The sequence below is a fragment of the Quercus robur genome, chromosome 12 (assembly GCF_932294415.1).
Source record: "Quercus robur chromosome 12, dhQueRobu3.1, whole genome shotgun sequence".
Taxonomy (NCBI): Eukaryota; Viridiplantae; Streptophyta; class Magnoliopsida; order Fagales; family Fagaceae; genus Quercus; species Quercus robur.
In genome coordinates, this window is record NC_065545.1 from 32525200 (window position 1) to 32597288 (window position 72089).

Sequence of the window (72089 nt, forward strand, 5' to 3'; positions counted from 1 at the left end):
CATGACCTTTGACATTCTCATCCTCAGCACACCATTGCTCAAATTGGCGCCAAGTTTTGTGATTTGACAACAGCCACAACGCAGTCCATAAAAACCTTTATACTCCCTTTCCTGGTCGTACTCCCATTCTTTGGGTGCTAAGCCTCCGAAATACACATTGTTGTTAGGGTAACCAAAGCAGAGCATTTTATCTTTGGGGACACCAGGCATATCTACCCTCATATATAACTCATCATTCTTTGCTAGAGCGATTTGTATCACAGCACCTTTTGGTCCACTCTTCTGAAAGGGGTTGTTCCTGGCGTAAAGCCCACCTGTTTTTAACGCACAATATAAGGGATGAACAAACAAGAATGAAAAATGAAAGAGAATGTTAAGCAGCTAGCTACAAAGACAAAACCTGAATCAGTGATTCCATAGCCAGAAAAGAAAGGACCCTTGGGCTCGGGGTGGCTCTGGAAGTACGGGGTTATTGTACCTTTTGAAAAACCCATTTTCAAAAAAGGAGGTGCGGTGAGGTGAGGTGAGGGTTTGTGGTTGTGTAAGTAGGGTTTTGGGGAGGAGGGGAAGGGGTTTTGCGTTGAACATGAATGATTCCATGGGAAGAAAGGTAAAGGGTAGGGTAGGGTGTTTGTGGGTTTCTCTCTCTTTTGATCTACTGGTGTGGGGGTCCATGTCACACAAAACAAATGTGTGTGAGCGAGAGGGCGAAGGCTAAAGCTGGAATTTTATGGGTGGGTAGTCCAGCTGTTAATCTTTAGAGAGAGAGAGAGAGAGAGAGAGATTTTGTGTGGGAGTGAAGAAATGTTTGGGGTTATAGTGAGACTGAAAATGGTCATACTCACAGTCGGGAGAAGATGGTAACGTTTCGCTTCTTGATTGGATGATATTTGTTGTCCAACTGTCCTTGGAGGAGTTGGACCATGTAAAAGTGTATTTTCACACAAGTGCACACAAAATGTATCGCCCTCTAGACTCAAGTAGTGATAATCCTATCAAATAAGACCGGCAAAAAGCCTTTACAAATTCCGGCAGGCGAGCTGAGTTACACGACTTGTTTCACTTTCACCATGACAATATTGCCGTACAATATGATGCAAGATAAAGGCTAGCTATCTAGGGCATAGGCTATATAGCATTGTCAAACGCTAGTAGGGACTAGGGGGGAAAAAACAGAAAAGAAAATAAGACAATTGAGCTTTTGGATGGCTTAATAAATTCAAATAAAAAGCAAGACTTATTTTCAAGAAATTAACATATATAGAGGATATTTCAATGTGACGTCATTATGCTTCCATTAATCCAAAGTGACCAACATTATAAATCCTAAAACACAACCAAAATTAGATTTGGATAGATATTGTGCCAATGCCAAAAGCAAATAACTTTACAACCAGCAAAACAATACCCTCATCGAATTTCTTAACCTGGTAATGAGGACGTGATTCTCCTTCAGCTTCATGATCACCACTGCTACTACTACGCATCTGAGGAAGTGCGGTGGAGGGACCGTGCTGCAGAACGCAGACTAGAGAGGGCTGTGATCAGCTGTGTGGTTTTGTTAATGGCAGCCATATGTAACTACAATGGTGAAGAATGGTATTTTTTTTTTTTTTTTTTTAAGAAGATAGAAATGGCTAATGGGTGAGAGATGAGATATATACGACTGGCTGGGGCAGCTGTGTTCTGGCACACACACTGTTGTGGACTGTCTTCAATGAAAGAAAATTTTCAACAACTCTCGTGGTCCTGGTAAAATTTTCCCTCTCAATTTTTGCATGTGATACCCAAAAAATTGCGTGTAATTGTTGGAAATATTTTTGCCCAATATGCCCACAATCTGATTTTTGACTGGGACCTTCTTTGTCTATTTGCATATAACTAGAAATTATGATCTCGTCTTGATCAGACTCATTTGTTGTGTGACCCTTTAGCCCGGTGCCTGTGGTTGTACGTAGTTGCATCTTGCATAAGAGAATGCAAATATTCCTTTTATTTATTGTGAATCTGTAACGAGGACAAAGCATACAAAAAGCAAACAGAAGAAGGAAACAGAAAGCAAATACAATTAGAAAGAAAGGATGGGATCTGTGGATGTCCTTGTCCCATGATATGGTACGACCTAAAAATTATTCTGCTATAGGATAATTGCAAAAAAGGTCATGATTTATTTGAATTCTTAATTTCTTATTACTACTACCTCTTAAGTTTTATTTTATTTTATTTTATTTTTTATCCTCTACGGTTAATGTGAGATTTGTGGATGTGTGTGCACTATATACAACCATTTAAACACATTGTGAGTTGGACTATGAGTACTTATGGAAAATAAAAATGTGGATCCATGAATGTAGCAATACTTATTGTAATGGTGGAGAACAGTTGAAGAAATGGATAGAAAGAGAGCAGAGGTACGTGGGTGATATATATATATATATATATATGGGTTGTGTTCGGTGTCCATTAACAACTTTTTTGAAACTTTTGTCTTTTTTACAACTTCATCTCATTTTCCCATATTATATATAGAGAGGATGGAGCAATGTGTAGGTTCTACAAGAGTGAATTTCCATATATTTTAAAAGCAAATACTAAATAACGAATATGAAAAGAATTAGTATGAGAAAAGTTGTCACTCATTAAGTCATGATTCATTAATAATCTTTCACCAAGCATACAGTATTTGTTAGAAAGATTTTCTGCGTGAACTCCTCAAGAAATGTTGGGGGTAAAACGGTCACTTCAAAAGGTAACGTGGAGTTGTCTGCAATGGAACGTATCGCTTCTTGATTGGATACCACATATTTGATGTCCAAACTGTCCGTGTATTCTCATACCGTTAACCCAATAGGCATATATACTACATGGCCTACCCATTCCATTGTTGGAAGCCTCATATCATTAACGAAGTATTCGAGACTCAATCAGCCCAAGAAATCCTCTCTATACCCATTCCCATCACATCTAGAGCTGACAAGCTCTGCTGGATTCTTGAATCTTGATGGTCCTGAAGATATATCTATCCGCCGTGGAAGGACGTTACTAACGGACAATAATAAAGGACGACACTGAGAACTGCCTGACAAAGACTCCACCATCGTCTCGCAGTTATGGCGAGGCGTTACACAAACGGACAACGGTCTTCAGCGCCGTTGGAAGATCATTCTGTCCATTCAATACCTTGCATAGGCGTTACGAATCCTGCAATGATTCGACCATCAAAGCAAGGCCAATGGCTAGGAAAAGAGATCTTATATATACCCATTGGTAAAGCCCGCAAAGGTGATATACCAATATAATCTTAGAAAATACTGCACTGTTATTATTCTCTCATTACTAGTTATTCTAACTTTGGCATTGGAGGCTCGTTGGTAGGCGCCACACCGGTGTCCTTATCTTTTTCTTGGATTGTCTTGTAATCAGGTTAACTTGTGGACGGTTTCGATCTGGACGAATCCCTTTACTGATGATCCCAGCATCATCAAATCTAAAGGGGCTTTCACAATAAAATCAGCTTACAAGGCTTCCCTCCCCCATGTGCCCACACATTCAACTCCCTTGGTAGATTGGAAGAAGATTTGGAAACTCAACGCCCCCTAAAGAATCAAAATGTTCCTATGGCACCTAGGTAGCAACGTCCTCCCCACCAGAGAGAATATCTCACACCAGTTGGACATACCTGACACCTCATGTGTGCTCTATAAGAAGGAACTCGAGTCCCTCCATCACCTCTTCAAGTGCAACATAGTCAGAGCTCTATGGTTTGTAGCTTACTGGGGATTTAAAGTTGAGCGCAACCCCACAACCTCTCTAGAATCCATCATCAATATGGTACTAAATCCTCCATTAGCCTCCAGCCAACGTCTAGATCAATGGGCCATCTCTCTTAACATCGCCCTCACTTTGGAAGAAATCTGGCGTATCAGGAATGATGCTTTGTTCAACAAATCCATGCCTGACATACAGCAATCTATCTCCCTCATCCATCACAGACTGAAGGAAGCCTCCCTTGTGCTAGACGTTTGTTCTCCTTCTGTCCCAAACCCCTACCCCTCCCCTCTTCTCTCTTGGTCTCCTCCACCACCAAGCTGGATTAAAATCAACACTAATGCAGCTCTTTCTTCATCCGAAGTCTCTCTTACTGTCCTCGCTAGGGATCACAACGGGGTTCCTATCAAGGCTTGGGCCAAAATTTCAAAGAACCCGTCCCCTATCCAAGTTGAAGCCGAAGCACTCTTATGGGCTGTCAAGCTAGCTAAAAGTGAGTCTTGGTACTGTATAATCTTTGAAGGTGATGCAAAAGGAGTATTTGATTCTCTCACCTCTAAAAAGCCCCCCCCCCCCCCAGACTGGACCATCTGTGCTGCCATCATTGATATTTTAGCCTTATCAGAGGATTTCCAAGACTTCTCTTTCAACTGGGTTAAGAGGACGTGTAACTCAGCTGCCCACTCCACCGCAAAGTTTGCTTTAAATTTCAATACTTCTTGTTTTTTTTAATAAGGAGAATCTTCTACCAGCCATTTTGGCCATCTGTAAGGTTGATTCTCCACGTTGTTCCTTTCTTTAGTTATTAATGAATTGAAGCTTATAAAAAAAAAAAAGAAAAAAAGAATCACAATTGAAGACGCTGTTCCAAGTAGGACTACATCAATGGAAGGATTCTATCTTTCAACAACACAAGCAGATTATGGCTCAAGACCATATTCCCCTATGAGACAATGTGATGAGGAAGATGGAGAGACAAGTAGAGTTAATAGGAGAAGATTGAGTCAAGAGCAGTGGAATTTTAGCAATAGTACTCGCAACTTGAATGAAGATGTTGATCAGATAATTACCTCACTTCAAAACATTGAGTTTGAGAATAATGAGTTTATTCTTAGACTAAGAATCACAAGGCAATCAGCTTAGGTTCAAGAGACTGAAGTTATCAGGAGTAGACAGAATGTAGGAACTCAACATTAGCAGAGTATAGTTGCTAATCTAATACAACTTTTGTTAAACATAAGGCTTTCAGAGGTAGCCTAAGAAAGACCTCCGCAGCAACCATGAGGACATTGGTATGTAACTGTAGAGGCCTCGACAATACCTCTACAGTTCAGCTCATCTCAAAAATTGCTGAAACTACCAACCCTTCTATCTTATTTTCACTAGAGACAAAGTAGAAGAAAGGAAGGGGAGTGTATTGGACCCATAAGTGGAATTTTGAAAATTTTTGTGAAGTAGAAAGAGTAGGATTATCTTGGGGGGGGGGGGGGGGGGCTTTTTTGTGTTGGAAAAATATCAATTTGACTTATTACATGCCTCAAAAAATTTCATCCATACTAGAATGAAACATCCTACTTTTGGTTTGTGTTATTTTACTTTTGTTTATGGGCATCCAAAAACCAGCAAAAGGAAGGAAGTATGGGACCAACTTGTTTCCTTCTAGGAGAATATAAATGGACCTTGGATTTGGATTGGTGATTTCAACCAGGTGTTATCCAATGCAGATAAACAATCTTCAACCTCCCAAAATTGCCCAGGAGCATCAGAATTGCATACTTGTTTACAAGAAACAGAAATAATACACATGGAAAAATAAAAGAGATGGGGATGCTCTAGTCCTGGAAAAATTAGAAAAAACTTTTATTAACAATGCACGATTACATACCTTTGGACATTGCACTCTTGAAGCTTGGCCTATCATGGCATCTGATCATGCACCGCTAATTTTAGACATCAACAACATTCCCATCTTTAGAAGAAGGCTGTTCAGTTTTGAAGCTATGTGGCTAATGCACCCAAGATATAAACAAATAATCCAGAAGGAATGGCAGCAAAAAATCTCAGTTTCCCCTGCTTATATCCTTAAATCCAAATTGTACAATGTCAAGCAAGATTGCATCACTTGGAATAGAAATGATTTTGGAAATCTACACCAAAAAATTTCCAAAATAAAGGAGGAGCTTACATATATACAAACCATAGTGACACTCTAGAAATTGCCCTATAAGAACAACAAAAACAGAAAGAACTCCAACAACTTCTAAATATGGAGGAAGTTTTTTGGGCACAAAGAGCAAGGAAGGATTAGACAAAAAAAGGTGACAAAAATACTAGATACTTCCATGCTATTGTTCATAAGAGAAGAGCAACCAATCGCATCACAAGACTCAAGAACCACTCAAATCAATGGATAGATGAAGATCTGAAGTTAAGGGAACATATACAACAACATTTCCAAAGTATCTTCGAATCAGAATCAATCAAAAGTACAGAGAGTATTATGGAGGTATTGAATACATACACACTACCAAGACTCTCACACCTACATCGACAAATATTGGATAGGGAGTTTGAAATAGAGGAGATTAAAGAGGCCACTTTCCAGTTGGATTCTTGGAAAGCACCAGGTCCAGATGGCATTCCTGTAATGCTCTTCCAGAAATGTTGGGAAACAATGGGACAAACAGTAATACAAGCAACATTAAGCTTTCTCAGAACATGCTACATTCTTGAGGAACTTAACAACACGTTTATCACTTTGGTTCCTAAAAGTCTTAATCTGGAGGAAGTTAGTGAGTACAGATCTATCAGCTTATCAATGTGGCATACAAAATTGTTGCCAAAGTCTTAGCAAATAGACTAAAACTAATCATTGATGATCTTATCATTCCTCATCAAAATGTATTTGTTAAGGGTAGATTGATCACTAACAATATCATCTTGACTCATGGATTACTCCACACTATTAAGAGGGAAAAAAAGGGCAGACTTCGTTTCAATGCACTGAAGGTGGATTTGAGCAAAGCTTATGATAGACTAAATTGGAATTTTATTGAAGCCACACTCCAGAAAATGGGTTTTAGCCAACAATGGACTCAATTGGTGATGCAATGTGTCAGCACAGTGACATAAAACATTCTAGTCGATGGAGCTCCTACAGAAAAAGTCAAACCTGATTGTGGTATAAGACAAGGTGACCCATTATCACCATACATATTCATTATCTGTACAAATATTCTTTCATGCATGTTGCAGGATTTAGAAGCTAAAGGCATGCTGAAGGGAGTGGAAATAAATAAAGGAGGGCTTCGTATTTCACACCTCATGTTTGCAGATGACATTATCATCTTCTTCAAAGTTGCCAATCAAACTATAGACAAGCTCAGCCAAAGCCTTCAAAGCTTTTGTGAAATGTCAGGTCAAAAGATAAATGGCACCAAATTAGTTGTGGTGGTTAGACCCAACTGTGATGAAGCTATAAAAGAAGACTTAGCCAGAAAGTTACAAGTAAACATTACAGCAAAGATTGGGAAATATTTAGGGATCCCGATGGACCTAGGAACAACAAGGAGAGAAATTGGCAACAAAATCATTGATAGACTACAGAGTAGACTTCAAACTGGGAAAGGTAAACTCCTATCATCTGCAGGGAAGCTAACTCTAATTAAATCGATCATGCAAGCCATGCCAATATATTCTATGTCGATCCATAGATTACCAAAAGATACATGCAACAGAATTGATAGAATCATTAGAGATTTTTGGTGGGGAAACATTGCTGAAGTAAGGAAATTACATATCATAGCTTGGGATATAATTTGCCAGACTAAGGAAACAGGAGGTGTAGGTATTAGAAAGACAGAACAATTCAATCAAGCCCTCCTAGCCAAACAATACTAGAGAATAGCTCAAAATCCTTAATCATTACTAGCCACTACTCTTAAAGGAAAGTATTTTCCAAATGTTCCTAACCTTTGGGGTATGGAAAGATTTCCAGCTACTGCATCCCAAATATGGAAAGGAATATGAAGAACAAATGAAACACAACTTTTAGAAGCTAAATGGCAAGTAGGAATGGGTGATAACATTAAATTAAGGGATCCGTTATGGTATAAACCTCGTAATGAAACAACATTGTTGGAATACCGACTTGACAAAGACATAGTTCGAGATCTTATGGATTTTGAAACAAGTACTTGGAAAGCTGAGCTCATTGCAAATATATATGACACGAGTTGCACAAGAGATTATAAATACCCCACATTCAAAGTTTGGAGCTCTGGATAAAATTTATGTTTTCATTCAAAGAAAAGGGATATACAAGGTGGATGAAGGATACAAATTAATTACCAAGGAGCAAGATGGGATAGCTAATTATGGTATGAATGGAATGGGTTGGAAAAATCTTTGGAAACTAAAAATTCCATATAAAATTTATATGTTCTTATGGAAATTGTTACACAATGGGTTATCGACTAGAATGGAGCTATTCAGAAGACAAATAATGGTTAGTCCTAAATGTGTAATGTGTGATCAAGAAGATGAAACGTTGGATCATCTTTTTCTCAAATGTCCTTTTGCTAGAGCTTTATGGTTTACCTCGCCTTAGAACATTCGATCTGATGCTATTCCATCTGTTCGACAATGGTTGATAACCACTCTTGAAAAATACAAAGCAGGTAATGGACAAAAAGATAAAGTTCTTACAGATATTAATGCCACTCTTTGGGTGATTTGGACCAACAGAAATGTGTGATTAGGATGGTAGAGATTAGCACGACGTGGGCTTGTGGTGACGGTTAAGGTTGGCGATGGTGGATTTTTGTGATTGTGGGTATTTGGTGGTTTGTTGATCAGGTTATTGTGGTGGGTCACCAATCGGTTTGCAATTTTTGGTTGTTGGGTTTTTCTTGATGGATTTTGGTCACAATTGTGGGGTTGGGTTGTAGTCACAGTGGCCGGACTATGGGTTGGGTGGATCTAGACATGGTTGTGACTTGTTTGTGGGTTGAGCTTGTGGTGGTAGGTGGGTATTTGTAGTTATTGGTGGCATGTAGTTGGGTTGTGAGTGGTAGTAGTGTTGATTTTGATGGTGGTTGTGTATTTGTTGTAGTTTTTGCGGTGGCTTAGTGGTTGATCTTGGTTCAAACTTCAAAGAAGAGAAGAAGATAGAGACGAAGAGAGAGAATAAAAAATAATAAAGAAATAATATATAAATGAAGTGGTAAAAAAAAAATAAAACAATTAATATTGAGTATATTGTAAAGTAGTATGGTAAAATAGATAAAATAGATATTTAAGTTTTTAAAAGTTAAAGTTCTTTCAATTATCCCTGTGAATGCTCTAGTGTCTCTAAATACTAGAGAATATACAAACGAGACGTAGGTCTTTTGTAAATTATAATTCTAATACACCTAGCAAATCCTTTTGGCTTTGTGAAAGGAATTTATTAAGGTACTATTTGATTTGGAATGCACACATCCACAATATCACTCACTATTGAGTATCGGTCAACTTATATAGTCCACACATGTCAACAAAGTCTCATGTTAAGGGTCTGTTTGGTACTGTTGTTTAAACAACAGTTTTCAGTGTTTAAATACTATAACACATATTTCTACAATACTTTTTCATCCATACATATTTTCACAATACTTAAACAATGTTATTAAAAATCTCTTGTCAAATGGGCCATAAATCCTTTCAAATGATAAAAATTTGAAAGAAAAAAAATGCGAAAGAGATAATGCGAATTCAAATAAAAGGTACACAAATAATGTCCTTCAGCAGGAGGAGCTGAATAGTTGGCAGGTCGTACTGTATCACACAACAAGCAGTAGTGTCGAGCAACATATATTGTACAATCCTCGAGAGAGAGGATCAAGGGCATCCACCAATCCCCATTTCTTTCTATTTGTGTCTTTTCCTTTGATGTTTTGCTTTTCCTATGGTATGACAAAATCCTTGTTACAAGTACAATAAATAAATATACAAAGACAAAAATAATGCATACAATTAGCATCATGAATCAACCCTTTGCCACGTACTAGTCCTAGCTAGGTTGCACAACGATTTATGAGCGGTGAAACCTTTATTGCATGTAAGTCTCTCCTATAAATTATAATTGCATGGTACAGGTTCATATATATTTCCATTAAAAAAAAATTATAAATAGTGCATGTCTACACTCTTTAATTCTTAGTTTGAGAAATAAAAGTAAAAACAAAAATTAATATTTCATTGATTTTTATTGAGATACAAATACATTAATACAATCTGTCAAACCAGAGAAAATAAAGGGAGAAAATGACTAGTGTAAAATGAAAATACGCGAGTTTTCATGCACTTAAGAATTGGGTATAGCACTGTTGGGTGATTATGATCAAAATTTCTAGTTATGGTATATAGGCAAAGGAGGTCAGAGTCAAGGTAGAACTGCAGAGTGCAAACCGACTAGAATTAGAAATCTCATCCTTTTAATAAGCTTTTCCAGTCTGATCATCTGCGCTCTCTTCTACGTTTGCTTGTTTAGTTTACCACCAAAAAAAAAAAGCAAGTTTACTAGCTTAGGATTCAAGCAAAACTATCTAGAATACATTTCCTCTTTTACCACATGTAGTTAAAGGGAAATGAAAAAAAATTGACCTACCAAAAAACATGAAAAGATTCTATCATCTTTTTCGTTTCCTAAATCTGATAATAATATTGGTGATTTTTTACCCCCAATTCCAGGCATTCTGATACTCTTACACCTATATTCGTGTTAGTCCTAGAATAAAAGTGGCTTTTTAAAAAAAATCCATAACACAGCCATTGTGTTACACTCATCTCTTATGTGATAAATAAATACTCTTGCATAATATCATTTCATTGATAAACTCTGACAAGCCACAAGGATTTTATTTTGGCCAGCGCAATTAAACCAACACAAACATTGGATATATGCTCTACTTTGGTCAACAGATAAAAAAATAACAAAATTTTGGTAATTATGACTAATAGCAACGATTGGAATTTATTGGTTGCAAATGTTTAATCATTTTGAATCCCAGCTAAAAAAGAAAAAGAAAAAAGAAGGTTAGACATTGGTTTAGAAACTATTTTTAGAAACATTTTATTGGAAAATTATTAAACAATTAATTTTTTTGACAATTTTTTATATTTTTCATAAAAGTAAAATTAAAATTTTCCTAATATAATTTATTGGCTATTACTAACCTAGCCCTAAAAATATATATGCATAAGAAAAAGGTTGAAAACCTTTTCACATCCATAACAATTCATTTTGTTGAAGCTCACGCCCAAATGTGTCATCATCAGCACAGACAAATAAAACTAGTAAATGCATAAATTAATGACACTGAAACAAAATCAGGAGAAAATTTTTACAAGACTTAAGACCCATTCAGCAATAATAATGTCTAATGACATTGGACGTTCTGCACTTCTGGCTCAATTCTCAAATTAACAAAAGGGCAAACTAATTGATCCTCATAGCTACAAGCCTACAATATCCAATGCTGTTGCAGCTCATGCCCAAGTCATTTATCATCAGCAGCAGATTGTTACAAAACTTACAGAACCCAATAAACTTAGGGATATATACTTAAATCTACCAACAAAAAACAAAAAATTGGAAACAAACAAATCTCTGATTTGGGAATGAATTGGATTCTGCTTCAAACAAAAGGGTAAGTTAATTGATCTTCATAGCTACAATATCCAATGTTGTTGCAGCTGATGCTCAAATGTTTGTCATCATCAGCAGAAAGTTACAAATTTACACATATCGTAAGGATACTTAAATCTACCAACAAAAACAGAAGAGAAGGAGAAAACACTTTCTGATTTATATATATATATATATATATATTACTTTCTGAAAGAATAAAAAAAATTTCTAGAGGATTCCATTAAAATTTTTGTTTTCCTTCAAAGTCAAAACAATTCCAGCTCTCATTTTGGCTCTATGACTTTTTTTTTTACTAGGTTAAAAATTGTTAAAGTCGTAAATATTTTTATACATGATTCACAGCTTTCACCAAGCTAGACTTCTATTTTCAAATAGAGTTAATTACACATTCGATTGCTTTACTCATCTCAAAGGGCATAGAAAAAATTAATCAAATATAGTAAAAAAAAAATGAGAGAGACATAGAGACAAGGATTAAAAAGAGAAATTAACAAAGCAAGAGTTACAAAGAACCTACATACATATCATTTCCATAAGGCAATAACATATTCAAATATTTTGTCCAAAGAGTGAATGCAAAACAAGCATTACCATTCTCAGTAGTCCTCACATCCCAAAGCAACAAAAGACAGAAAGACTGAAAATTCTAAACATAGAAGCAGTAAACAAAACCCACTTTTCATTGATATCACTCATCGGCTTTTTCTGGAATCAACATCCTAAGAACACCGTTTCTCACATCAGTTTTGATCTCCCCAATCTTGGTCACATCGAAGGGTCCAAATCTACCTTTATAGGTCCTACCACTCTCCTCATGATTAGACTCATTCACAGCTTCACCAGAGAACACAACAAAACCATCTTCCACGCCAACACTCACCTTTTCCTTAGTGGCTCCAGGCATGTCCACCCACACATAAAACCCTTCCTTCACCTTTTTAGCCCCATATGTTTCTTTAGGCCCTTCGGTTTCGGATGGGTGTGTGACTAAATAAAAACTGAGCTCATCTGGACCCAAGAGAAACAGAAAAATTATTAATTTATTAGTACTAATTAATAAAGGTAAATCTAAGTAATACTAACAAATGAAACCCAACAAAAAAAAAACACCAAAATAGCTAGATCAGGGCAACATATAAAGGAAGCTTGATTATTTTTGACCATATTAAAGAAAAGGGTTTTTAATTTAGAGACACCTTTTTTCAGTTCTTCATCCCATGAAGGACTATTAGAGCAACGAGTTCCAGTCTTCGATTTCTGCTGTCAAAAAAGAAACAACAATATTTATTACTAAACTTAAAAAAAAAAAAAAAAAAAATGGTGAACCAAGCACGCAAATTTCTTTGTTTAATTTAAATTTAAATATGATGATGACCTTGGATACTTTCATCTTGACAGTGGCCACACCGTTGCTGATATTGACTTGAGGTTTTCTGAGTTTATAAGAACGCAGTCCATAAGAAGCTCCATACAACCTTCCACGGTCGCCCTCACATACCATGGGCGCTAAGCCTCCGCAAAACACAACGTTGTCAGGAAACGTAGTGAGGTACAGGCATTCTTTGGGGACACCTGGCATATCTACCCGCACGTATATAACTTTGTCATTCTTTGCCATAGCAATGCGTTCCGTAGCGCCTACTGGTCCACTCCTTTGAAATGGGTTGTTCTTAGCGTAAAACTCACCTGTTTTAACACACAAGAAGATGGAAAACAAAAAACAAAAAAAACAAAAAAAAATGAAAGAGAATGTTAAAAAGCTGCAAATAGAACAAAGGATATGCAAAACACATAGGGAGGTAAAAACCTGAATCAGTGATTCCAAAGTCTGAAAAGGAAGGACCTTCGGGGTTTGGAGGGCTCTGGGTTGGAGCATTTGAGCTTGAAGAAGCCATTTTGCAAAAGATGAAGAGAAAAAAGGAGGTGAGGGTTTGTGCAAGTAGGGTGTTGTGGAGGAGATGAAGGGGCTTTGTGTTGATTGGAAAATGGGCAAAGGGTAGGGTAAGGTCTGTGTCTGTCACACTCACATACACAAAGTATGTGAGAGAGGGAAAGGGAAAGGATAAAGTCGGACATTTACCGGTAGCTAGGCTAGCTGTCCTGCTGTTTAATCTTTTGACCAATACCCACAGCACCTTTTTTTTTTTTTTTTTTTTTTTAAGAATAAAATATACTCACAATTTTTTTTTAACAGTAATACTTATTATTAAGTACAAATTGAGAAGTTATTTTGGATAAATGGTTATAGATTATGCTAACCAGTGCTTTTAGAGTATTGATTAACAATTCAGTTAAAGAAATTTTTTATAGGAAAAGAAAAAACAAAGTAATTAATGTTTTGATAGTTTTTTTTTTTTTATTTTCCATAAAAGTAATGTCAAAACTTTTCTAAAATGGATTGTTAATCAATGCCATAAGGACACACTTGTTAGCATTTCTCAATTGTTATTGGGAAAATTATTGTGTATTTCTAAATTATCATAAATGCGTACTCTATCTTCTCACATGAACAATAAATCTTATTAATTACCATTCATATGAGAGGAGAAACTGCTCAACTATAATATTATGAAATTACCTAATAATTTTCGTTGTTACTGGGGTAATTGTAACATCAACTTTAATTAGTAATCATTATTTTTATTGTGCATGAATCGCAATGTATCATCTAAAAATATTGTAAAAGTTGTGTCAGTCATTAATAATCTCTCGCAAAGCACACAGTTTTTGGGCCATTGGTCTGCACTTTGCAACAGCTGATGCTCTCAGAAAAACAGATTTTGTGCATAACTCCGCCAAAAGAAATTTACGTTGGTGGTAAAATGGTCACTTAAAAAAAGTGACGTGGGGTTGTCTGCAATGGTAACGTATCGCTTATTGATTGGATACTATTTGTTGTCCAACTGTCCTTGGAGTTGGACCCCCTGTTTGTGTATTTTCATAGCATTAGCTACGTACCCTATATAGAAGCCTACCCATTCCAACTTTATTTCTTTTTACAATCTCCTCAGGAAAATTGGTTTGAAATGGTATATATATATATACATATATATATATATATATATATATTTTTTTTTTTTTGTTGAGAAAAAAGATAATTCATCAATTAAAAAACTAAACTCCTTACAAAAAAAAAAAAAAAAAATACTAGAGGAACAGACTCCATCCAAACCTTTAAAGGAAAAGATAATCTAGCTCTCTGGGCTAAGGCATGCGCTACAGCATTTCCTAACCTACCAACATGAAAGAAACACCAACTCTGAAAAGAGTTTAAATGAGACACTATGTCTTTTATGATATGCCCTCCCTGGGAGTGAGAAACCATTCTGTCTTGTAAAAGCTTGATAACCGAAGTGGAATCCCCCTCAAAGATTGAGTTGTGGAAGCCGGATTTAATAGAAAAAAGCATAACACGCCGAGTAGCCATTATCTCCACCAACTCCGATACCGGAGGTTTCACAATTTTTTCAGAAAGGGCAACCATCACCTCACCCTCTGAGTTACAGATCACCACACCGAGCCCTGTGCATTCAGACTCCCCAAACAGTGCACCACCAAAGTTGATCTTCACACAATTTTCGCTTGGTGGTCTCCATTTTACTGCAACAGCTGCGCTTCTTACCAGTGGCAGCTTCTGACTGTGACTAGCTACAAAATTCTACAAAAAATTTTCTGCAAAATTTGCAAGTCTGTCCAGAGGAATGGTGGCTACTTAAAGGCGGGACTTATTGTGGTGATGCCAGATAGCCCAAGCCATGATTGCAAATAGGGGAAAAAGTCGTGGCTTTGTCTGCACAAGGTGAACCAGGTCAAGAAAGGATCCCTCCTCAATCCGATTGTTATCCAACCAACCAAAACTCCTTTGCCAAACCTGACGGACCTTCGTACAACCCCATAGAGCATGCATGACATTTTTCGGATGTTCGGAGCAGAGTTGGCAGACATCCTCTTGTATGATGGTTCTCTTCAACAAATTTTCCTTCATGGGCAACAAATTTGTGCAAGACTTCCAAAGAAAGTGTTTTATCTTGCCTTGGACTTTGAGCTTCCAAACATCCTTCCACAAACTCCTCTGTACTACCATAGCTTCAGTTTCAAATTCACCAACCCGCAGCTCTTCACATAGACACTTATACCCCATCTTCACTTAAAAAAAAAAAAAAAAAAAAAAAAAAAAAAAAAAAAAACCACTTCTTTCAGCTGGCCAAACTAAGGAATCTGGCTGGGGAGTGATACACAGGGGCAAAGACTTAATAATTTGAGCATCAGGGGGGTAAAAACATTGGTCAATCAGACTTAAATTCCACCACCCCGAATTAGGATCTACGAGCACATCAGCTGTAGCATCCGAGGCAAGTACACCTCTGTGGAATAGAATTCTGCCTTCATTTGAGTTTGGTAACCAAGCATCTTGGAAGATCCGAATACTTTTTCCATCCCCTATTCTCCAACGGGAATTTCTTTCGATTAAATTTTTAGAACGGAGAATACTTTTCCGTGCAAATGAGCCCATGGCAAACCTTGCTTCAAACACACTACCATTTGGAAAATGCTTGGCCCTGAACACTTTATAAAAAACGGAATCCATGTCATGTGTCAATCTCCATATATGTTTCGCTAGCATTGCTTCGTTGAACTTACAAAGATCTTTAAAACCCAAACCTCCCTCTAATTTTGGTTTAAATAAGACCTCCCATTTCTTCCAATGAATTTTTCTTCTATCTCCCCTTTGTCCCCACAAAAAATTTCTAATTAGCATCTCAATGTCTTGACATAGACCCATCGGAAGACGAAAGCAACTCATAGCGAAGGTGGGAATAGCTTGTACAACTGCTTTCAACAAAACTTCTTTGCCCGCTTGGGAGAGTAATTTCTCCTTCCACCCTTGGAGTTTCCCCCACACCCTATCTTTAATAAAGTTCAAGCTAGCTTTCTTGTTTCTTCCCACCAGCCCGTGGCAAACCTTGCTTCAAACACACTACCATTTGGAAAATGCTTGGCCATGAACACTTTATAAAAAAGGGAATCCATGTCGTGTGTCAATCTCCATATATGCTTCGCTAGCATTGCTTCGTTGAACTTACAAAGATCTTTAAAACCCAAACCTCCCTCTAATTTTGGTTTACATAAGACCTCCCATTTCTTCCAATGAACTTTTCTTCTATCTCCCCTTTGTCCCCACAAAAAATTTCTAATTAGCATCTCCATGTCTTGACATAGACCCATCGGAAGACGAAAGCAACTCATAGCGAAGGTGGGAATAGCTTGTACAACTGCTTTCAACAAAACTTCTTTGCCCACTTGGGAGAGTAATTTCTCCTTCCACCCTTGGAATTTCCCCCACACCCTATCTTTAATAAAGTTCAAGCTAGCTTTCTTGTTTCTTCCCACCACTGCTGGCAAGCCTAGGTACTTCTCATACTCTTTATTCTCAGCAACTCCCAACAGATTTTTAATAGTCTCTTTAGTGAAATCCGAGACATTATTACTAAAGAAAAGGGTGGTTTTTGCAGAGTTAATCATTTGACCTGAAGCCTTCTCATAAAGACTCAAGAGAGCTTGGATGGCTACCACATCCTCTACTCGAGCCCAGCAAAAAAAGAAACTGTCATTTGCAAAAAATAAGTGAGAAATCTTTGGATCGGAGCGACAAAGAGCAAACCCCTCAATCTGTCCACCATCAACCATGTGTTGAATAAGCCCATTTAAACCCTCCGAACATAGTAGAAAGAGATATGGAGACAAGGGATCACCTTGACGAATACCCCTAGATGGGATAATGTGACCTTTGGGTTCACCGTTTACCAAAATAGAATAGGTGACCAATTGGATACACTCCATTATCCACCCAATCCAAGTGGGATGAAAACCCATTTTCTCCATGATCTTCTTCAAGAAATCCCACTCTAATTTATCATATGCCTTACTCATATATAATTTTATAGCCACATGTCCCACTCTACCCACCTTCTTCATCTTCATATGGTGGAGGGTCTCAAAAGCCACCAGGATATTATCCAAGATGACTTTATCCGGTTGGAAAGCGCTTTGAGTTTCAGAGATAATTTGGGGCAAAACTCTTTTTAATTTGTTAGCCAAAACTTTAGAGACAAGTTTATATAGGACATTACAAAGTGCAATAGGACGAAATTCAAAAATAAATTCCAGGCTCTTGACTTTGGGGCTGAGTGTAATGTAAGTATGGTTCAAACCTGGCAGTACTTCTCTGGCATTCAAACAAAATAATACAGCCTTAACAATGTTATTGCCAATACTATCCCAATAATGTTGGAAAAAGATTGAAGGCATACCATCTGGGCTAGGGCCTTTTAAAGGTGCCATCTGCTTTAAGGCTGTTTTAACCTCCAAGCTTGTGAAATCCTTAACCAAATCATCATTCATATCTGCACTCACCACCCTCTTAGTTTGTTGAAACACCCTCTCCATGTCACTCGCATTTGAAGAGGAGAAGAGCTTGGTATAAAAGTCTACAATCATGGCTGAAACATTTTCCTCTCCTAAAACCAGGTCCCCATTTGAGTCATGGAGCTCAAATATAGAGTTGCAGCGATAGCGTTGGGATGCCCTATTATGGAAATACTTCGTGTTGCTGTCACCCAAGACCAACTAATGAGTGTGGCTTCTCTGTTGCCACATTTGTTCTTCCATGCAGAGAAGTACTTCGAATTTTAATTGCAGGAAAAAATCCACGCTGCCCCCTTGTAATGCCGCTGCCTCTACTTTACTCAACATCTTCTTCTTATCCACTAAGGTCCGTGAAATATTATACACTGAGTTCTTGCTCCACTTCTTGAGCTTTGCTTGGCACCTATCAATTTTTCCCACAATTGCTGCCATTGAAGAACCTGATTGGACTGCTGCCCAAGACCGAGCCACTGTATCATGACACCCTTCCTTTTCAAGCCAAAATTGTTGAAAACGCCAAGGTCACTGAGGTTTTACTAAGATGCCCTCAGATAGGATTAAAATAGGGCTGTGATTGAAATTGTATATAGTATATACGTTTTTACTTCATCTCATATTGCTAGAAATAAAATCATATGATTAGTTCTATATTTAAATTTTGGGTATATTTTCTTTTGGAATAGAAAATTCTGGATACTTCATATATCATGAAAAATTAAAAGAAATAACTAAATATTGACCCATATAATATGATTTTTTATAATTGATTTTTTTTTTTTTTAAATCTTCCAATTATCTGGAAACAACGGTTTTTAACCAATAATTTTTTTCAATTTCTTCGTTGATTACGGTCACTACAACAATTTGATATCAAACAGCTATATAAACTATAAAGCGCCACTACAATGATGTACGAATTATGTGCTGAACTAGACCGAATGATAATTGAAAGAGATCAGCTAATAACAGAAACCAATAACCCGTCTCTCACAATTCCAAAGCAAATGAATAGAATCATTTTACACACCATTAGCTAAATGAGTCCTGATCTAGTTGATAGAGAATCATCATTGATGGATTTTTCATCCTTTCCTTCTAATCGTTGTCATGGTTATGTTTCATTAGCCACATGGAAAAAAAAAAAGAAAAAAAAAAAGGGATTGACCCTATATGTATTTACTTGCATTTCCATCATAATATCTTCATTTCATTTTTGCATGAAAGACCAATCTTAAGACGAGTGGTTTTATTAAATAATAATTTTTTCTTGAGGAAAATATAATATTAAGATACTACTAGTAACTCTCAAAATATAAAGAAAATTTGTACGTATGATGATACTTCTTTAAAGATATATTTGATGGCTTTTCTTAACAAGTGTTTCAATGGCACAAATTAAGATATATATAGTACTCTATTAAATAATTTTTTATTTACTTTCTTAAAAATCAAATCAAATCAAATTTTGTACAAATATTAAAAAAGGTACACATTACCAAAATGAATTCCTACTTGCAAATCAATAAAGGATTTTCAAGTGTTTTTTTTTTTCTCGGAAAAATGTGCATTACAGCTAAATATTAGTATGGTAGGTCTTAATTTTCGTATAGTCGAGTGTTATTCTCTCCACTAAAATCACGCACACTTTTGATAGGATCAAACGATAAGTTTTTAGAAACTAAAAAATTTGATAAGTGTGTTAGACCCATAATTAAATTAGCGTTATCAATTTTGTGTTAGTCAGGATACATGACCAGCCTTCAACAAGAACAGTTGAAACTAAATCAAAGAGAAAATTTTGGGTATATAAAAAAATTACACAAAATTGTTTCAAAAATCACTTGAGTTGCAAATATAAGTTATATCAGCTCAGCGACAAATTAAATTACATCTATGTTTGTGTTACAATAATAATGATCCTGAGGTTATATATGGTGAGCACAGGTAATAGAGGTCCTAAAGTTGAATAATAACCAGGAACAAAAAGTACTCGATGATACATACAGTGAACTCTAATTCTCTAAACCCTAAGTCCATAATCCAACATGCACAAATTTCAATTTAACATTTTAACCATAAATAAATAAAATCCATTGTGAATGTGCAAAATAGCACAAAAAGCTAGCACTCACGTCAGAAAGAGTATAATAGAAAAATGTATCAAATTTACATATTTTAGTCCAAAAACTATCCACATACAAGCCAAAATTTTGTAGATATGCATTGCTACTACAGTAACTATGTCAATTTATATTAGTACTATTCATTTTACATTTAGTTTTTTATTATTTCTCAATTCCCTCTTCTTTTCTTATTCTTTATTGGTATGTTTTTTAAATTTTCACATGATAATGACTTACAGCTTTTGTTTAGTTTACACTTTAATAATAAGAATTTAGATACGTATCATAAATCATAACTAAATGTGATACTTCTAAACTACAAGCTTAGGCGATGGAGGGAACAACACATACAATATTGGAGATAACATAGGCTCTACTTTGAACAACACATACAATATACCCAAATCCACTTCACAAATAAAAAATTGACACATGTCTATCTATTTAATTAAATTCTACACAGTCAAAAAAAATTTCTAATTTTTTTTTTAATTTTCTTATTTCAAACACCTAAAATAGATAAATAAATAACCAAATACATTCCCACCACCACCACCAGTCATCGCTAGCAAAGATCGTCGGTGCCACTAGAAAGAGATCGCCAGTGCCATCAACACTAGTGCTCACAGCCAACCACTGCCTCTCTGTTCAAGGCACTGCCTTTATGTTCAGCAAACCCAAATACTAAATCCCTATTGTTTTGAGCCTTTTGACAGAGGGGCCGCCTCTACGTTCAACAAACCAAAATAAAGTTCGATTTTTGTTTGTAACTATTCCTTGCGTTTACTGTTTCTGTAGGTTTCCTCCTTAATCATCAAGGCACTGAAATTTTCCTTTTTGCTTCTTAAATTTTGAATCACAACAGATTGGAAGCCTAGCTAAAAAAGTTTACGCTTTCTAAGTTTCAATTCAAACCAACAAAGCAATTTGGTGGTTTGGTCTACAAGGATGTAGATCTGGAAGAAACGGTGAGGTGGGCTTATTTTGAAGGTAGGTTGACGACAATCTTATACAGAAGATAGAGGGGTTCACGACGTTGGCGGCGATGTGCAAGTTTCTTTTTTATTTATTTTAGGTATCCGAAATAAGAAAATAAAAAGAAATTAGTAATTAATTAAATAGGTAGACATGTGTCAAGTTTTTATTTGTAAAGCAGGAAAAGTGAGACAATAAATTTGGACTCGACAATGGGTGAGTTTGGTTCAACTTTTTGAAAAAGTGTATAATGAAAAAGTGGAGTTTTGTAAAAGTGCATAATGAAAAAGTGGAGTTTCAAAAAACTGAGTGTTTGGTAAAAACTGTTAAAAAGTGCATAATGAAAAAGCTGAGTGTTTGGCTAGCACTTATAAAAGTGGCTTTTTGAGGGGTAAATGACCAAAAAGGACAATGTATATATAAGGGAATTTATTTCATACTTTTTTTTTTTTTTTTTATGTGAGTTTGTTTCATACTTAAATCAATTACTTCATCATACTTAAATCAATTTTTCTCTTTCTAAAAAAATTATTTTTTTCTTACCAATATTAGCTAATAATAATCTACCACTTAAGATTTATTGTGAAAGTATTATAAAAATATTGTGATAAAAATTGATACTAATTTTAATTTGAACGTACTATTAAAATTATTTTTTTCTCTTTCTAAAAAACTTATTTTTTCCGACAAGTGTTAGCTAATAATAACCTACTACTTAATATTTATTGTGAAAATATTGTGATAATATTTCCTTATTTTTCATTTTTTTTCTCCTCCACTCACTTACCGCATTTTCTTCTTTTTTTTCTTTTTTTTTTCCCCTCTTTTTTTCCAGGCCACACACGTACCCACTGGCCACTCTTTTCCTTTATTTCCTTCTTTCCTTTCTTTTTCCATTTCACTTCTCCAAGTTCCAGAACATCCCTGAGAGCTCTCCTTCTTCCTCTTTTTTTTTTTTTTTTTTTTTTTTTTTTTTAGCTCTTCGTCTGCATGATTCTTTCTCTTTCTTTTTTTTTTTTTTTTTTTTTTTTTTTTTTTTTTTTTTTTCAATCCTTCTTTCCTCCTTTCTTTATTCCTTCCTTGCCATTTCTCCAAAACACCAGAACATCTTCTTCGTCTTTTTTTTTTTTTTTCTTCTTAGCTCTTCGTCTGCATGATTCTTTCTCTTTCTTCTTCTTTTTTTTTTTTTTTTTTTTCAATCCTTCTTTCCTCCTTTCTTTATTCCTTCCTTGCCATTTCTCCAAAACACCAGAACATCTTCTTCGTCTCTTTTTTTTTTTTTTTTTTTTTTTTTTTTTTTCTTTCTTCCTTTTTTAATCCTTCTTTCCTCCTTTTTTTATTCCTTCCCAGAGAGACTTACGAAGGCAGAGCAAGGCAGAATCAGAGATGGGAGGCGTCAAAAATGCGAAGGGAGAGCAGAGATCAGAGATGAGGGGCGAATGTGAGTGTGGGTATTTCGGTCTTTCAACGTGCTGCAACGGTAATAATCAAAACGCGCTATGCGCGTTTTGATTTATGGACAGCTGATGGTCCATAAACCAAGCGCGTTCTCTTCAGTATTTGTAAAAGTTGAAAACGCAACTTTTATAAAAAAGTTGCGTTTTCAACTTTACCAAACGCAGAACGTGGCTGGGCTTTTTTGAAAACGCCCGTTTTGGGCTAAAAGTGGAACCAAAAGTGGAACCAAACGGGCACAATAAATGGTAATGGCTAATAACAACGGTTTCGAATTAGTGATTACAACCCCTTATAATATTTCCTAAATGCACACTCCCTCATTCCATATGAATAGTGTGTTTTACTATGAATTTAATTAATTTCCCTCAATATTATGTGAGGAAAGGAAGTACATATTTATTGTAAATTTCAAAATATTCTATAATTACCTTTACTATGTACCCAAGACCAATTAAGCAAAAATAATAAAACCTAGAGAGTTTACCCCAAATTTTATAAGAAAACAAGGAGCAAGTCTTAAAATTTGAAGTGAATTATTCTTAAAAGACGGTTAAAATTCTTATATAATTCATTCAATATCTATATAGCTATAATTCAGTGATATTGAGAGAGACTGGGGCAAATTTACCCACACTTTTTGTAAGGAAAAAAAATCCTATATATGTATATGATTCTTTATCATATAGAAAGAAATTAAAATCCAATTGAATCTGCCAAAATTGGACTTTTGGCATCCATTATATGAACAAGGAAGACAATGATTTTGAACAACAACTTTAAATTTTAACTCAGAATGTAAAAATTGCCAACTTTTAAAAAACCACAAAAAATAGGAGAAAAATGAATAACAAGCAATATTGTTATACCAAAAGTGTGTATGAATTCACATCCAAATCTTCGAACATGAAATCTTGTTTCTAGAAATTAATGGGTAAATTAATTGATCGTTATAGCTACTAGGCTACAACGTCCAAAGTTGTTGCATCTCATGCCAATGTTTATCATCATTAGCAGATGCCAAATAGGTAGGAAAGTTAAAAAGTAAATAAACTTAGGACACTTCCTTAATCTACCAACAAAAACAAAAGTTAAAAAAAAAATAAATAAAAACCACTGATTTTCAGTTTTTGAGAATAAATTGGAATTTTAAAGGGGCCAATGCAATGACCGATGGCTTAATTTGGACTTTCTGCCTCAGAAACAAAAGGGTAAATCAATTGACCAACATAGCTACAATATCCATTGTTTTTGCAGCTAATGTCCAATTGTTTATCATCATCAGCAGAGATAGTTTACAAATTAATTTACACAACATTATAACGTAGGGAAATATAATCTAGAAACAAAAACAAAAGAGAAGGAGAAACACTTTCTGAAAGAATAAAAAAAATTCTAGAGGATTGGTTTAATGAAAGAGAAGACCCAGAAGAGGTTAACGTAGTTCTAAAAAATAAAAATAAAAATCTCTCTATCTCACCGTTAGGTCTCATATATACATGAAGAGTTTTGAGAAAATTCTATGTCACATAGGGTAAGTCTGTATTTCTTATATACTACATATTACAATGAACTTTCTGTACAAGATACTAAAATTACGTTTTATAATTATAGAATAAAAGAAGAATTGTAGGAACTAATTATGTAATGTATAGCTAGATTTTCCAAGAATGACAATATCCTTTGCTGATTTGGTGCTCCTAGAATCATAATGAGTAATTTCCTCAACTGATTTGATTTTGCTAGAATTAAGATGAGTAATTTCCTTAACTGGTTTGATCACACCATTAATTACAAGCGAACAACATTCTTTTTTTTTTGGTAGAAATGGGAAATATCATTAACTAAGCAGAAATACAATTGGAGCGAACTCGCTCATACATTGCCCCTGATGCATCAAGACTAACCAATAGTGATAGATCAGAAGGGGGAAAAGAAAAAACAACAAAATCTTGGGAAAGGAGGGCTCCTCTTCGAGTGAGGGCATCCACACATTTGTTGGCTTCTCTATAACAATGAAGAACTCTCACTCTGGGTATTTTCTTGGGTCCTTCTCTACAGTATGCAACTATTGCATCATTGCTATTGCTATTAGGCTAGCTTCTCTCTTTGCTAATAAGATCAACAACAAGCTTTGCATCAAGTTCAATTTCCACGGCTTGAAGGTTTAGCAAAATGCAGAGGTTTAGACCATCTCTCAACACCCAAAGTTTTGCCACAATACTAGTGGTGGTACCGATAGCTCTAGCATACCCGCTAACCCATTCACCATTGGAGTTTCTAATTATTCCTCCTCCACCAGTACGCCCTAGATTTCCCAAGGAAGAACCATCGAAAATAAGCTTGAACCAATTTTCTGGTGGGCAGAGCCACTTAACTTGAATGCTAGAGAAGCTATGCCTCAGTCTTCCATTGATGCCGAGGAATGCAAATTCAGTAGCTTTAGCTAACGTTTCAGCTAGCAGTGGCTTATGAGGGGGGTCATTTCTGAAAATCACATATTTCGATGAAGCCAAATACTCCAGATTCTGAAATAGAACATAATACTCCAAGGAATGCCCAACAAGGAGGGATGTTGGTACTTACAATTAATGCGAAGCCAATCTCCCAAGTGAACACCATAAAAAGTATTAGATTGGATTGGAGGCAGAAAGGAGTTCCAAAGCAGGCGCGCTGTTGGGCAGTCTCTCAATACATGAATAATGAATTCAATGGCTTCATTGCACAAGGGGCACGAGGAAGATAAGTTGAAGTTCATGCCCAAAGGTTTGTCATCAATCATCATCATGCTTGATTTATGCAGATTGTTAGGAAAACACTTTCTATATTATTATATTTTATAATTTCTAAAAGAAAAATTATAGAGGATTGCCTAAAACTTTAAATTTCCTCCGAAGTCTAACAACTCTGTTTCTGGTTCTATGACTTTTTATTAGGTTAAAAATTGTAATTATTTTTATGCATGATTCACAGATTGCCCCAAGACTTCTATTTTGAAATAAAGATCATTTCCCAAATTTTTTTTTTTTTTTGGTTGGGGGGTGGGGGGGGGGGGGGGGGGTTAATTGAGATTACTACCCATTCGATTACTCTACTCATCTAAAAAGGCATAGATAAATTTCATCACATATAATAATAATAAATAAATAAAATGAGAGAGAGAACAGAGAAGGATTAAAAAGAGAAATAATAAAAAAGGGATACAAATAAAATAGATTCATGTCATATCCATAAGACAATAAGTCAATAGCCAAAAATTCAAATACTTTGTCCAAAGAGTGTAATAAAACAAGCATTACCATAAGTAGTCCTCACATATCCCAAAAGGCCAAAACAGAAATAGACAGAAAGAAAATTTGTAAACATTAAGCCCTAAATGAAACCCACTTGAAATTGATCAGTACCATTATTATTAATACCGTTCCGTTCCAGTCGGAATGGCCGAAATTTTTCGTGCCAGTATGCAAACCGGCACCGGAAACCCCCCCGTTCCACCTCGGGTCAAATTTCAGGCAATTTCGGTCCATTCCGGCCGTTCCAGTAAATTTCGGCTGGTACAGGATTTGGCCTATTATTAAAAATAAAAATAAAAATAAAAAAGAAACTGTAAAGGTCCAAACGACACCGTTTTGGACTTTACTAAAAGACCTAATCTCAAATTCTTTTCTTTCATTCTTTCACTTTCACTCTCAAATCCCTCACTCACTCACTGCCGTCGTGCTCCATGTGCTCACTGCTAGTGCTAATCCTTCACCGCTGTGCTCTCTCAATCTCTTGACTCTTTCATACTCATCTGTTTCTGACTCTCTCACAGTCTCACTCTCTTGGATTGAACAGCCAAATCAGGTATTCTTTCTTTACTCTCACTCTCTCGGATTCAAGCTTTAGCCAAATCATAATTTTATTTTTCTTATGATTTGTTTTGTGGTTAAGATTTAAGAACTTACTAAGATATTAGATATGTGATTTGTTTGTTAAGATATGTGATTGAACAAATCGGGTAAACTTCATAAATTTTACTCTCACTCTCTCGGATTCAAGCTTTAGCCAAACCGTGTTTAGTTTTTTTCTTAACTTGATTTGTTTGTTTATTAACTGTATAATGTATATGGCTGTTCATGCATTTGATTGAATTTCATTTCATTTCATTGGACAGTAAATTATGGCTCATCATAGTTCAGGGGATCCCGCATGGGCTCATGCCCGTGCATGTACTTCCTTTGCTTCTGTGGCCTCTGCCCCTGCAAGATCAGATGATCTCGCATGGGCTCATGCCCGTGCAGTGCCTAACGCAAAAAATAACACTATATGTTTGCATTGTAATAAGTTGATTAAAGGGGGTAGTATTACTAGACTTAAGTATCATCTTGCTGGGATTAGGGGTCAAGTTGAACCATGTAAAAAGGTTTCATCTGATATTAGGTTTCAAATGAAACAAATGATTGAAGACTTGAAAAAAAATCTAAACAAACTAAAAAGAGGATTCAATTAGAAATTGGGAACCCATATGATGTTGATGAGGAGGAGGAGGAGGAGGATGAGGTTAGGGTTGTTGAAAAGAGTCCCCCTAAAACATTAGGTAAACGAAAATCTAGGGGAAAGGATGTTGACATTGATATGGGTCAAATAAGAGGAAAGAAGAAAATTAAGAGTTATTTTGCTCCTAGAACAACCCCCGGTGCTCAACCCTCTATAAGAAGTGCTTTGGCTACAAAAGCAATGATTGATAATGCAAAAATGAATGTGGCAAGATGGTGGTATCATTCTAATGTACCCTTTTATGCATCTCAGTCACCCTATTATCAACCTATGATAGATTCCATTGCTGCTATTGGGCCGGGATTTAAGGGGCCTTCTTTTTATGAGTTGAGGGGACCCCTTTTGAAAAATGCTGTCTATGAAGTTAATGATTTTTTGTTAGATATAAAAAATGATTGGAAAGTATATGGCTGTTTAGTGATGTCTGTTGGATGGACAAATCAAAAGTAACAACCAATAATGAATTTTTTGGTGTATTGTCCAAGGGGAGCCATGTTCTTGAAATCTATTGACACTTCAGGTCTTACAAAGGATGCTGAAACTTTGTTCAATATATTTGATTCTGTTGTTCAAGAAATTGGTGTGGAATATATTGTGCAATTGATTACAGATAATGCTTCTGCCTATAAAAAAGCTGGAAAAAAAATTACAGCAGAAGTATGATACTTTATTTTGGTCTCCTTGTGCTGCTCATTGCATAGACTTGATGTTGGAGAATATTGCTAATCCTAGGTGGTTCCCTATTGTTGATGAAGCAATTAAGAAGGCAAAAAAGATAACAAAGTTCATTTACAACCATGGAGTTGTTTTAGACTTGATGAGGCAAGATTTTACAAATGGAAGAGAGTTATGTCGTCCTACAATTACAAGGTTTGCCACTAACTTCTTAAGTCTATAGAGCATGCTAAGGTTCCAAAAAGAGCTTAGACAAATGTTCACTTGTGATAAATGGCTTTCATGCCCCCATGCTAAGACTGCTGTTGGGAAGGAGATAAGTAAAATTGTTTTGGAAGATTATTTATTTTGGTCTCAATGCAAGCACATAGTGAAAGTCAGTGAGCCTTTAGTTAGAGTACTTTGTCTTGTTGATGTGGATGAGAAACCTGCAATGGGGTACTTGTATGAAGCAATGGACAAAGCAAAGGAGGAAATAAAAAGAAGGTTGAAGAACAAAGTTTCTTTGTATGGACATTATATTAGAGTTATTGATGCTAGATGGGACAAACAACTTCATAGTCCTTTGCATGCAGCAGGTTGCTTTCTTAACCCTACAATATACTTTAGGCCTTCATTTAAAAGGCAAAATGAAGTTCAAAGAGGGTTGCTAAGCACTCTAATGAGGTTGGTTCCCGATCCTGACATTCAAGACAAAATAAGTTCACAACTTGATGAGTACAAAAAATCAATTGGTAACTTTGGCACATCACTAGAAATCCGCCAACGAGAGAGACTAAATCCAGGTAAACATTAATAATTTAATAGTATTTCCTTTCAATATGTCTATTTATCCTTTATAGTTGTTATTGTAAGATTACATGAGCAATGCTTATTTTACATTTTCATTTGTTATTGTAGTTTCATGGTGGGAGCAATTTGGACTTGGAGCTCCAGACTTACAATCATTTGCCATTCGTGTGCTAAGTCAATGTTGTAGTGCAACTGGTTGTGAGAGAAATTGGAGCACATTTAAATATGTTCACTCAAAGAAGAGAAATAGATTGGAATATAAACAAGTAAATGATTTGGTCTTTGTCCATTATAATTTGAGGCTTCGAGAAGGGTATATTTATAATCGTTACTCATATGTAAATGAAATGTACTTTCAAATAATTATAATTTATAAAATGTTACTAATGTTTAATATTCTCATTGGTAGGAACATTCAAAGGAATAAGTATGCATTGGATCCTATAAGCTTGGATAACATTGACTTGATGGGAGATTGGGTGGCTGAAGAACCTGCACTTCTTAATCCAAATGACATAAATTGGGATTATCTTAATGAACCAGCACCCCTAGTGAATGTGGAAGAGGATGTTGAACTTGAAACTATTGATGTTGATGATGATGATGATGATGACAACAATAATGAACATGTCTTGACAAATCTTCCAATGGGTGCTAGTAGTTCTTGTGGGAATTCTTTTGATGATGAATTTGATCATTTTCTCATGGATGATGATGAGGAGGAGTAATATTATGTTAAATTAATGTTAAATGTTCTTATTGTGTGATGTTAAATTGATGTTATATTGATGTTTAAGACTTAAGAGTTAAGACTAAATGATTTGAATTATTTGATATTTAGTTATTTATTTATTAGAATTGACAATTTTATGTTTTATAAGAATATATATAAATTATTTTTTAGGAACTCCGAAACACCCTGAAACGGTATGCCGAAATCGGCCAGTACCAAAATATTCCGTTTTACTGAACAAACCGAAATGGGCTCCGAAACAATATTAATAACATTGATCAGTACTACTCTTCACCTATTTCTGGAATGAACATCCTCAGAACACCATTTTTCACATCAGTTTTGATCTCCCCGGTCTTTTTCACATCAAAGGGTCCAAATCTACCTTTATAGGTCCTACCACTTTCCTCGTGATTAGACTCCTTCCCAGCTTCACCAGAGAACAAAACATGACCATTTTCCACGCCAACACTCACCTTGTCCTTAGTGACTCCAGGCATGTCCACCCACACATAAAAACCAGCCTTCACCTCTTTAGCTCCATATGATTCTTTGGGCCCTTTGGTTTGGAATGGGTGAAACGCTGCACGTAAACGTCCTGGCTTATCTGGACCCAGAGAAACGCAAAAATTATTATTATTAAAGCTCAAAATAACAAATGAAACCCAACACGTACACACACAAACACAAAATAACTAAATTTGGAGACACCTTCAGCAAAATCTTCATCCGATTGAGGCATGGAAGTGTCCACATGATGAGGACCATGAGTGCAACAAGTATTATTGTTCTTCATATTCTTCAATTTCTTTTGTTAAACAATTAATATAATAATATTTACTAACACAATATTGCTAATAAACTCAAACATAAACTCGTAAAAATGAATGGAACACTCAATTTTTAGTTAATAAAATGATAATGACCTTAGACATTGTCATCCTCAGCACACCGTTGCTGATACTGCCATGAAGTTTTTTGACTCTACAACAACCACAACGCAGACCAATAAAATCTCCGTACTCCCTTTCCTGGTCATCGTGCTCCCATTCTTTGGGAGCTAAGCCTAAAAAGAACACGTTGTTGTCAGCATCGAGAGAGTAGTGCATGTTTTCTTTGGGGACACCTGGCATATCTACGCGCATCTATAGTTTATCATGATTTGCCAGAGCAATGCGTTCCACTGCATCTATTGGTCCACTCCTCTGAATGGGGTTGTTAGTAGCGTAAAGCCCACCTATTTTAACACACAAGAAAGAAATGAAAAAAAAAGAAGGAAAATAATGAAAGAGAATTTAAAAAAGCAGCTAATAGAACAAAGAATATGTAAAACCCAAAAGATGAAGTGAGGTAAAGACCTGAATCAGTGATTCCAAAGTCTGCAAAGTAAGGACCCTCGGGCTTGGGGAGACTCTGGTTTGGAGAAGTTGAACTTGAAGAAGCCATTTTTCAAAAGTTGGAGAGAACAAAGGAGGTGAGGGTTTGAGTAAGAAGGGTTTTGTGGAAAGGAGAGTAATGGTTTTGCATTTTGAATATTTGCTACCAGAGAGGAAGGGTTTTGCGTTGAATGGTTTTGTGTCTCTTTGTATCTGCTATAGTACTGTGTCTGCCACACTCACAAACACAAAAAGAAAGAGAGAGGAACGTAGGGGGTAAAACGGTCACTGCGAAATTAACATGGGCTAGTCTCTTGTTTGAGAGGAAGAGCATGCATGGTAACGTATCAGATCATGATTGGATGATATTTGTTCTACAAGTACTGTCCTAGGGGAATTGGACCATGGTCAGAGGACACTATTCTCATGAGTACCAGTACGGCAGTGCGCAAACCAATACCATTCCAAATTTATTTCTGTTTTACGTTCAATATTCGTACTGCTCATCAATCGCCCTCTGTCGTATTCTTAACCACGGTTTCTTTGACAATTTAGGTCTTAAGTGAGTTTAAACACATATTTTTAATTTTTAATTAATATTATATGTATTTTTATATACTTTTATTCACATGTATTTTTTTAAAAAATAAAAATAGTTATTTAAATACACATATCAGACAGGCCCATAATTGCCCCCCCACTTCTTTTTTTTTTTTTTTTTTTTTTTTTTTTTTTTTATGAATGACGATTTCATTAAAACAACTAAAGGATTACAAAAAGGGCAGGACAAGACCTGTTCAAACAGACTCCATACAAGTCATTCTTAAAAACATTTAAAACATCCACAGGTGGACTATTAAAAGCCATACAATCTACTTCTTGGTTAAGGCTCATCTTAGCTAAAGAGTCTGCAACACGGTTCCCTTCACGAAAGCAATGATTAAATTTTATCCGGCTGAAGCGGGAGCTGAGTAACCTACAGTCATCCAATATAGGAGAAATAATATTGTTCATATACTAATCATTCCTCAAGGCCTCTATAACAGCTCTAGCATCTAGTTCAACAATAATAGATGCTATGTTGAGATTGCAACACAAAATAAGACCCTCCCTTAGGCCCCACAACTCAGCACAAAAACTATTAGTGATTCCTATACGCCTGCTAAATCCCGAAAGCCAATTCCCACAATCATCCCTTATTACTCCCCCACAGCCAGCCACTCCCAAACTGCCACACACCGACCCATCTGTATTGAGTTTCATCCACCCAACAGGAAGTTTTTCCCATCTAATCCTTTTAACACATCTACGAATCATCAATCTAGGGGAGGCTATACAATGAATGAATTCAAAAGTTTGATTCAGGATTTCAACATGCAGCTGCTGGTTTAGCCTTTTCCTTTGAAAAATGAAGTTGTTCCTGCTCTTCCAAATATTCCAAATAGCGAAAGAAAACAAGGTATTCCACGGTGGATTCATATTGGCTGATGTGCTTCTATGATTCCCATTCCTGCTCAGCCAAACCAACAACTCACTTCTCCAAAACTCCTGGTCAACTTCTACTCTACCCAAAAGATTCCAAACCGCTTCAGCCCAAGGACAATCTCGGAGAGCATGCAAAATTGATTCCTCCGCTCCTTGACAAATAGGACACACAGCTTCTTCACATGCACCTCTCCTCATCAAGCAACTCCTAACCCCAATACTATTGTGGGCACACATCCAAAGAAATGTTTTAACTCTTGGAAGGGTGTTTGCTTTCCATATCCAGCTAGCACTGAATTTTGGGCTCTCTTCATGCCCCATTGCAATCCTGCAGGCACTCTTCAAGTTAAAATTGCCTTGAGCGGAGTCAGCCCAAGCAATTTTATCACAACCTCTGCTTGTAATCGCAATAGGAGTAGCTTGAATCAACATTTTGATATCCAAAGGAAGCTCAAACGAAAGTCCCTTCCAATCCCAGCCCGTATCTTTCAAGAAATCTTTAACTACCAACTTATTAACTTCCCGAGAAAGCGGCCCTTGAATAAGACTTCGGAGGGGGTCCTTGCTCAACCAACTACTATACCACAAACTCAACTTAAAGTCCCTTCCAACTGTCCACCTACTACCCTTCTCAAATGTGCCCATACCTTTCTTCATTGCTGCCCAAACCGAGGAACAAGGAAGGCTGTTGGGGTTTGCAGCACTCAATCTTCTTCCCAAACAGTACTTCTTGCTTAAGACTTGCACCCAAGGTGCATCTCCTTCGGTGTGAAACCTCCAATTGAGCTTCCCAAGAAGCGCAAGATTTCTTCCTTTAGCCGCTTGCAAGCCAAGACCCCCTTCTTCCTTCGTTTTAGTAACCTTTTGCCAACCAATCCAGTGAATTTTCTTTACAGAGTCCGAAGACCCCCAAAGGAAATTACGATTTACTCTGTCTATCCCATCCAAAATTCTGCCAGGAAGGTAGGAACACTGCATTACATAAGCTGGAATAGTTGCCGATGAAGCTTGAATAAGGACTTGTCGACCAGCCAAGGATAGCATGCTTGCTTTCCACCCCGAAAGCTTCTGCTTTACTCTATCAAGAACAAAATTGAAATCCTAAGAAGATGAGCCAGGTTGTTTCAAAGGAAACCCCAAATATCTACCAAGCAAAGGAGTAGATGCAAATCCAAGGATATCATATAATGATTCTCTCGTGTCTCTATCCACATTTGGAGAAAAATAAACTCTCGACTTAGCTTCACTAACAGTTTGCCCCGAGACACTATAAAAATCATCAAGCACATCTCTAATTGCTGAACAATTAATGTATTCTGCTTTAGCAAACAGCAATAGGTCCTTCGCAAAAAACAGATAGGAGAAAGCCGGACCACTTTGTGAAGCTTTGACTGGTTGCCACATCTTATCATTACACCTCTCTTCTATTAGTTGTCCAAGGAAATCCATGCACAAAATGAACAAATATGGAGACAAGGGATCTCCCTGCCTTATCCCCCTAGAGGGGTAAATAGGCTTAAGCGCTTCTCCATTGTATAAGATAGAGGTAGACACTGTAGAAACATAGCTTATGATGATGTCCCTAAGATCAGATGGAAGGTTTGCTCTAACAAGCATTTCTCTAACAAAACTCCACTCAAGCTTATCATAAGCTTTTTCCAAATCTATTTTTATGGCCATGTACCCAGTATTCCCCTTCTTTCTGCTTAAGGAATGAATAATTTCCTGAGCGATGATCACATTATCCATACCCTTTCTTCCTGGAACAAACGCCGTTTGGAGGGGAGAAATCAACTTACCCAAAAACGGTCTTAATCTAGCCACAATAATCTTTGTCAACACTTTATACACAGTATTGCACAAACTTATGGGCCTATAATTACCCAAAGTCTCCGGCCCTTGAATCTTCGGAATTAAAGCAAGATGAGTGGTATTAAGATACTCAGGGACTTTTTTTTCTATAAAAATCCGCTTTATTTCCTCCATCACCGAGCTTCCCACCACAAGCCAAAATCTCTGGAAGAATCCTGCATGAAGCCCATCTGGGCCCGGGGCTTTAAAAGGCTTTAAAGACCATAAGGCTGCCTTAATTTCCTCATCCGAGACCCCCCCACTAATACTTTGCTTCTCTTCCTCCGAAAGTCTTGGCTGCCATTGGTAATTTAAATTGTAAGTGGCAGAGGCACTGGTTAATGAAGTCGAAAAGACATCAGCAAACCCACTTCTAATGTACTCCTTAACCTTGCTTTCCTCAACAATCCATTCCCCACACGTGTCTTTGATGGCCATGATTTGGTTTCTTTTCCTCCTGACCAGAGTAGAAACATGATAAAAAGAGGTATTTCTATCTCCCTGAATCATCCAATTTATCCGAGATTTTAAAGCCCACAGCTCCTCCTCCTGACTGATCACACTATCCAACTCCTTTAACAGCTCATTTTCCAGATTACATAAAAAAGAAGAAGGCCTGCTAGCAATAGAACGCTGGATACCATTAAGTCTAGCCATTATATTCTTTTTTCGAGAGAAAATATTACCAAATTGGGTCTTGTTCCACACCTTAGCCTCCTTAGTAAAAATTTCAATGGCATCAACAAGCCTGGTACAATGCCTCCAAGCTTGTGTAACAACCTTCAGAAAGGATGCATCAAAAAGCCAGCAAGACTGAAACTTAAAAGGCCTAACTCTTCTATTCATAGCCCTTGGCTGCATCTCCAGCAAAACAAGGCAGTGGTCCGAATGGCATCTTGTGAGATGAACCACTTTCGCTTCAGGAAACAAAACACACCAGCTAGGATTTACAAAAAACCTATCTATTCTTTCTTGAATTAGAGCTTGCACTTCTCTTCTATTAGTCCAGGTAAACCGAGGACCAGAAAACCCAATATCTATCATGTTACATTTATCTAGATATTCTTTAAACAACAGAGATCTTCTAACACTAACAGCTCTCCCCCCAAATTTATCCTTCCCCACAAGAGGCTCATTAAAATCCCCTGCTATCACCCAAGGCATGTTATGAAGTTCTGCAACACTCATGAGATTTTTCCATAAAATCTGCCTTTCAGCACTCCTAGGACTAGCATACACAGCAGAAAAAAGCCAACTAGAATTCAAAGAACGTACCTTAACCACAATGTGAATCTCCTGCTCAGTGTTAGCTAAGGAAGAGATTTCCAACTTATCTTCATTCCACAGGACCCATAAGCCACCGACATACCCGATAGTTTCCGTGTGAATAGCTCCATCAAAGGGAAGTTTGTCAGTTATTTCCCTTGCTCTTTCACCTCTAACTTTGGTTTCCATTATTGCCATAATTGCTGGATCATGATTCTGAACCAGCTCTCTAACATGATTCTGAAAAGAGGGCTTCAAAGCTCCTCTACAGTTCCACACTAAAATATTCATCATAAAGATACAACTTGGGAAGAGGCAGTAATCAACAGGCAGCATTAGCTCCACCATCTTCATCAAAATCCATCTGATTCCCCATCCAATCTTCACCTCCTCGGTTGATGGCAGCACAATCACTAGCACTACCTACCATGGGTTCTTCACAATCCTCCAAAATGGGTCCAAGAACAGTAACCAATTTACCTTCGCACCCTTCGCCGTCACCGGACCCCTGCATTTCCGTGCTTTCCTCGTAATGATTCTGAAAACCCCCATGTTGAGAACTTGCTTGGCTCAGCTCACAGCTTAAAATCTCTCCGAACTCACCACGGCTGTGCCCCTCAAAATGATAAACCCCCTCTACCCACCTAGCTTCACCAAATCGGAAATTGGAGGCCTCTCTCGGACTCAGCTCACCACCGCTCGTCTTTTGAAAGTTCACAGCCTGCACAGGATGGAAACGAGTCTGCACTGAGGAGGAGCTTAGTGTTTTCCCATTTACATCGGTGCCCTTTGAATGAGCTTTTGTCTCCTTTAGACGGGCTAAAGCTCTTTTGCCTTTCACTGAAGCATGCCGTGTGGGCTTTCCAGGAGTGTGATTCGGCTTAGGCCCATTCTCAGCCTTATCCACTTCATGCAAGCCTGGATTTTGGTTTGAAGGGGGCTGGGCTCGTCCCACGGGCTTGTTACTTATGCTTTGAATGGCATTTAGTATTCAGGCTTTCTCTATTCCTCTAAAAGCTGGGATTTTCCTTTTGGACTCTCTGCTTTGCCCAATAGAATTCTCCTCCCTTCCTAGCACAATTCTTTCCCTGGCATCCGCTGCATGTTTACCGTTACTATTAACACCTTGTACCTTTGTCTATCCCACATGGTCCCCATCACTTCTGTACGTTCTTGCCCCATTCTTTTTCCATGTTACCACCATCCACGACCCATATGTACACTCCTGAGCAACGTTTGGCACATCCTTATGTACCCCCTCGAGCCCCACACCCACAGCTGTCCTGCTTTGCTCACGCTTAATGTGTGCATGTTCATTTCCCTTTTCTTCCATCCCCGTCTCCGCTTCCCTTGTCAGTGAACTGTGCCGGATAATATATGGACAAGCTTCACGTTGGTGACCCAATCTCCCACATCCAAAGCATAATTTCTGTATTTCCTCATACGACACAGGTTGTTCAACTTTCCCAAGAAGAATGGCCGTGACCAACGGTTGCTCAACATCTATTTGAATGCACAATCTAGCAAACCTACCTCTAGTCTCAAATGCAGTGAAAGTATCAACCCGAAGCACCTTGCCAATGGCATTGCCAATCCGATGTAATGCCTCAGCATTATAATACTCTATAGGAAGCTCATTTAGCCTTACCCAAACTGCAACTGAGGAGACGTTTGCCGACGAAGGCCTAAAATCTGGTTCCCATGGCCAGAGACAAAAAATGTCCACCAATGAACCATGGACCTTTCTTCAGAATGTTTTCAAAATCTTCCTTTAAGGACAACCTCACAAGAAAAAATCCATTACCCATGTTCACACAATCCATCCTACCCGCTGGTTTCCACAGAGATAGCAGCTTACTTTGAAGGAAATGGAAGCCCACTGATTTCCCATACACCTTGACTATTAAAGCTCTAGCCCATGGATCCTGAATCTGTTGTTTTTCCTCCTTTGAGAACCTGACAGCGACCAGCCCCTGCCTAAGCGTTTCTATCTCCTCATCCGACTCAACATCATCCTCCATTAGCTCCTCAAAGTTGAAGGCTTGGATATACGCTCCTAGAATCTCACCAACAAGTTTGTCTTTAAAAGACATACTCTGGTTCCAAGTGCCAAGACCTCTGACCGGTGACGAGGAGCCCGACTCATTTCCTTCACTGAAACCTGCATGTTTTACATCCTTAACTTTTTTCTTGCTCCTAGCCAATTCTTCCTGTTCTTCCCTTGAGAGCGAGAGACTCATAGCGTGACTATATAATAAATACTTTGAAAAAGTAATTCTTTATAATTGGCCTGTTTAATTTAATATCTACATAGCTTTCCTTCATCTCGTACTTGTATAAATCCTTCTTACAAATATGTGTGTATATATATATATATTTGTATAAATAAAATTATATCACTAGTCCTGTATTCATATTCTGGACAATTGATAAAGCATCCTATATTTAGAACAAATAAATATAGAGCCATGTAATATGGTTTATTTATAATTTTTTTGAGAGTCACTGATTGTTTATAATTGATTTTAAATCTACCGATTACCAGCTGAAAAAATAATTTTAGCGGTGTTCGCCATAATTCTGAGTGGAAACATTATATCGTGATATTTAATTAATTAGTGTTTCAAGGGCAAAACTTAAGGGTTTTTTTTTTTTTTTTTTTTTTTTTTTTTTTTTTTTTTTTTTTTTTTTCTGATAAAAAAGATAGGAGAAGGTGACTAGAGAGTTACAGTATTTTAGTACTCTCTTAAATACCACAAAGAATTTTTTATTATTTTTTAGTGTGAGACCCAAGAAAAAAGATTACATGAAACAAGTCCATTAAATTATTGGGTGCAAAGATGTAAAAAGGCTATAGAGAGATAATTGTTTTAAAATTTAGTTTAACTAGTCGCTAACCCATGCGATGCATGAGATTCTTTAAAAAGAAAAAAAAATATTGCAATTATCATTTGCTGGACTAAATCAGAATGTCTCAAGACTCACTAATCAAATAATACAACTAAATGGAGAAGAGCCAAGCATAACATAGAATCTTCACTAATTCAAATATTAAACATTGTCAAACCTAGTACACAATATGCTTGTGCCCAATAAAAGAAATCCTGTATATTAGCTCCATAAAAATACATATATGCTGAAAAGATTAATACCACTACCATAGGTCCATTGGCAATGAAGATATTTTCATAGTTACATATATTCTATGAATAAACAAATTGCAATAATGATCACAATCTTATTTTCATAATAAATAAATAGAATATAGTTACTAATGTCAAATTCTTTTGCTATGACTCAAAAAGAGTAGAGAAAGAACATAATACAAAAAATCTGCATTATATAGAAGAGTACATCATATATTTATTTAACATAAAACATTGAGTTCTATAAATTGTTATTTAGAACAAAGAAAGCAAATATTTGACCTCACGCCACATGGAGAGAGAAAGAGAGTAAGGAAGCTTTTACGAATTTGAATCAAAAGAGGACGTCCATGGCATCTTGATTTTGCTCCCTTCAATCCCAATTCTGCAAAGCTCACAAAAAACCAATTGGAAATCGGTTGTCAATTGAACTGAAGGTGAAACAAAGAGAAAACAAATCTCTTCATTTACTTTTAATCGCTTACCATCATTAGGAGCAGAGACAAAGGAGAAGGTGCACTAAAGGCAAAGCATAGAGACTGGAGAGAGAAATGGATGAGAAGCTATGGTTTTCCTTCTTCTTCTTCTTCTTTTTTTCTTTTTTGATAGGAAGGGGCTATGGTTTTTGATTTGGGGGTTTCTTGCATATTATTGTTATCATGGGAAATTTTAGCACAGCTCCAAAATAAGTTTTAATAAACCATCTCTTTTAACTGATTTTTTTTAAACCAAAAAAGGTCAAGAATGATTGAAATAAACAGAGTATTTACAAGAAGATTTATAAACAGTAAACAAATGTAGGACATGACTAATCTAATCCTGAACAAAAATTAAAGCATGATGGTATTAAAGTTAGATAAGTTTGACCTATATAAAGAGAACAGGAATCTTCACATTCCCAACCACGTCTCTTGTGCTAAGATACCATAGATATTGCTTTTTCAAAATCATGAACAGACTTTGCCAATAAAGCCATCTCCACATTAAACCCTTTTGCTTTGCCTTGAAATAGTTCTTAGAAGTTAAGTAGACATTAAACATAAGTTATTCCCAATTAAAAAATTAAGCATAAGTTATTACACTTAAATGGTGGCCAAAACAATTCAAAGCATACCACATCAATGATTATGTTTGTTCAACATTAAAACAATGCTAGAATGGAGGGGCATAAAGCATTTGAACCAAAATAGATAGAAGATTGAAAGCAATCACCAACCTTATTAGATTTTAGAATGTCTATTAGTCCACCAGTGAACTTCTGACCAATGGCCATGTGATAAGGAAAGGACCTTGTAGCCTCCTCTAAGTCAAATGGATTGTCTATGCACATGGCAGCTGTAAGCGATGTATTCTCTCCAGCTTCTGCCAAGTACTTCGTCAACATGTTTGCACCATATTCCCAGCCAACGACCATCAATGTAATCCATGGCCTTGACTTATTGATGAACTGTATAGCTGTGGAGATATCATCTCTGTCAGTAGCTATAAATAACCTACAGAAAATAGAATAGTAAAGAAGCTCCTACTATTAGCACATTTAAAAGAAACCTGTATTAGACGATTCTCCTATCCATGTACCTGAGCATGAGATTGATTAAAATTTACCATGAAAACAACTACCTTGAAGTAAAAGCGGCAAGGTTTCCTCCCATGCCCACACCACTGAATTTAAAAAAAAAAAAATATATATATATATATATATATATTAAAAAAAATGGTCAGCCCTAATTCACCTCACACATCTGGAATGCGATCCCCTATTGCTTGTTGTGGTGAAATGAAAAACCATGTAAAGTATGTCATGGTAAGAACATGGAAACACATACTTACAAAGATGCCCTTAAATCAATGTCATAGTAGTGAAACTAAAATTTTCTTAACAGTTCCTTATGAACAATTATGAAGCATATATAAATCATTAAACAAACTTTTTAAAAAATCAATTACATAGATAACAAATACTCACAAAGCCTTGGCAGCTTCTCAAAATTATCAAAGGAAATAGAAACTCAACCACAAAGCCTTGGCTATATTTGTCCATTTTCACCACCCTTTCTTCTACCAAAGTTCTAGACTTGTCCTGTAAATTCACCTACTTGGCTGCCCTGTTTTCAATTGATACAATGGTGGTTAGGATGTTGATATATGGCTTTGAAATTAGGCATTGGCGACTTAAGGTCACCTTTTGCTTTTGATTACAATAGTCCAAACCGAGTGGTGAAAGGAGGCAGAATATCCACAATTTATAACCAAGGATAAACACTTAAACAGGGTATAATCAAGCCAAGTATCACATGTGTATGAGATACAAATTGCAATACACGACAACTCTGTGTAATGTCAAGCAATATAAAGTTTGCATTAAAGAGCATAAAAACCCAGCCATTGTTACACTACACCATTGCATTGCCTTATAACTTGTACATTGCATGCAGTAAAAAAATCAGCATAGCTCTTTTGCATAAATCAACACATAATGAATGACTCTAAAGGGGTTTCTAGCAAAATGTTGCTAATGGCATTAGCATGAAGTAGCGTAGTAACCGTAACAAACAGCAATTAAACTTCCTCAGCCTAAATTGCTCAATTTTGTTCTAGATAATAGAAAATAAATAAAAAATTGTTGTAATTATGTCAAATTTATCATTGCGACCTATTTAAATTGCCACAATTAAAAGCGCAACCACCATTCAAAATTTGAGATAAGTAGGATAATTAATCAATATTTAGTTATAATAAAAAAAAGAAGACGAAGCAGAAGAAGTTACCCAAGACTGGATTAGACTATAACTGAATCAAGCAAAGAATGAACTTTGCCCATACGCAGAAATCATCTTTCACCATTGTCATCCAAAAATCTCTACTCAAATCTCAAATCATGAACCTAGAATCATAGAAATCACAGGTCCTCTTCTTCGACTTATTGAGGGAGAACCTATATTAGGGTTTCGAGTATTGATAAAAACCAATTCTACATCAAAACAAAATCTGAACCAATTTCGTAAATCAAAACCAAACAAAATAGCCGAACCTAAATCCTATTAAACACCCAAATTAATATAAAAGATTATACCTATAGCCGTTGGTTGTGAGGCAAAGCGTTTGTGGCTTAGTTGAATTCGTTTACCGTCGCAGGGGAAGAGAGAAAGATCTACGTATAGCTTGTTGGGCTGAGTTTGCATTTGAAGGAGATAGAGATTTGTTTAGGGGTTGAATTTGCGTTTGAAGGAGAGACAGAGACAAAGAAATAGGTTTTCGTATTGAGTTTACTTTGCTGAGTTTGCGTTTTTGTATTGGGTTTTGTTTAGGGGTTGAACTGAGTAAATTTTACCGGGTTTGTTTTGGGGATAAATAGTTACGGTGTTTAGGTGTTTTTTTTTTTTTTTTAATAGTTTTATTTTTTTAAATAATGCTGATGTGGAAAAATGTGAGAACTTGAAAATTTTTGGTTTTATATATATATATATATATATATATATATATATATATAGATAATAAAAATTAGCAATTAAGGTTAAAAATAGAGATTATCAAAATTTGTAACTTAAGTGTGTATACTAGTGTGAGAGCCTAATTGCTAATAAAGCATAAAAATTTGATGAGATTTATGTACGTTTTTACCATTACGAGTAAGCTTGGCTCCAATAGAGGAAGAGGAGGAGAGTAAGCTTTTACCATTACCTGAACTAGATAAGTTCTCAATCTCTCAAAGGATTGAAGAAAGAAGCCTGTCTTCATATTCTCCTTTCCCTTATTTTCGTAATAATGTGAAAAAGAAAAATTATCACATTCAATAGTTAGCATATAGCACCACCATGTACCTTTGGTGCGGTGGTCACTCCACAAATATAAATGCTTGTGAAGTGTGGGGGGTAAGGGCCGTGATTCAAGTCTTTAAGAGGGAGTATAACACACATAAACACTTGAATTAGGTTAAATTAGAAATTCTATCTTGTATTAAAAAAAAATAAAAAAATAAAAAAGAAGAAGTTAGCATATAGCATTGTAATGTACCTTACATCCTTTAATTTTCTCATAGGGGGGCAGGGGTTATGAAAAAAAATTAATTAGAATATCACCAATATCTAAGGAAGTAGTATTATTTTATGATAGAGTAAAGCAGACAAATAACTAACTAGAGCTGTAAACAAGCCAAGCCGTTTATGAACAATTTGGGCTCGGCTCGATAAAAAACTCGTTCATGTTCGTTGTTTACAATTAATTTAAGCTTAAGCCTTAGTTTTAGGCTTGTTTGATAAACAAGCTAAGATCAAGTAAAAAAAATTGTTCGTGAATAAGCTCGTGAACAATAGGGTTCGATACAAAACATGTGGAGTGTGGTGGGCTTTTTTGTGATTTTGGATTGGACTGCCTCCTGCTGTACTGAGACCCAAGTGTTCTAGATAAGAGAGTTGAGACTAGTCTAATTACAATTCACCTTGGTCTGGCCTGTGCACAAGTTATGTCCCGTTTGATGAAACTTTGGTCACATACTCATGGCAGGCGAAACTGTTACAAGAGGGTTATAGCAAATCTAAGTAATACTAACAAATGAAACCCAACAAAAAAAACACCAAAATAGATCAGGGCAATATTTTTTACCATATTAAAGAAAAGGGTTTTTAATTTAGAGACACCTTTTTTCAATTCTTCATCCCATGAAGGACTATTAGAGCAACGAGTTCCAGTCTTCGATTTCTGCTGTCAAAAAAAAAAGAAACAACAATATTTATTACTAAACTTAAAAAAAAAAAAAAAAAAAAAAAAAAGTTGAACCAAGCACGCAAATTTCTTTATTTAATTTAAATTTAAATATGATGATGACCTTGGATACTTTCATCTTGACAGTGGCCACACCGTTGCTGATATTGACTTGAGGTTTTCTGAGTTTATAAGAACGCAGTCCATAAGAAGCTCCATACAACCTTCCACGGCCGCCCTTACATACCATGGGTGCTAAGCCTCCGCAAAACACAACGTTGTCAGGAAACGTAGTGAGGTACTGGCATTCTTTGGGGACACCTGGCATATCTACCCGCACGTATGTAACTTTGTCATTCTTTGCCATAGCAATGCGTTCCGTAGCACCTACTGGTCCACTCCTTTGAAATGGGTTGTTCTTAGCGTAAAACTCACCTGTTTTAACACCCAAGAAGATGGGAAAAAAAAAACAAGATGAAAGAGAATGTTAAAAAGATGCTAATAGAACAAAGGATTTGTAAAACCCATAAGAGGAAGGGAGATAAGAACCTGAATCAGTGATTCCAAAGTCTGAAAAGAAAGGACCTTCGGGGTTGGGAGGACTCTGGGTTGGAGCAGTTGAGCTTGAAGAAGAAGCCATTCTTCAAAAGATGAAGATAACAAATTAAGGAGGTGAGGGTTTGTGCAAGTAGGGTTTTATGGAGAGTGAACCGATGGGAAAAGGGTAGGGTGTGGCAGTGTCTGTGTCTGTCACACTCACATACATGAGAAGGGAAAGGATAAAGTTGGATATTTACGGGTAGCTAGGCTAGCTGTCCTGCTGGTTAACCTTTTGACCAATATACCCACATAGCATTTTTTTTTTTTTTTTTTTTTTTTTTTTGAGAAACGGCGTTGTGGTGCTTTAAATTACGCAATACCAGCTAAATTAGAATGGTAAGAAGACAATACATCGGATGGAACATCTTCCATCCATATTACACAATTTGTAAAATTCACTGCTAACTTAGCCAAATTGTGTGCAACTGTGTTGCCCTCTCTCTTAGTGTGAGAGTAGGACAATTTTGAAAAACCAGTAGATAAAGTTAAGGAATCCTGCATCAGTAAACCAAATGGAGCAAAAACAGTGTTCTTTGATTTCAAAGCCGTCATCACTACTTGAGGGTCTCCCTCCAGTACGGCATCTACTATACCCAACTCTCTAGCAAACTCAAGAGCTTTGCTAGTAGCCAGTGCTTCAATCTCTACCGACCGGAGCTGTTGAGCAATCCGAGTGGCCATAGATGCAATAACAAGACCCTTCCTCGGCAAAGATGGCACCATCAAAATTAATTTTCAGCATTTCTTGGACTGGAGGTTTCCACCGTGTTCTTCTCACTGGTCTACTCAGAGATGGTGCCATTTTCAACGCCTTGAATTCTGTCCAGTTGTCATGAGCCCACTGTGAAATGAGGTTCAGAGGTCGATGGGCTAACTAAGTCCGTGATTGGTTTCTCTGATGCCAAATGGACCAAACGGTGAATGTGAATAGCGCTGGATTCCTTTGATGATCGAAAATCCAAGCCATGAGCTCACTGAAACTTGAAAAGTATTGTTGGTTCTGAAAATTCCATGAGTTATTCGCACCCCAAACGCCGTCCAACATTTTGCAGCTCCACACCGCGTGTACAGCGTCTTCATTTTCTGCCTTGCAACGATCACAGTGCTCTGAAATAATTCTCCTTCGGAATAGATTGCACTTCAAAGGGAGGGAATTATGGCAAGCCCTCCAAATTAAATTTCTAACTTTATTTGGACATTCAAGAGCCCAAATCTTCTTCCAAAGCCCTTTCCCATGTTCTTGCTGCACAGCCACCTGATGACCAACTTCATCTTCCTTCAAGAACCGATATCCCGTCTTGCAACTATACCTCCCATCATTCTCCAACGGCCAAAATAAAGAGTCTTCCGTATCTTTTCTAGCCAACGGAATATTCTTTATTTTTTCAGCTTCTTGTGGAGCAAAAATTCCATCTATTATCGCAACGTTCCACGTTCTAGTTCCCTCATCAATTAAGCAATCCACTGTGGCTTCTTCCATTGTTTCCACCATTGGGGATAGCACCTTAGTTGGGTGTTTTCGGCGCAGCCAATGGTCTTGCCAGATTTTTATGGATTTTCCATTTCCTACCCTCCAACAAGCACCATCTAGGATAACATCTCGACCATGTAGTATACTTTTCCAAGCATAGGATCCCGAACTTGTTTCTTTAGCTTCTAAAAGAGAATGATTAGGGAAGAACTTAGCCTTGAAAACTTTGTAGAAGAGAGTTTCCTTGTTATGCAAAAGCCGCCATGCTTGTTTCACCAAAAGGGCGTCATTAAAATGAGTCAAGTCGCGAAAACCCATACCACCCACCATTTTGGATTTAGTCAATAAACTCCACCGGATCCAATGAATTTTCCTCCTATTTCCCCCTTTGCCCCCACCAAAACTTCCTTATCATCATTTCAATGTCGTCACAAAGCCCCAATGGCAATTTGAAACATCCCACCACATAAGTAGGGATGGCTTGGATCACGGATTTGATTAAAACCTCTCTCCCGGCTTGTAAAAGCAATTTTCCCTCCCATCCTTGGAGTTTTCGCCAAACTCTCTCTTTTATATAATTGAAGCTAGCCTTTTTTCCCCTTCCTACAAAGGATGGTAGCCCCAAATATTTCTCATAAGACTTCACTTCTTGAACTTGGAAGAGATTCTTTATGCTTGATTTTGCTTCATTCATAGTGGATTTGCTAAAGAAGATTGCGGTCTTGTCTTTGTTTATTTTTTGCCTTGACCAAGACTCATAATCACCCAAAATCTTCAACACATTATTGCAATCCTCAGAAATAAACCTACAGAAAAGCAAGCTATCATCTGCAAAAAACAAGTGGGTTAGCTTAGGGCCACGTTTGCACAAGGAAAATTCCTTAATGTCCCCATTCCTCGCCGAATGTTTAATAAGAGCATGAAGGCCTTCCGTACATAAAAGAAACAGGAAAGGAGAAAGGGGGTTTCCTTGTCTAATTCCTCTCTTAGGGTAGATCATCCCAGTTGGCTCACCATTCACCATGATAGAATACGATACTGTTTTCACACAACTCATCATGAGAGCGATCCATCTAGCACAAAAAACCATTTTCTCCATAAGCCTCTCCAAATACACCCACTCTGTTCGATTGTAGGCTTTATTCATGTCTAACTTGATAGCCATAAACCCATGTTTTCCTGAATTATGATTCTTCATATGATGAAGGGTTTCAAATGCAACCATAATATTGTCTGAAATGAGTCTTTCTTTAGCAAAGGCAGATTGATGTTCAGAAATTAGGGAAGGTAAAAATTTCTTCAACCTATTTGCTAGGACCTTAGAGTAGATCTTATATAGGGCATTGCACAGACTAATAGGGCGAAATTCAGACATATGTTCAGGATTAGCTATCTTAGGAATGAGAGTAATGAGTGTATGGTTAATGGGTTCGGGTAGGATACCTGAATTTAGCCATGAGAGAATGGCTGAAGTAACATCATGCTGCATCGTTGACCAAAAGTGTTGATAGAACAACAGTAGCATACCATCAGAACCCGGTGCTTTTAGAGGTGCCATCTGATTCAAGGCTTCCTTCACTTCTATTTTTGAAAATTCCTTCATCAAATCCTCATTCATCTCCTCAATCACCATGCATGGAATTTTCTCAAGAGAATCAGCTTCAAGGATTGGATTGGAGGTGGAAAAAAGTTCTTTGTAGTAATTCTCCATCACATGCCCAATTTCCTCGTGTTTGGTCAACCAAGCTCCATTTTGGTCTCTTATACCTCTAATCAAATTCTTCCTAAATCTCTTTGTAGCCCTACTGTGAAAGAAGGCTGTATTGTTGTCCCCTTTGCTTAACCACAACACCCTAGACCTTTGGCACCACATCCTTGATTCCCGATTTTGTAACAAATTAATCTCCATTCTTAAGCTCCTAACCCAGGTATTGTTCCCACTCACCATAGCCTCATTCTCGGCCAAAACAAGTAGATTCTTTTTGATCTCTAATTCCCTTCTCACATGCCCAAAATTGTGTTTATTCCACCATGCTAATTCTCGTTCATAGTTAGCCACTTTTTCAAGAATGTCTATGCTTGGATTTGGATCCCTTGTACTACTCCAAAATTCCTCAACCATATCCCCACAAGTTGGATCTGATAACCACATTTCTTCGAATCTGAAACATCTCTTCTTTCTAGGTTCAGGCATACCCGACAAATTGATTAGTAAAGGAGAGTGATTCGATGACATACAATTAAGGTGATGCACCCTAGTTCCTGGAAATTTTTGGAACCAAGAATTAGTAGCCATACATCGATCCAATCTTATTCTTATGGAATGCCCATCCACATAATGTTTTGCCCACGTGAATTTAGGCCCCACATATCCCAAATCCATGAATTGGCATTCATCGATCACATCACGAAATAGCTGCATTTGAATATGATCTCTAGGCACCCCATCCCATTTTTCCTCTTGGCGAACTATTTCATTCAAATCACCACCACAAATCCAAGGGATATTCATTCTAGCCTTTAAACTTCTCAATTTGCTCCATGCTTCATTCCTCCAATGGGTTTCGGGCTCTCCATAAAAGCCAGTGAAACGCCATGCATTTTCGGTGTTCCCATTGATGATCGTATCAATAAAATACCTGTGGGAATCAACCACCTCAATGTTGATAGAATTTTTCCAAAATAATACTAGTCCACCACCTTTATTCAACCTAGAACCACCCATTTCTTGTCAAAATTAATCTTGCTCAATGTATGATCTAGCCTTACTTCGTCTGCCCATGTTTCAGTTATAAACATGACAGAGGGATCTTTTGCCTGTATTAAACTAACAAGCTCATTCTCTGTACGTGGGTTCCCAAGCCCACGACAGTTCCATAATAATAGACTTATTGCTTCTGGCAGGACTGATTGCCAGCCTCTGCCAATATCTTTTTTTTTTGTTGCACCTCCCTGTGAAACCCTTTTTTTTTTTGGTAACTCAGTTTGGTTTGTTTCCCTATGTTTTCCTCACCTATCCCAGCATGCTTTATTGCCTTTTTCTCTAATGCCAGCTTTAAATCATGCTTTTGGACCTCCAGAAAAACCGGATCCATGTTTCCAACGTTGGAGACTTCAAAATTTTCCTTTTCAGGTCTACACATCTCCGGTACCTATTTGCTTGTTCGGACCACCACCACAAGCTTGTTCTTCATTGTTTCAAGCTTTTCTTTTGCTGCCTTCGCCTTTTTTCTAGCAAAGAAACCGGGCACTTTAACTACATACTTACGGTTCGGCACAAATGGTGCTGCCTTAAGCCATGGGCGGAACTGCTTGGATTCAGCTAAGAGACTTCCTTCACTTTCAACCCAAAGATGGCAATCCTAATCATCTTGCATCAAACACCCACACCAGAAGCACAGGCTTGGGAGCCTTTCATATTTGAAGTTCACCCATAGTTCCTTACCACTATCAAGTGAGACCACTCATCCCCTACTCAATGGTTGAGATATATCTATATTAACTCGGACTCGCATGAAGTTATCTCCCTCTGCTTCTGCTTCATCAACCCCTGTGTTCACCTTGCCGATACCTTCACACAGCTGTTTAGCAATTCTTTTAGTTTGAAATCTGATTGGAAGATCGTGTACTTGCACCCAAAAAGTCACCTTACTAAACTCCATGTCACCTACGTCCATTTCCTTACTATATCGTTGCAGAACCATTAATCGTTTGTCAAAGCTCCAAGGCTCTGCAGCTATGACTTTCTCCATCTCACTCTTATCATCAAATGAAAATAGAACCACATGATCACTTTCCTTTTTGATCTTAAAGCCATTTTTCGATCTCCAGAGGGGAGTGAAAGTCTTGGCTATAGCATCTATGTTGGGAGCTCTCTTAGTCAAGAACTTAGCTGCTAAAATAAACTCCGTCTTAGCCTGTTCCTCCTTTATGTGAAAGTTTAATCCTTCACATTCCGAGAGGGTTAGGTTATTCCAATTTTTTGTGAGTTCCTCCATCTTAATCTACTATCTGTTTCCCAAAATCCCCTAAAAAATAACCAACAAAGCCTTAAGATAAACCTGTTACCTTAAGGGACAATAACACCTTCAAGTGAAGGGACACCTATTCTACTCTCTAGGGGAGAATGGAAAAAACCACTCTTCACTAGCAGAGAGAAACTCAAATTTGTCTGACATAGCCTTTTTTTCAAGAGGAATATATATCCACAAATTGAGAAGGTGTTTTGGGTAAATTGTAACATCAATTATAATTAGTAATCATCATTTTTATTTGTGCATGAGCATGAATCTCACAGATTCACAATGAATCATCTAAAAAAATTTGTAAAAGGAATAACGAAAAAGAAGAGAATAGGATGAGAAATGTTGTGTCACTCATTATAATCTTTCACCAAGCACACAGTTTTCGGGTCATAGGATTCATGGTTTGCAACAGCTGATGCTCTCAGAAAAACAGATTTTGTGCATAACTCCTCAAAAAATGTACGTTGGGGGTAAAATGGTCACTGCAAAAAGTAACGTGGGGTTGTCTGCAATGGTAGCACTAGCATTGAAAAATGCTAAAGGCATATTTAAGGCATTTTTGACATTTTAGAGGACAAAACCACTTGCATCAAACAATGCTAAAACCATACTATTGCAAAAATTTATGCAATAGTGCTACAGTACAATTCTAAATTAGAATTGTACTGTAGCACAATGTTAAAAAAAAAATATATATTTTATTCAGTCCCTTTTTTTCCTCGCAGCCCACAATTATTTTCTCTCTCTTCCTTCTCTTCTCTTTTCTCCATCTCTGCTCTTTCCTCTCTACGGACCCGACCCAAACGCAACCTCTGCTCTCTCTTCCTTCTCTGTTGGGTTCGGTGTTTGGGTTGTGGGTCCGGTGTTTGGGTCGTGGTTGGGTTGTGGATCCGGTGTTTGGCTCGTGGGTGACGGCATGGGTGTGGTGGGTGTTGTTGATCGTTGAGCTGGGTTTGGTGGGTGGATCGGTTGGGTTGATCGGTGGGTGGATCGGTTTGAAACAGTAGATTTGTTGATCAGTGGGTGGATCATTGGTAGCTCCGGTGATGATATTTTTTGAATGGGTTTGCTCTGGTGGGTTTCAAATCGGCGGAGCTACCAATGATCACTGGTGGGTTTGTTCATCTCTCATCGTCGATCGGCGAGCTGGGTTTGGTGGGTGGATCGGTTGGGTTGATCGATGGGTGGATCGGTTTGAAACGGTAGATTTGTTGATCGGTGGGTGGATCATTGGTAGCTCCGGTGATGATATTTTTTGAATGGGTTTGCTCCAGTGGGTTTCAAATCGGCGGTGTGATTTCTGATCGGTGGCTTGGGTGGTGGGTGTGGTGGCTGTTGTTGGCTCTGGTTTGATGGTTTGTGTGTGTGGCTTTGTTGATGGGTCTGTGTGTGTGTGGTTCTGTGAGATGAACCAATGCTAGAGGTTGAGGGAGGCCGAGGAAAAAAAAAAAAAAAACTGTTGGAAAGCCTAGGAAAGTGGAACTGAAAAAAATATTGGTTAAAAAGAAATAATAAAAAAAGATTAAAGAATAATATTTTAATAAGAATAGAGTTTTAGGATGTGGGAGGTATTGTAAAATGGGATGGTATAAGTAATAAAGTGGTTTTTTGAGATGGTATAATAGTATAGCATATCATTTTTCAATGCTAGTGCTCCGTATCGCTTCTTGATTGGATACTATTTGTCGTCCAACTGTCCTTGGAGTTGGACCCAGGTCTGTGTATTCTCATAGCATTAGCTACGTCCCCTATATAAAAGCGTACCCATTCCAACTTTATTTCTGTTTCACAATCTCCTCTCAAGAAAATTTGTTTGAAATTGTATATATTATATTTCATTTTCCATAAAAACTTTCTTTAAATGGATTATTAACCAGTGCTTTTAGGACACTCGTTAGTATTTTCCTATATTATATATACGTTTTTACTTCATCTCATATTACTAGAAATAAAATCATATGATTAGTCCCTATATTTAAATTTTGGGTATATTTTCTTTTGGATTAGAAATTCTGGATACTTAATAGATCATGATAAAATTAAAAGTAATAAATAAATATTGACCCATATAATATGATTATTTATAATTCATTTTTTAAATCTTTCAATTATCTGGAAACAACGGGTTTTAAACAATAAAATTTTCAATTTCTTCGTTGTTTACAACAATTTGATATCAAACAGCCATATAAAGTGCCACTACAATGATGTAAGAATTATTTGCTGGACTGGACCAAATGATAATTGAAAGAGATCAGCTAATAAGAGAAACCAATAACCCATCTCTCACAATTCCAAAGCAAATGAAGAGAATCATTTTATACACCATTAGCTAAATGAGTCCTGATCTAGTTGATAGAGAATCATCATAGATGGATTTTTCATCCCTTCCAAGCTAATTGTCCTTCTAATCGTTGTCATGATTATGTTTCACTAGCCACATGAAGAAAAAAAAAAAAAAAAAAAAAAAAAGAAGAGAAAAGAGAAGAAAAGGGATTGACCCTATATGTATTTACTTGCATTTCCATCATATAATATCTTCATTTCATTTTTGCATGAAAGACTAGGGGTGTCAAATGGGTGGGTTTGGAATGGGCATAATTGGGTTGTGTATATAAAACTCATTTACTCATTAAAACTCATTTAACTAATTGCTTCTAACCCAAATCCAACCCAATCCAACCCAATGATTATGGGTAAACCCCAACCCACCTAATTACCCAATTATCAAAATTACCAAAATGCCACTAAAGTGAAAATAACCAAAATACTCTAAAATTTTCAAAAATATCAAAATACCTCAAAACCTATAAAATTACAAACTGAGAATCATGCTTTTGGATTTAACTTGGCTGAGTCGGTTACTTATCAAAAAAAAAAAATTCTCAACTCCCAAACAAGTGAGAAAAACCACAGAGCCAAAACTCTAAGTTTTGATGTCTCAGCAAATCCACACCCAAACAGTTCCTAATTCCTTAAATCACAAAAAAATAAATACAAAAGTGAGCAAGCGAGAGAGAACCAGGTGCCCTAGGGCGCTCGAGGAGGATTTCCTCGGTGGAGACCATGGTGAGCCTAGCTCCGACATCCTCGTGCACCGTGTCGCCAAACTGAGGCCAAGATCGGCGCTCGATGGCGCGCTTGTTAAGCCTAGCATTTGCGAGCTTGCGAGTGCGAGTGGTGGTTGTGATCTTAACCTTATTGCCATCATTGTTGAACTTGTACTCAATCACCTTCTTGATTCCGTTCTCATCGGGACCGATCATCTACCATTGGCTTCTTCATTTTCTCGGCAAAAACATGATTGGAGGCCAAGAAAATGAAGGAAAGTGAAAGCCCTCGTGAAACACTGAAACAGTGAGGGCTTTTTTTTTTTTTTTTTTTAATGGGAAGGGCTGGGTTGAATTTGGGTATATTGTTTTTTGGGTTAAATGGGTCTCAATGGGTTTTTAATTAAAATCCAATAATCACTGGGTTTAATTGAGTTGATGCCCATTTAACCCAACTAATAATTGGGTGGATTTGGGTGAGCAAATGAGTTTGGGCGAGCAAATGAGTTTGGGCTTACTTTGCCACTTCTATGAAAGACCAATCTTGAGATCAGTGGTTTTGTAAAAAGAAAATTTGTACGTATGATGATACTTCTTTAAAGATATATTTTATGGTTTTTTTTTTTTTAATACAAGATAAAAATTTTATTCTAGCCTAATTTAAGTGTATATGTGTGTAAAGCTTTCTTATGGATACTTGAATTCTGGCCCTTACCCCCCACACCCCACAAGCATTTACACTTGTGGAGTGACCACCGAACCAAGGATGTGCGGTGGTTTTGATGGCTTTTCTTAACAAGTGTTTCAATGGCACAAATTAAGATATATTTAGTACTCTATTAAATACTTTTTATTTATTTTCTTAAAAATCAAATCAAATCAAATTTGTACAAATATTAAAAAAAGGTACACATTACCAAAATGAATTCCTACTTGCAAATCAATAAAGGATTGTCAAGTGTTTTTTTTTTCTCGGAAAAATGTGCGTTATAGCTAAATATTAGTAGGTCCTAATTTTTTATATAGTCGAGTGTTATTATCTCCACTAAAATCACGCACATTTTTTATATAGGATCAAACGATAAGTTTTTAGAAACTAAAAAATTGAGATAGTTTTAATATATGACGTCTGGTCCTAATAATAGTTCTCTATTATCAGATTAAGACACCAATCGGTTTTTGGTGTAATCGGGGATTGAACTCCAAATCTCTTATTGAACCATAAAAAACTTTATCATGTGATAAGTTTTTTAGACCCATAATTAAATTAGCGTTATCAATTTTGTGTTGGTCAGGATATGTAACCAGCCTTCAATTCAAGAACAGTTGAAACTAAATCAAAGAGAAAATTTTGTATATATAAAAAAATTACAGAATTGTTTCAAAAACCGCTTAAGTTGCAAATATAAGTTATATCAGCTTAGCGAAAAAAAGTAAATTACATCTATGTTTGTGTTACAATAATAATGATCCTGTGGTTATATATGGTGAGCACAGGCAATAGAGGTCCTACATTTGAATAATAACCAGGAACAAAAAGTACTCGATGATACATACAGTGAACTCTAATTCTCTAAACCCTAAGTCCATAATCCCATAGAAACGCTCCCTGATGACACCACCTCCACTAGCATGGAGGTCCGGACTAGCTTTGTCAACCAACGCCTTCAACCCATCTCCAATGAAGATCCTAATATGGAACTGTAGGGGCGTGGGAAACCCTTATTTCCGCCAAAATTTCTCCAACCTCAACCGCTCCCATCGTCCTGATATTGCCATTATCATGGAAACTCGCATCTCTGGTCAAAGAGCTGAAGATATCAGTTCTTCTCTTGGTTTCGAGAATGTTTGCCGCTCTGATGCTGTGGGCTTTCGTGGTGGAATTTGGATACTTTGGAATGAAAGAAACACTGCTCTGGACATCCTATTTGTCACAGATCAAGCCATCCACGCTTTTGTTTAGGTATGTGCCTCCAATCCCAACTCCAACTGGATCCTCTCTACCATTTATGCTAGCTCTGATTAACAAATTTGCTTCAATCTTTGGGATGACCTAGCTGACTTTGCAAACTCCCACTCCCTTCCTTGGCTCTTAGTCGGAGACTTCAATGACATCCTCTACCACCATTAAGGCCTTAGCTCTACCCCCCCTAGTCGTAGACGCATTGAAACTTTTAATGATCTCCTTAATAAATGTAATCTCATAGACTTAGGTTTCAGTGGACCCAAGTTTACGTGGTCTAACAAAAGAAATGATGATCTTGTTATGAAGCAGTTAGATAGAGCCTTATCAAACCCGCAGTGGAAATTTCTCTTCGAGGATTCTCATGTGCGTCATCTCCCTAGAACCTCTTCTCATCATCACCCCATTCTCCCCCACACTTCCCCCTCCACCATGCACAACTTCAGTCCCAAGCTGTGATACCCCAATTTGATTGATTGTGTGATAAATCCCACATCGGGTATTTACTGGGTAGATCTGGGCTTTATTAACAACTGCAAGGAGCCTCAATTGTGACTAGTCCTTTTGAGGTATAGCGCAGATGTGGCTAGCGCTTTTCCTTGGGTTGTTACATATGGTATCAGAGCCAGCCCGGTAATCCCATGTGGGCTCAGAGACACTACCCTACAAAGTGGGCCCTAACGAGGACGTTAGGGATTTAAATGGGGGAGATTGTGATATCCCAATATGATTGATTGTGTGATGTGTGTGAGTGTGTGATAAGTCCCACATCGGGTATTTACTGGGTAGATCTGGGCTTTATTAACAACTGCAAGGAGCTTCAATTGTGACTAGTCCTTTTGAGGTGTAGCGCAGATATGGCTAGCGCTTTTCCTTGGGTCGTTACACAAGCCTTTTCGCCTCGAAACTATGTGGTTCAATGATCCTACTTTCCCCTCTGTCATCCATCAATCTTGGTCAAAACACCCTAGAAATATCGAGGCAGCCATAGATGTCTTCACTACTTGTGTCAAATCCTAGAACTCAGATTCTTTTGGTAACATTTTTCACAGGAAAAAAAGAATTCTTGCTCGCCTCGCAAGCATCCAAAAATTTCTCTACAACCACAACAGCCTTTTCCTCCAAAAACTTGAAACTGGCCTACAAATCGAATATAAACACATCCTTCTCCTTGAGGAAGAGTTTTGGGCCCTTAAATCCTGTGTTGAATGGACCTTGCTAGGGGATCGTAATACAAAATTTTTTCATCTCCAAACCCTTTGCCACCGCCAACACAATAAGATATGATGCCTTAAGAATGCTGCTGGAGACTGGACACATTCCTTCCATGATATTAAGGACATGATATCAAACCATTTTACTTTCCTTTACACTACTGAGATGACCTCCTTAGCGCTCCCCTCTCAATACCCCACCCACCCATGCTTGTTATCTTAGGAAGTGCACAATACTCTTTGTAGTGACAAAACTGAACAAGACATTAAAAATGCCATCTTCTCCTTCAAGCCCCACAAAGCCCTGGGCCCTGATGGCTTTCATCTAGTCTTCTTCCAAAGGTACTGGAATATAGTGGGTCCATCGGTCACTACCTACATCAGAAATATCTTCCTAACAAAAACCATCCCCATAAATTTAAACTCAACTCTTCTTTGCCTCATTCCCAAATCAACCAGACCTGAAACAGTTCATCAATTTCGTCCCATTGGCTTATGCAACACCCTCTACATAAAATTGTGACAAAACTTCTCATCCAAAGACTAAAACCCCTCCTCCCCGACCTCATTCATCCTTTCCAATCTAGTTTTATTGCGGGAAGGAAAGCCAGTGACAATGTGATTCTAACTCAAGATATTATTCATTCCATGACCATCTCCAAGAGCAAGAAAGGCCTTATGGCCCTCAAAATTGATCTTGAAAAAGCTTTTGATAGACTCAAGTGGAACTTCATTCACCATGTCCTCAAATGGTTTAACTTTCCAAATGATTGGATTGAACTTATCATGTCCTATCTTACCACCTCTAACCTCTCGGTCATGATTAATGGTGAGAGACTTGATCCTTTCCTTCCCTCTCGCGGCATCCGCCAAGGCAATCCTCTCTCCCCCTACATTTTTATCCTTTGCATGGAATATTTGGTGGAGCTCATCAATACTGAAATTTCTCTTGGCAACTGGTTGAGTATATAGACTTCAAGAGATGGGCCATCCTTCTCTTATCTTTTGTTTGCCCACAGCCTCATCCTCTTCAACAAAGTCACAAAGAAAAATTGCCTTGCTATCAATAAGGTTTTAGAGACTTTCTGCACCATCTCAGGTCAACAAGTGAATTATGGCAAGTCAAAACTTTTCTTCTCCACTCATACTAGTGAAGCTAATGCTACCATGGCAGAAAAGGAGCTTGGCATGGAGCATACCAAAGATTTTGGGAAATATCTCGGTGTCCCCATCATCTCCGATGGTTGAAATAAGAGAGCTTTCAACCTTATTGTGGAAAAAATCCAAGCAAAGCTCTCAAGTTGGAAATCCCGCTCCCTCTCCATGGCGGGCTGACACTTGCTCATCAACTCCATCACCTTGGCAATGCCCACCCACCTGATGCAGTGCACCCTCCTTCCCACAAAAATCTGCCACAAGCTTGACAAAATCAACCGAGATTTTCTCTAGGGTGATTTTTCATCCAGGAAAAAGATCCACCCTATCAACTGGATCGTAGTCACCAAATCAAAACATCTCGGTAGATTGGGTATCATGCGCAGCCTTAGTTGTAATAGAGCTTTGCTTGCAAAAAGGGTTTGAGAGCTCCGCCTTGACCTAAATAGCATATGGCCCGAACCTTTAGGAAAAAATATCGCCCTTCCTTGGATGCCACCAAAAGAAAATCTCCCGTTTGAGCCAGTCTTCAAAAAGCACAAAATATTTACGAGGTAGGCACTCGCTGGCTTATCCATGATGGAGAAACTCCCAGGTTCTGGCTTGATAACTGGACGGGCCACAGTAAACTTTGCAATCTTATCGAAGGGCCTCTCAATGAGAATGACATGGTTCTTAAGGTGAAAGGCTTTTGGGATAGCAACGGCAATTGGGACTTCTTTGTTTCATCTTTTGACATTCCCCTACACATCCATAACATCATTCGAGCCACCCTTCGCCCCATTCACTCTGTCCTCAACAACAGCCCCTCTTGGAATTACTCTCCCAATGGTCAATTTACTTCTCGCTCAGCTTATCTCCTATCTTCGAGTCTGCCCTTTACCTATACCACACCCAGCTGGAACTGGCTCTGGAAATCCCACACTCTCCCTTAAGTCAAAACGTTTCTTTGGCTCGCATGCCATGATCGCCTTTCCACAAAGAACCAACTCTTAAAGTGCCACATTCTATCTGAAGACTCTTGCCCTCTCTACCTTTCATAAACCACCATCCACATCCTTCGAGATTGTCCATACACGTCAACCATTTGGCAAAATTCCTCAAACCCCACCATTCCTCACAACTTCTTCACCCTCGACCTTCCCAACTGGCTCAAGCTCATCTCATCCCCCACACCTCAAACTTCAAACCACAATACCATACCTTGGCACATCATCTCCCCCTTAACTGCTTGGTGCATCTAGACAGCCCACAACAAGTTCGTCATGGAGAACATCCCCTTCTCAGCCCAGGCTATCTCAATAAAAGCCAAATCCCTAGCCCAATACGTACGTGTTAGGACATATGTATTTCACATGTTAAGAACATATGTCATGATTTTATGTAATTAGCTTATCCTTTGATAAAACACACTTTACTTGTATTTGGGTAGATTTAGGATGTTTTTAAAAACTTCAAGAAATCATATTTCAAGATCAAGTGTTGAAGCCTTTAAGTCTATCTAAGAAAACAAGTTGATAGTGAAAATTCATTAAAGCTCGACAGCTGTATCTATCGAGCTTAAGAAAGCTGTTCGAAGTTCGATGTACTCGACATTTGCTCGACACCTTCTATCTGTCAAGGTTTAAGAATTTCAGAATTCAAATATGATTTCTTGGGATCTGTGAATATGTCTTTGGGCCTTCTTTTCTCCTAATCCTAGAAATATAAAAGGATTGTTTTAAGGGTCGTCAAACAGTTCACAAGTTGCACAAGTTCTGAGCAAACTCTGTTCAAGCAAATTGTGACCGGAGACGAAGTTCTTGCCCTAGTTAATCTCTTTCTCTTGAAGAAGTTGCTGTGTATGTGCACCGTAGGGTTTTTTGACCAAGCATCTTCTTGATCTTCATCATGTGGATGAACTGAAGAACTTTGCAACCAACAACCTTCTTAGTTGGTGATTGAAGTCACGTACTGGGATCCGCGTAATTGGTTAGTCACGTACTTGAGAGTCGTGCATCAGAAAGGGGAACTGTCACTATAGAACAAGTTCAATTGAGTATTGGGGTAAAGGTTCAACTATAGGTTGGTAAGGTACTTAGGATTCCTTTACTTGTAACCGATAATAGTGGAGTTTCAGGAGTGGTGACCTGAAAATCACCCAGTGGGGTTTTTGCCATTACGTTTTCCCTATTCATAAACAAATCATCGTGTTATTTATTTTCCGTTGCATAATTAGTTTATTGGTGATTTTTTTATGCTACCGCTCGTTTGCATGATAAATTGATTAATTAATAACTTGGTTAATTAATTAATTCATTTCTATCACAAGAGGTCATTCAGTTTGTGGCCTATCAAGTGGTATCAGAGCAGGCACACTCTGATTAAGGTTTAATCTTTGCTGTGTTGATCCATTGACCCTTGTTTGTTATGGATAGAGGACAGTCATTAATCATACCTCCTTTATTTGATGGTACTAACTATGCATACTGGAAAGTACGCATGAGAGTTTTCTTACAGTCTTTAGATGAGAAAGTGTGGCAAGCTGTGGAGATAGGCTGGACTAAGCCTACAGAAGCGCTAGCCAACTGGGATGATGCCAAGATTAAGGCGGCAAACTTCAACAGCAGAGCATTGAATGCATTGTTCAGTGTAGTCACTAATGAGGAGTTCAAGAAGATATCCTCAACTGAAACTGCCAAGGAGGCTTGGACCATCCTCTAGACAACTTATGAGGGTACAAAGGCTATAAAAGATTCAAAGTTTCAGAGGCTCACTACAAGCTTTGAAGAGATAAAAATGAAGGAGGATGAGCCTTTCGATGAGTTCTATGCCAAGCTAAAGGACATAGTGAACTCAGCCTTCAATCTTGGGGAAACCATTCCTGAACCCAAGATTGTAAGGAAGGTGCTCAGATCTCTACCTGAGAGATTTCATGCCAAGATCACGGCAATAGAGGAATCAAAGGATATTGATAAGATTCCTTTGACTGAACTGGTTGGAAACTTGTAGACCTACGAGCTAGGGTTAACTAAAATTGGCAAGACATGTAAAGGTAAGAGCATGGCACTGAAGGCTAAGAGTAGTGAGACAGATAAATCTTCTAATGATGAAGATTCCAAGATGAAGTCCTACATTACCAGGCAGTTCAAGAAGTTTATGAAGAACGCCAATGGAAAGGGTTTCGACAAGGACCGCAGGCAATCCAGTTCTTCTCAGTTTAAAGGCCAAGACAAAGGGAAGAAGAAAGCTAAGGAAGGTGATCAGTACATTGTTCCCACAGGACCTAAGTGCTTTAGGTGTCAAGGCTTCAGTCACATGAAGCATGAGTGTCCTACATATCTTAAGAGCATTGAGAAAAGCAAGGCACTTGTTGTTACCCTGAGTGACACCTAGCCTGAGGATGATTCCGACAATGAGGATGACGGAATCTTGAATGCCTTTATTGCCACTGTTGATCCTACTGATGGGATTGTTGAAGATATGGTTGAAGAAGAGGAATTGGTAGAATCAAAATTTGAGAAGATGGATGATCAAGATGACATCCATACAGCCTATGAGAAGTTGTACAAGCTTTCTGAGAAGCATGGGAAACTGTATAGGCTAACCACCAAGAAGCTCAGTGACGTGGAACTCGATCGTGAGGAGCTTTCCACAAAATTTGATGAAGCGAATCAGACTATTGGAGCACTAAGGTTTGAGAACAATTTCTTGGCTGAGAAGACCAAGAAGCTTGAAGCGGAGCTGTTTCAAGTTAGAGCTCAATTGGAGAGGGCTTCAAGTGCAAAACTTGATGAGATGCTCAGCATTCAGAAATCTGCTTCAGATCGAACAGTTTTAGGGTATGGACTTTCTTCCTCTAATACTCCTTCTTCTACTACTATTGTTTTTGTTCCTCCTACTAATAATGTTAAAACTGAGAACAATGAGATTAAAACTGAATTAGCTAGTGAGAACATAGATAAGGGTAAATCTATCTTAGCAGCACTCCCTAAGCTTGAGAAGAAAGATGTTAAAAACCTTAAGGTTAAGAAGGCTAACTCTCAAAAGTCTAAACAAAAGAAGCAGAATCTCTGTCATCATTGTGGAGCTGCCGGTCATATTCGACCAAATTGCTACAAGTGGCTTGTCACTCAACAGAGCAACGGCATGATAGCATCTGGGAACCAGAATCAGCTTCAATCCTCTCTTACTCCCCTTGGAGATCTTCTCAAAGCCCTCATATTCCTTTCGAACTTAAATGGTTTTTCTCCCTCACTTCTGGTTCAAGGGTTTAATCAAAGGAAGGGTTCTTCCAGGCTATGGAAGGAAAAGGGCTCCAAGTGATTCTGTCACTTTTCTCTCTCTCTTCTTGTTTTTGTGTGTGCATTACTTATGTGTTTTGCTTTCAAGTTTTGAGTCAGTCTAGTTTTTATGCTTTGGGTGTTTAACATGTTTTTGTTTGATTATTTTTCAGTTTTGCTTTGTTTTGTTTTTCTTATAAAAATAATAAAAAAAATTGAAAAATCAGAAAAATACAAAAACAGTGTGTTTTGTGTACATTAATACTTGTGTACCTTGAATGGCCATTGAAACAAAGTCTTCTAAATTTTGTATCATTTTGTAGCTTAGATGAGCATCTCTATGCATAACTAAGCAAGTGAGCTTTGTGGCTCATGTTTGTGATGAATAAGATTAAGTTGTCTCTTATACTTAACACTCATATCACTCTTTTTGACGGGAAGAACTAGAAAATCCTAAGAGAAAGGCATAAATAACCATCTCACCACTGTTGCCCGCCAATCATAATATGACACCTGTATGCTTCAGTATAGCAAAAGTGCAGTGTCAATGACATCTATGTGCTTAGACATAACAAAATTGGAATGTTAAATATCATTGGGTATTTCTTTTCTCTCTTTTATATGCCCATGCATGATATGCTTAAAAGAAAAATATGCAAAGGAAAAATTAAAAGCAAAAGGATAAAAAAAAAATGCTTTAAATATGATTGCAAGTATGTATTCTAGGAGATGTGGGAGTTATAGGATGTACCTCAAAGGTGATAGTTCCCATCAAGCAGTTATGATTGTGTATGAGTTAAAGTGATTTTCTCATATCTTAAATTGTCATAATATGTACACACTTAAGCAATCTTGCGATGTTTTTCACACACAACACGCAATATTCTTTGCTATTCTTGATACATGTGCAGGTACAATGTGATTTGGATATCATAAAGTTTTACATGTGTTAATGTATGCTCACTAAACTGTCTTAACTTGTTTTTGAAATATAAAATTGGTTAGACTTGTTTAGTGTATGTGTGCTTTTGAAGATCCATGTGCTTAAAATCTTAATTGAGAGATGATTTTGAGAGCTTAATATGTTGATTGGATCGTTGGTTGAGTTGCATGTTGGATTGCATTCATGTCTGTGTTTTTCTCATTTCGAAAAACTGCTTTTAAAAGTTGGCTCGACACCTCCTCGATACCTAGCTGTCTGTCGAGCTTCTTCAGCTTTTTCTAATCGTAATCTTGACAGCTTCTCGATACCTGGTGGATCAATCGAGAATGGGTCTGCATCCTCGATAGCTTCTCGACACCTGGTGGATCAATCGAGCTTCTGTTCTTGATTCTGTTGAGTTGTTCCTCGACACCTCCTCGACACCTCAACTATCGACAATCATTTTCTCGACACCTTCCTCGACAGGTGTCTCGATACCTCTCGACACTTGCATCTGTCGAGATTTACTGCTGGCACTATTTAAGCTCCCTATGCGATCCAGTTTTCATTTCATTCGATCTCTCTCTCGATACTTCTCTGTTTTCTCTTCCAAAACTTTCTCATCTCACTCCAAACTTTGTTCCTCAAGGTTTCTTCAAGCTTTTTCAAGTTTTTCTTTACTTGGTAAGCTTTTAATCCTTTCATATTCATGCATTTCATGTTTTGAAACCTAGGTTTTGGGATTTTTGAAAAATTTTGGGGTTTTTCAAAATTGATGAGTTATTATTGAAATTTTGGGATGGGTTTTCACTTAAATGTGTTTAAAACCTCATACATTGCATCACATTAGCATTATAATGGTATTGTCATGCATTTAGATGTGTGCTATCTGTTTGTGTGCTGATAGGTTTGGATTGGGCTGAGTCCATGATGCAGTTTCTTTTGCATGTCACATGTTCATGCATTTCCCATGCATACGTACTCCTTTTCAATATACTTGTTATATTTGAATTTGCTTGGGACTTTTCTGATTGTCATTCTTTCTCTCCCTCTCTGTTTGTTTACATTAGTCGTGTCTATGGCACCTAAGCGAAAATCCACTCCAGCCCGGAATCCTCTTCGTTCCGGAGCTTCTTCATCATCTGATCCTACTCTCTCTCATATCCGGTTCCGTGATGATGATGCCTTTAAGGCATTTTCGGAGAACTTTTCTAGACGAGACATTCATTCGGAATGCCAAGTCATTCTGACGGACTTTACCGACACCGACCTTCCCTCTGTCATTCATAGTAGGGGATGGAAGTCACTGTGTGATGTCCCAGTCACCTATCCTCTCGTGCTTATCCAGGAGTTTTACTCCAACATGCACGGGATTGATCGTTTAGTACCTCTTTTCTTCACTCGCGTTCGAGGTACGCGCATTCCTATCACACCACAACTTGTTGCAGATGTGCTTCGGGTCCCTAGGATAGAGTTTCCTGATTATCCTAGTTTTGAGTGTCTGAGGATTGTGTCTTGGGAAGAACTTATGTCTGCTTTTTGTGAGCGCCCTTCTGCTTGGGGTGAGCGTCTGTTTACACCATGTCGACCTTTTGCTAAAGGTCCTAGATTCATGAACATAGTGATGACCTTTGTTTTGCATCCACTCTCTCACTATAACTCCATTACAGAGCCTCGTGCTCAATTTTTGTTATCGTTTCTTGAGCATCTTACTATAGATTTCCCTTCTCATTTCATTCTGTCTATTATAGATATTCATCTAGAGCGTCCCGTGATAATGAGGATGAGGATGATGATGATGGTGATGACGATGATGCTTCGGATGATGCTGATGGAGATGCTAGGTCTACCGATGAGATGTCTAATTGACACTCTTACCCTTTGTCACTCGTGACAAAAAGGGAGAGTAGTTTTGGTATGAGAGTAGTCCATCTTAGGGGGAGAGTTAGTATAGGACATTTTTGTTAGGGGGAGTGTTAACACATTTTGAGGAATGTAGTGAGGATAGTATGTATCTTTTCTTTTCTTTCTTTTTAGATACATTACTCTTGTACATAAGGTCTTGTGACCACTTATTGACATACATTGTACTTATCTCTTTCTTTATATTGATGTATGTTTTTCTTTCACCTACTCCTTCATGTGTTATTTCTTTTCTCTCTTAATACACATGTTTCTTATATTTGTATGCAATCTATTATTTCTGTTTCACATAAAGATGCCTTGATGAGTTTTGTTTCAAAGTGTTTCAGAAATACAGGTTGTCAAAGTCTACTTGCCATAAACTCTCTTCTTGCAAAATTTTTCAAGAGTTTATGTTAGGATAGATTTTATTGTATTCAACAAGTGAATATGAGTTGAGTGATTTATGACTTCTCTCATATATTCATTTGTTTGTTGTGGTTTTGTCACAGATTGCCAAAGTGGGAGATTGTTAGGACATATGTATTTCACATGTTAAGAACATATGTCATGATTTTATGTAATTGACTTATCCTTTGACAAAACGCACTTTACTTGTATTTGGGTAGATTTAGGATGTGTTTAAATAATTCAAGAAACCATGTTTCAAAATCAAGTATTGAAGCCTTCAAGTTTGTCCAAGAAAACAAGTTGATAGTGCAAATTCATTAAAGCTCGACAGCTGTATCTATTGAGCTTAAGAAAGCTATTCAAAATTCGGTGTGCTCGACACCTGCTCGAAACCTTCTATCTGTCAAGGTTTAAGAATTTCAGAATTCTAATATGATTTTCTTGGAATCCGTGAATATGTCTTTGGGTATTCTTTTCTCCTAACTCTAGACATATAAAAGGATTGTTTTAAGGGCCGTCAAACAGTTCACAAGTTGCACAAGCTTTGAGCAAACTCTGTTCAAGCAAATTGTGACCGGAGACGAAGTTCTTACCCTAGTTCATCTCTTTCTCTTGAAGAAGTTGCTGTGTATGTGCACCGTAGGGTTTTGTGACCAAGCATCTTCTTGATCTTCATCGTGTGGATGAACTGAAGAATTTTGCAACCAACAACCTTCTTAGTTGGTGATTGAAGTCGCGTACTGGGATCCGCGCAATTGGTTAGTCACGTACTTGAGAGTCGTGCATTAGAAAGGGGAACTGTCATTACAGAACAAGTCCAATTGGGTATTGGGGTAAGGGTTCAACTGTAGGTTGGTAAGGTACTTAGGATTTCTTTACTTGTAATCGCTTGTTGTAATAATAGTGGAGTTTTGGGAGTGGTGACCTGAAAATCACCCGATGGGGTTTTTGCCGTTAGGTTTTCCCCATTCGTAAACAAATCACAGTGTTATTTATTTTCTGCTGCATAATTAGTTTATTGGTGATTTGTTTGTGCTACCACGCGTTTGCATGATAAATTGATTAATTAATAACTTGACTAATTAATTAACTAATTTCTATCAGAAGGGGTCATTCAGTTTGTGGCATGTCAGTACGGCATCTGATCCCTACAAAAAATGCTCCCATCAAGAACAGCACTACCCACATCGATTGGACCCCCCCTCCCTCCCGTTGGCTACTTTAAGCTCAACACCGACAGTTCAGCCAAAGGAAACCCAGGCTTAGCAATGGCTGGTGGGCTTATAAGAGATCACAACGGATCTTGGATTGCTAGCGAATGATACCTCTTTTGTTACACATCCTTATTCTAACCTCATTCTTGAATGCAGGTCCCTGCTCCGATGTTTTGAAGATGCTCGAATCGATCACACCCATCGTGAAGGAAACTATTATGCTGATATTTTGGATAAGGAGGGAATTTTTAGTTCTAGTTCTTTTGTTTATCAGTCTTCTCCTCCTTATTGTATTATGTACCAACTTTTGGCTAATGCATGGGGTGTTTACTTCCCCAAACATTGTATTTCCTAGCTTTCGTTTAATTCAAGTTTCGGTTTACCAAAAAAGTCCATAATCCAACATGCACAAATTTCAATTTAACCAAAAATAAGTAAAAACCATTGTCAATGTACAAAATACCACAAAAGCTAATACTCACGTCAGAAAGCATATAATAGAAAAATGTATCAAATTTATATATTTTAGTCCAAAAATTATCCACATCAAGCAAGCCAAAATTTTGTAAATATGTATGGTTATTACAGTAACCATGTACATTTATATTAGCACTATTCATTTTACATTAGTTTTTATTCTTTCTCCATGTACATTTATATTAGCACTATTCATTTTACATTTAATTTTTTATTCTTTCTCTATGTATTCTGATAGTGGTAAGTCCCACTTCTTTTCTTATTCTTTATTGGTGTGTTTTTATATTTTCACATAATAATGACTTGCAGCTTTTGTTTAGTTTACACTTTAATAATAAGAATTTATATGCGTATCATAGGTCATAACTAAATGTGATACTTCTATTTATATATAATCTCTTTTATAAATATCATGTTATTGTTAAGCAATATACACTCCAAAAATATTATCTTTTATTTTTAAAAACCCTTTATTTTGGCTATGGACTGTTAAAAAGTAGGCCGAAACATCCATAATTTATGCCAATTTCTTTAATATACTTTGAATTTACTCTTTTACACTTATAAGTTCTTCTCATACATGTTTATAATTTTAAATATATGTTTTTAAGTTTACTGCAACCAAATTATTTTGGTATATATTTTGTCATTTGATATCTAAAAATCTTTACTTATCAGTTACTCAAGCAAGAAAGAATGCCTCAATAGTCATCTTTTAATTCATTTGCATGCAACTAGATAAAAGTCTCAATTATCTTCTTCAAGTCAGTGTATTTGAATGGCACTAAATATAAATATACTTTTTTAATGGTGTTGAACAAAAATTATTTTCAAAATTTGATTTTTTTTGAAAAAAAAAAAATGAGCTTTATATTAATTTGTCAATTGAGTTTGGGTTGTGTAATGTAAAGCCCATAACAAACAAGTAAACCAACTATGTCTTAATTTTATTATATTTTACCCAAAAAAATATATATTTAAAAGACGGGTTGGGTCACGTGTTAGTTAGGTTGGGATGGGTTGACTAGCAAAAAAACTGGTCAGCTCACGCATCAACCCATTTTTTTTTATTCAATTCAAAAAAATTGGGTTTGGATTGATGTGCCGAATTCTAACCCATTTTGCCATGTCTAGATTTAGTCATCTCACACATGTGACTGACCCTAACTAATTTGTTAAGTATCCATAACCGACCCAAAAATATGGAACTAGGACTTGTTGTAACGGTTCTCTAGTCGTTGTTAATGAAATAACATCTAGTTAATGAATGTTTTAATTTTTTTTTTTTTTTTTTATTGGCATGCCATTTTGTAAGCCTATAGTAAAATTTATAGAATCTCTAACAGCACTCATGAGAATAAAATGCAGAATCATTTTTTTAAATTTATTATTATAAATTTTGGGACTTTCTAAAATGGGCGATGCGGCCTTCTTTATGAAGGGGTAGAAGTTTTTTGTAGTAGGGACCTTAGGCCTAGGCCTTGGGCAGTCCTACTCATACATAGATGGATCATATAACCTTGGGGTAGGTATTGCGACAAGAGGGATCTTTTTTTTCAGCACAATCCCAAACTTTTCAGTAAGGTCCAGCTTCTCTCCTTGGGGAAGTTTCCAATCAAAAGAATGCAGAAGTGTAGCAAGTGAATACATCATCATCCTCTCAGCCATTGCAATTCCAGCGCATATTCTTCGACCAGACCCAAACGGAAAATAACTAAAGTCACTTCCACTATAGTCCCATTTACCATCCAGGAACCTCTTTGGATCAAAAGTTAATGGATTTTCCCAAATAGAGGGGTCCCTTTGTATCGCCCATACATTCACAAAGACCCTAGACCCATTTGGAATGGTGTAGCCTCCCACGGTGCATGTTTCACTTGGGCAACGAGGGACTAATAATGGCACGGGTGCGTGTAACCGCAATGTTTCTTTTATTACAGCTTGTAAGTATGGTAGTTTGTGAATATGAGACTCTTCTACAATGTTATCTTTGCCAACTACAGCCTCCAATTCTTCTTGGGTTTTCCTCGTCACCTCCGGTTTGTTCATGATTTCAGCCATGGCAAACTCAAGTGTGTTGGAGGATGTCTCTGTCCCACCGACCATCATATCCTGTTCACATTATATACTACATTATGACATTATGTGGAGGCCTTGCTAGACAATTTAGCTATCAAATAAAATGACTCCACACAATTGTAATATTAATGCCAGAACTAGAAATAGAATATATTTTTTAATTGGTCATGGTTAAACACTGTGTCTACGGTACACAAAGTTGAAATCATGCTTTTAAAACATTATATCAACTAGAGTATGTGCCCGTTTGTTTCAGCTTCTAAAAGCTGAAACGCACGTTTTGAAACCCCCAACCCAAAAAGCCCATTTGGTTAGGTTCAAAAAGCAACTTTTTGCTAAAAGTTGCATTTTGAATTTGTGAAGAAAACGTGCATTTGCAAAAAGGAGCTCAGGAGGTCCATAATTAGAAAGTCCGTGCGCGTTTCATCAATATTATCGTTGAGGCAGTGTTAAATTACCAAATTGCCCACTGTGCTGCTACAAAGGTCCTCTCCGTGCTGCTTTGCTACAGAACAAACACTACAAACACAACAATCTTTCTCTCAAACATCTCTAAACTCAAGCATAATCAGATTATCAGAATACAAACTCAAAAAAAGACAGAAGACAGAAGCCATCTGACCCATCTGAACTAGGTTGGGGACGAAGATGAGCAACAACACGAAGATGAGAGCTCCCTGGAACGTTCTTGAATGAGGGAGAAAAGGAAAACTTATGGTTTAGCTAAAGAAATAGACCCAGATGAGAGCTCCCTGGCCTTGATGAAAAGATGAGAGCTCCCTAGGCTTGATTCAGCTAAAGAAATAGACCCAGATGAAGAAAACTTATGGAAGTGAGTGAAAACTTAGATGGGTTTTCTTCTTGGGGTTGAGAGCTTACACAGTGTCAGCTAAGAAAGCAAAGCAAACCAAAAAAAAAAAAAAAAACACATAGGTGGCTTTGTGGTTTTGGGTGGACAAAGAAGTGTTATTTTATTGTTCTAATAGGGTCAAAGAAAGTGGTTTGTGGCTGATAAGTGAGGCTGAGAATTAGTGGCTGAGAGATCTCCATCGAAAAAAAAAAAGAAAAGGAAAAAAAAAGAAGGAAATACGGATGAAAAGAAAAAAAAAATAAGGAAAAAAAATAAAGAATAAGAAATTAAAATTGAGAAATCCTATCACAATACTTTCACAATAAATTTTAAGTAGTAGGTTATTATTAGCTAATATTGGTGAGAAAAAAAATACTTTTTTTAGAAAGAGAAAAAATAATTGTAGTAGTACGTTCAAATTAAAATCAGTATAAATTATCACAATACTTTCACAATAAATTTTAAGTGGTAGGTTATTATTAGCTAATATTGGTGAGAAAAAATAATTTCACAATATTTATTTAAGTATGAAATAAACTCTCTTATATATACATTGTCATTTTTGGTAATTTACTCCTCAAACTGCCCTTTTATAAGTGCTAACCAAACACTCAGCTTTTTCAAAAAACACTTTTTAACAACTTTTACCAAATACTTAGTTTTTTGAAAAAACACTTTTTCATTATACACTTTTTGAAAACTCAATTTTTTCAAAAAGCCCAACTTCAAAAAGCTGAACCAAACTCACCCTATATACAATATGTGGTGTCCATTTGGAATAGTTTATTTAACTGAAATTAAAAACTTTTTGCTGAAAGTGTAGAAAATATGTTAAAAAATAAGTTGAATAGTACAGTAAGACCTATGAATAATATCAAAAAGTGTAGTGAGACTCATAAATAGTAGCAAAAATAAGCTAAAAGTGGAGATAAGCTAAAAAATTCAGCTCATCCCAAACTCACACATCATGTGCAACAATAATCACTGTATCATTTTTAAGTTGGAGCCTTTGTACCATGACTCCCTTTGACTTATAGGGCTTTCTGCTTAGTGATTTATTTTGAAAATAAACTAAAGTAAATTTTTTATAGAAAAATGAAAAAGTTATTGATTTTTTTTATAATTTTTTTAATTTTTCAAAAAGATTTTTCTAAAATAGATAATTAATGTATACCCTAACTACACACATTTACATTACTCTAACCCTTAAAATTACGAATAATATTTACTACAACATTGTGAACGAAAAGAACGTACCATGAACAAGGCCTTGAGGTGTATCATGGTGAGAGGTGTCTTAGAATCACCTTCATCCTTCAACTTCAACAAGAACTGCAAAAAATCCTTACTCCCTTTGTTCCCACCTTCTTTATCAATCTTCAGTCGTTGGTTTATCATAACATCAAAGATCCGATCAAACCGTTTGGCCAACCCATCCATCTGCCTCTTTATGCCTTGCAAGTCAAACCTGGCCAAACCCGGATAAAAATCCGAGATGTTGGGCTTCCCCATAAGCTCTGTCATCAACGACACCACTTCTCTGAAATCAGCACCTAGGCTAGCCCCCTCTTCCCCTTCCACTGTTTCACCCCACATCATGTTCGTAATCACGTTCATCACAGTCAAGAACATCTGCTCCCCAATGTTTACGGGTGACCCAACCCGATTATAAAAGTACCTAACTGTTTCTCGGACTTGTTTACGACGAATCATGTAAACGGAGTCCAACCCTGTATTACTAAGCACCTTGAACACTTTTCTCAACATCCGCCACTCAGGCCCATATGGGGTCCATACAATATCGGACCCACCATAGCTGGCTGCCCTGCCCGCTGCTGAGACGTCGTGGTTCGCAAAGGTGAGGTCGTGGTCTTTGAGAACTTGGCAAGCCAGGGAAGGTGAGTTCACCACAATTCCAATCTTGTTGCCGAGCTGAAGCCTGAATATGGGCCCGTAGATTTGGGCCAAGCTCATGACGTAGGAGTGAAGCTCCGAGTCAAGAGAGAGGAGGTTCCCGAATAACGGGACGCCACGTGGGCCCGGAGGCAGTAGCGAAAGCGAGGTTCTTTTCTTCATCCATGCGTAGTTGCAAGAGAGCGTAAAGAGGACAAGAAGTAGTAAAAGAAGAGTGAGAAGTATGCGTGGGAGTTCATTTGCGGTGATATGAGTAGTGTGGAGGAAATCTGAGATGAGGGTCATGTTGGTATTGGTTTGTGAATCGTTGGATGGATTCAAGGATGGCAAGCTTATCTACGTATGTGTGGCTTGCAATTGATAGACATTCAATGGTTCTTAAAGAAGGACCAATAGGCTTCACGACAGGATGGAGTCAAGGATGGCAAGCTTATCTACGTATGTGTGGCTTGCAATTGATAGACATTCAATGGTTCTTAAAGAAAGACTAATAGGCGTCACCACAAGGATCATTTGCTCCGATATGATTAGGAATCTCACGAACCGATCCGTTTATTTTATTTTTTTCCTTTTTGGGTTTTTGAAGTTGACATAGTTATCACTTATCAACTTCCCCAATAAGAGCATTTGCATCCGGAATTTGCAAAAAAAATCTATTTTACCATCTTAAAACTCGCTTTATTATTTCTACCATACCATTTTTCAACACTCCCAACATCCTAACTTTTATTTTCCTATCCTACTCATTAAAATAATATTTTTATACAATAAAATAATATATCCTAAAATCACCATCATTTACAATACAACACATTATTTATTCTTTCTCTCTCATTCTTTCTATTCAAGAACAACCACAAATTTACTGAAACCACCATCACTGGCCACCATGACCACCGGCCACCATCAACACCATCATAACAGCTCACAAATAATATATCCCAAATCCACTCATAATCACCGGCCACCATAACCACCGGCCACCATGACCACAAACCAAATCCAACCAAATTTGCAACAAAAATCATCTAAAAAAAACAATGAAAATTACACAAACCCATCACCACGAAGGAACAAAGAAAAAACACAACAGCATCACCACCTAAAACTCACCATCAACACCATCACAACACCATCCACAACCCACAATCCAAAATCAACCAAAGACCCACACCATAAACCCACAAAATCAACCCATAACCCAGAAACTCAAATCGGTGAGGGGTGAGACTGCGAGGCGGCGATGGCCATTGAAATCCATAGCAAAACCCATCGGAATCCACCCCTATCTCCACCACGCACAACCTTGCCATGACCTCGCCGTGACCCACACCGATCTCCACCAAACCCATCACCAATTTGAGCAACCCAGAAACCCAGCAACACCGGACACAAACACTGGCGATCTCCAACAACCAACAAAACCCAGCAACACTAGACTTGAGAGAACCATGACCCACAACCCACTTTAGCCATACCCACCTCTTCCTTTAAGCACTAGTCACAGTAGCAAAAAAAAAAAAAAAAAAAAAAAAAAAAAAAACCCCATAGAACTCGTCGATCCACTGGCGTCGAG

The 72089-nt window shown here is 37.3% G+C and overlaps 2 protein-coding genes and 1 long non-coding RNA gene across 3 annotated transcripts; all 3 read right to left on the minus strand.

Annotated features, from left to right (window-relative positions):
• Window positions 1–11984: 11984 nt before the first annotated feature.
• Window positions 11985–43644, minus strand: LOC126708389 (uncharacterized). The gene is made up of 4 exons (XM_050408179.1): window positions 43554–43644; window positions 43129–43439; window positions 42941–43001; window positions 11985–12469 (listed from the first exon to the last, which is right to left on the minus strand). The coding sequence occupies exons 1-4, from the start codon at window positions 43642–43644 to the stop codon at window positions 12150–12152; spliced, it is 783 nt and encodes a 260-aa protein (XP_050264136.1). The 3' UTR covers window positions 11985–12149.
• Window positions 38382–39491, minus strand: LOC126709863 (uncharacterized). The gene is made up of 2 exons (XR_007649494.1): window positions 38789–39491; window positions 38382–38688 (listed from the first exon to the last, which is right to left on the minus strand). It is a non-coding gene; the product is annotated as an uncharacterized LOC126709863 (long non-coding RNA).
• Window positions 43645–67028: 23384 nt separating the features above from the next.
• On the minus strand, window positions 67029–70874 carry LOC126708796 (flavonoid 3'-monooxygenase CYP75B137-like). Its single transcript, XM_050408734.1, has 2 exons — window positions 69857–70874; window positions 67029–67782 (listed from the first exon to the last, which is right to left on the minus strand). Exons 1-2 carry the CDS (start codon window positions 70796–70798, stop codon window positions 67162–67164), a joined length of 1563 nt encoding a protein of 520 aa, XP_050264691.1. The 5' UTR covers window positions 70799–70874; the 3' UTR covers window positions 67029–67161.
• Between the last annotated feature and the right edge of the window lie 1215 nt (window positions 70875–72089).

Bases quoted from the DNA above. Each gene is read 5' to 3' on its own strand.
- LOC126708796 (XM_050408734.1), bottom strand. From the start codon at position 70,798: ATGACCCTCATCTCAGATTTCCTCCACACTACTCATATCACCGCAAAT. The intron at 67,783-69,856 runs GTACGTTCTTTT...TAATGTGAACAG, and splicing joins ACCTCAAGGCCTTGTTCATG to GATATGATGGTCGGTGGGAC.
- LOC126708389 (XM_050408179.1), bottom strand. From the start codon at position 43,644: ATGGCTTCTTCTTCAAGCTCAACTGCTCCAACCCAGAGTCCTCCCAAC. The intron at 43,440-43,553 runs GTTCTTATCTCC...GTGTTAAAACAG, and splicing joins CTTTGGAATCACTGATTCAG to GTGAGTTTTACGCTAAGAAC. The intron at 12,470-42,940 runs GTGTCTCTAAAT...TCTTGGGTCCAG, and splicing joins GGATGAAGAATTGAAAAAAG to ATGAGCTCAGTTTTTATTTA.